Source organism: Mesoplodon bidens (genome assembly GCF_964165515.1).
Source record: "Mesoplodon bidens genome assembly, chromosome: 3".
Classification (NCBI taxonomy): domain Eukaryota; kingdom Metazoa; phylum Chordata; class Mammalia; order Artiodactyla; family Ziphiidae; genus Mesoplodon; species Mesoplodon bidens.
In genome coordinates this window covers 43,352,434-43,424,522 of record NC_138178.1, presented here as the reverse complement: position 1 = coordinate 43,424,522, position 72,089 = coordinate 43,352,434, and positions in this window count along the sequence as shown.

The following is a 72,089-nucleotide window of genomic DNA, read 5'->3' as shown; positions in this document are numbered from 1 at the left end:
ATCAGGAAAAAGAGGGAGAGGACTCAAATCAATAAAATTAGAAATGAAAAAGGAGAAGTTACAGCGGACACTGCAGAAATACGAATCATCATAAGAGACTACTACAAGCAACTCTATGCCAATAAAATGGACAACCTGGAAGAAATGAACAAATTCTTAGAAAAGCACAACCTTCCAAGACTGAACTAGAAAGAAATAGAAAATATAAACAGACCAATCACAAGCACTGAAGTTGAGAATGTGATTAAAAATCTTCCAACAGGGCTTCCCTGGTGGCGCAGTGGTTGACAGTCCGCCTGCCAATGCAGGGGACACGGGTTCGTGCCCCGGTCCGGGAAGATCCCACATGCCGCGGAGCCTGCGCATCCGGAGCCTGTGCTCCACAACAGGAGAGGCCACAGCAGTGAGAGGCCCGTGTACCGCAAAAAAAAAAAAAAACTACAATGAGGTATCACCTTACCCCAGTTAGAATGGGCATCATCAGAAAATCTACAAACAACAAATGCTGGAGAGGGTGTGGAGAAAAGGGAAACCTCTTGCTCTTGTTGGTGGGAATGTAAATTGTTACAACTGCTATGGAGAACAGTATGGAGGTTCCTTAAAAAACTAAAAATAGAATTACCATATGACCCAGCAATCCCACTACTGGGCATATACCCAGAGAAAACTGTAATTCAAAAAGGCATATGTACCACAATGTTCATTGCAGCACTATTTACAATAGCCAGGTCATGGAAGCTACCTAAGTGTCCATTGACAGATGAATGGATAAAGAAGATGTGGTACATATATACAATGTAATATTACTCAGCCATATAAAGGAATGAATTGGGTCATTTGTAGAGATGTGGATGGACCTAGAGACTGTCATACAGAGTGAAGTAAGTCAGAAAGAGAAAAACAAATACTGTATGCTAACGCATATATGTGGAATCTAGAAAAATGGTACAGATGAACCAGTTTGCAAGGCAGAAATAGAGACACAGATGTAGAGAACAAACGTATGGACACCAAGGGGGAAAAGCGGGGAGGGGGTGGTGGTGGGATGAATTGGGAGATTGGGATTGACATATAGACACTAATTTGTATAAAATAGTTAACTAACAAGAACCTGCTATATAAAAAATATAAAATAGGGCTTCCCTGGTGGCGCAGTGGTTGGGAGTCCGCCTGCCAATGCAGGGGACACAGGTTCAATCCCTGGTCCGGGAAGATCCCACATGCCGTGGAGCAACTAAGCCCATATGCCACAACTATTGAGCCTGCCCTCTAGAGCCCAAAAGCCACAACTGCTGAGGCCTGCGCGCCTAGAGCCTGTGCTCCACAGTGGGAGAAGCCACTGCAATGAGAAGCCCATGCAGCGCAATGAAGAGTAGCCCCTGCTCGCCACAACTAGAGAGAGCCTGCACACAGCAACAAAGACCCAATGAAGCCAAAAATATAATATATATAAAATAAAGTAAAATTCAAATCAGCAAAAAAATAGATGTCATGTGGTATGTTCAAGCTTAGAAATATAGAATTGGGCTACAATCTAGGTGTTTTTATTCAAATCCTCCATCCAGAGCACATTACTAAGTGGTGCCACTTCTGTGAGATCTGTCCAGGAGATCTGGACTATCTCACTACACGTGTCAGGAGGTAGTATATGGACAGCCGAGAAACAGGTATAATTTTATCAGCCTCTGACTCCTGCACCTCCCAGGTGTGTAGTGCTTTTTGCTTCTGAAGAACAGCATCTGGAAATCATATTTCAGTCATCAAAAATGGTTCTTAACTTTGCACATTGGATTCCCCTGGGGAGATTTAACATTCACTGATGTCATGGTCCCTCCCACTAGAGATTCTGATTTAATCAGCCAGGCATCAGGAGTTTTCAAAACTCCCAGGTAATTCTAATGTGGAGCCAGCCTGTTGAGCACCACAGCTGCAAACTCCCCCTGAGGCTGAACCTGAGCCTTTTACTGAGAAAAACCCTGGCTTTGCTGGGGCAGAGAGAGCAAATGCCCCTTTCCTACCACCTGGGCCACACAGGAAACTTGGATCTGAATCCTGTTCCTGGATGCTAACACTTCACTTGCCAAATCCAAAGAATCTATTAGTAATAATAATAATTACTCTTAGAGAGCACTGACTTTGTACCAGACACTGTACTAAATGCTTTGTGTACATTATCTCATTTAAACCTCAGCAGCACCTGTGATACAGGCACCATTATTTTCTTCCTCATTTCCCGGTTGAAGGCTCAGAAAGTTTACATAACTTAGCCAAATTTATCCAGCTCCGAAAAGGCAGAACTGTATTTCATCATGGCCTGATCCCAAAGCCTGAGCTCTTAATCATGCCACACTGTCCAACCTGTAACTTGCCAGCAGCCCACACATAGTTTTATTTCTACAAAACAGATAATACAATTTCAATACTGTTAGTAAAAATAGAATTATGTTGACTAGTGGTTAAGAGCAAGGGCTCTGGATCCAGGCAGTCAGGGTTCCAGTCCCATCCCCTCACTAACGACCTGGGTGACTTTGGGCAAGGCACTTGACCTTCATCATTCTCAATTTACTTTCTCCAGAGGAGGGCTAATAATAGTACTAGACCATAGAGCTTTAGTGATGAGTAAATGACATTAGCAGATTGAGAGCACACAGCACAGTGCTTGACTCACAGTATTTAATAAACAGCATATTAAATTTATTTTTTATCATCATAATAATTATTATTACTATGCAACATTCAGGAAGACAGATGAGTCCTTAGACCTTGTTTGCACAGATGAGTATGTGCTTAGTTTCACTTTTGTTTGTGATACTTAACGACCCACTGGGCTTCAAAATGTATCTAAAACTTGCTACTAAATACAGGCCTCCGATTCAATATGTATATAGAGAATTAGAACAAGTACCAAGGGGCAGAACCCTCTTTTCTGATGGCTCAGTGATCTGCCATCAAATTTGTACATACCCTGCAACATCAGAAAGCTCAAGCCAAGTGAACTAATTCAATTCTCTTGCTGAAGCAGAGAGCTGAGGTCTTGGAGCAAGTTTACTTTGGAGGAATTTATAATCCAGATCAGATAGCTGTCTAAGATACAAAGACTACCAAACAAGGCTCAGTAAAGAGTTTCAATACTTATGAAAATAAATAAAGTTGATATTATAACTATGTAATAATCAGTGGTAAACATATTCTCTGGAAGGGGAAAGGAAGGTAATGCGTTGTTTGAAATTCCAGGGATTGGGGAAGTATATATAGAAGACACACAACATTTAGCACATTGACATGGACAAGTAGGCACTTCATAAATGTTTTATTATCATAGTAATTAAAATCCATAACTACTTACTTATAGTTTAACCTTCTAAATTATTTTTGAAGCTCTTTCTCCAAAGGCTTTCTTATTATAATCTCACCTCTGAGTATAATTTCAAGTCTGAAAAGAAAGTGGGGAAGGATAAAAAGATGATCTGAATATTTAGAACATTCAAGAGCCCACATATTCTACCTGGGATTCTCTGACCTGGTGGTTCTAAATTGGCTGTTGGACAAGCTTCATTCTCTGTGGTCTGTCAGCTGTGCTCCCAGTTTGCTGTTTAATCAATACATGCATGTAGATATGTCTGTGTGTTAGGATACTTTGCATTTTAGGGGAAAAAAGACAAGAGGTCTTAGCAATGTGTCTGATCCAATTACACAAGCCCACAGAAAAGCACAGAAAGGTTCAAAGGAGCCCACAGTGGGAGAAGATTCCAGGATGACTTTATTGGTGGTCTTGAAGAGTTGGGCTAATATACCTCAATGAGCCATTAAAGGAGGAAGGGGAAAGAAAGAGGGTGATAAAGATGCATCTTAGTCCCAAATGTACTCATCACAAAAAGCCCACTTTTTCCATATGGACAATACCCAACCACTGTTCATTTTTAAGTAATGGTAAGAGCTATTGAAGCAGATAGGACCCTTACCTGGAATACTATTAACAAAAACTCTGAACCAGACGTGGGCAAGGGCTTATGACCACACATTTATCTTTTCAGCTAAATGCATATATTCAGAAAGCAATTCTATTCAAGGGTTATCTTCAGAAAACAAATATACACATTCTGCTCTTAAGCTAAATACATGGCACAAGATGCTCATCTATATGGCAAAGCCCACATGCAAAACACAGCCCTTTTTCAAAGAGTGTGGCCTTTCTGAAAATCTGTAGGTAGAATCTATCCATGTATGGAGAAATATTTTTATTCAGGATGCAAATAAAAACAAGGTAATAGTATAGCATTTTCACTGTACTGAAAAGTCAACAAGTTATTTTAATGAAGTGAATTCTCATTTGTAATGTATTCAATAACTGGCTTTTAATTAGATAAACAATATTTTTATCCAAAAAGTTGGTTTTCGACTTCTCAGTCATTTTCCTCTGTTTTTCAGGCATTTGTCAAGGAAGAGGCATTGTTCCTTCTCTGCTGTTTCTCTTACAACATAGGACTCCAGAAGTTTATCCAAAGCCACAAGTCAAAGAATTATTCATGGGGTGGCTTAAAGTTCTAAGATCCTTGAGAACAGTCAATGAGAGCATCAAAGAAGTCCATAACAGAAGATGTCTTAGTCCATTTGGGCTAACAGATGAAACAAAATATAACAAAATATAGGTTGGGTAGCTTTTAACAACAGGAATTTATTTCTCACAGTTCTGCAGGCTGGGAAGTCCAAGAACAAGATGCTGGAGGATTTAGTATCTCATGAGAGCCTGCTTCCTGGTTTATAGACAGCTGTCTTTCTGCTGTGCCCTTACATGATGGAAGAGGAGAAGGAGCTCTCTGGAGTCTCTTTTATAAGAGCACTAATCTTATTCTACCCTCATGACCTAATGACCTCCCAAAGGTTCCACCTCCAAACACCATCACATTGGCAATTAGGTTTGAACATGTGAATTTGGGAGACACAAAAATTCAGTCTATAGCAGAATAAAATAAAAAGAAAACTAGAATCAGGATTAAGGATGTCTGAGTTCTGGGCCCAGGTGCTTCCTGACCTTGGTCAAATCATCTTTTCCCATAAAATCGATAAGTTGGACTGAGGTCTCTTCCCAGACTTTATAAAGTAGGACAATTATAGGAGCTAAAACCACTGTTGAGGTGGGGGAAAGGGCATGTAGAGTCAACAGCAGGCCCAAAACAGAGCTACAAAGTGGTAAGGAAGAACAGAAGAGGTAGGGACTAATTCTGACTGAAGAAGAGCAAGGGCCTCAGAAGATCTGCGCTTCAGTAACTTTGTATGCAGGGTCATCAGAGAAATGGGGCATTATTTTCTATCAATTATGGAAGATCTCTTTAAATATGTCCAAGAGATTATGACTACTTTATTAAAAGTGCTTGGAACTTATTTTTGGAACTACTCTTCATTGCATGGTCCTGAGTTTATTCTAAGGCATGATTAGATCAATGATTTTTCCCTCTTGACAGGGCCCCCTTTCCTGTTCAGAACCCAGGCACAAACTCAAAGATACAACCTCAGAAGCTGAGCTTCTAAAAATGAAGATAATACCATTCCTTACAAACTAGCCTTACCACTATCCCCGGGATCAACTCCACAACAATTCTAGGGCTTCTAGGTCTTATAAACACCCAGTCAAAAACAGAAGATGTGCTCAACCATCCAACAGAGGCACCAAAGGATCTCAGCAGACCCTTGGATCCTGACTACCTTTATTTACATTCATTCTGACAAACATTAAGTGCCCACGATGTATAAAACACTATGAAGAAGAAAAACATTAAGAATCTTGTTCCTTTTCTCAAGGAGTTTATGACCCACTGGGGAAGAGACTGAGCTGAAGCTGAAATATCTTATGACTGAGGCACAAAATTCTATGATACCACAAAGACTGTGGTCCCATGTAGAAGGATGGGGAGGTTCCTTAAGAGGAACTGCATTCTCACTAGTCTAACTGAGGTTCTTGATGTTCCCCTCCCCCTAGCCTACCTTGAGCCCTATTAACCTGATCTGTGGGACTAAGCTTTTGGCTGACCTTAGATAATCCTTAGACCTAGCAAGCAAAACATGCCTTGTTCACTGCCCAAGAGAGTGTTGTGTATTTTGACCAACTGGGCAACCTTGTCACATTGTCAAATTGCCTACAGGTGAGCAAATGGGGTGATCCTAGCATTTCCAGCCAGATTACCAAGTTGGAATACCAGGACAAACTTCCCAAAGGAAGTGGATTTCAAGCTTGCTCTTGAAAAAATAAATACAATTTCAGTGACTGTTTGTATATCTCTGCTGGAGCTCAGAGGAAAGGAGAGAAAAAGGGCATGATTAAAAAAAAAGAGAGAGAGAGATGATAATAACAAAGGCACAAGGATGGGTACATGTATTCTCAAAAGGGACATAGGTTAACCTTATGCCAGTGGGGAATACAGAGGTGGATACACCAAGTTTCAGTAGGCTTTGGGGCTCCTTTACTGAATGAGTGTATTCATGGATACTAATGTTCCTACCACAGTGTTAGACACATATAATAGGTAAGGAAAACAAAAACTCATGGATTAATTTGATTATCCCAGCCATTGGGATGTATCATCCAAATGCTATGGTCTTAAAGTACCAGAGACTCATAATCTGTTAAAATAAATTTGGATGATAGAACCTTTGACTACTTATACATACAGTGAAAAGATATTGGTTAAATTATCCTTGAATAATATCCTCTTGTTATCATATGTGAAGACCAAATTTAACTGATGAGTGACAGTAGAATGAGCCCAGCAAAGCACTAGAAATGAGAGTTGTGTAAATCTCAAGAACAGACTCTTGTCAGGTTTTAGGGAGGGATGGAGGCAAAAGGGAGAATAAGAATGCCAGCATTTACTTTCCATCAACTCTTGTGTAATGATGCTGAGGAAGGCTCATCATGACTGAGACCTTAAATCCCAACTCAATCTGTCTGGGTGGGATAATGAGGTTGGGTACACTGCAGCTGTCAGGTACTTCCTGCCCACACCTCTAAGGCTTCCTCAATAGCTACAAAGCCACTTAGTCAGTCATGTGGCCTGGCAGCTATGGAAGCCACCAGCTAAGAACTGAATGGTTATCTACTGGAACCAAGCAGAGAATGAGAAAGGAGGACAGAATTTGGGTGATTCCTTTTCATCTGTAGCTCTGTCAGGTATGAATGGCAGAGAGATGAAGTAAATTTCTCTTTACAAACCTGTTTTCCATCCTGTTTTTATTTCTTTCAACTCCCTCCATGCTATCCCTGAGGCTTCAATTCTTCTCCATCAACCACCCAACTTGGTGTGCAGTGCATAAGGAAAGTTGTCAGAAGTGGCAACTTTACTTGACATTTTCTACCAGAATGATTTTTTAAAGTATTAAATTTTTTTACAATAAAATAGAAGGTAAATCATTCATCTTCTGCAGATGCTGCTGGTATATGAAGACTAAGGCTAATCTGACATTCCACTTTGCTTTCAGTGACCTCCACCCCTAAAATTAACTGTATGGAGGGGTTAAACCCAACAATAATCTGGCAACAGTCTGCTCAGTGCCCACTTATCCATATTCAGAGGGAACCCAGGCCAAAAGCCAGGCAGCATGTATGCCAGCATCAAGGAATTCAAGCTTTCTTATGCCAAATTCTATGCAACAGATGTACCCTTCTATTGATGTTAAACTTGGGCTCTATTGAATTATTTTGCTTTCCCTGAACCCATATAATCAAAGCTATTCAATTAATTCAACAAATACCTATTAAGTACTGCTGTGTGTGAGGCACAGTTCTAGATGCTAGGGATATGGCAGTTCACAAGAGACACAAAACCATGTTCTTATAAAGCTTTGCCCTAGTTGGAGAGGCTATACAATGAAGGAAGGAAGGAAGGAAGGAAGGAAGGAAGGAAGGAAGGAAGGAAGGAAGGAAGGAAGGAAGGGAGGGAGGGAGGAAGGGAGGGAGGGAAGAAGGAAGGGAGGGAGGGAGGAAGGAAGGAAGGGAGGGAGGGAGGAAGGAAGGAAAGGAGGGTGGGGGGAGGGATGGGGAAGGGAGGCTAGGGAGGGGAGGAGGAAAGATAGTGACAAATTAAATGAAGAAAAATAAAATAAATAAGACAGAGAGTAACAGGGCAATGGAAATGAGAAACTGCTATTTTTAAAAAGGTGATCAAGGAAGACTCTAAAAAGGAAATATTTGAGCCAAGCCCTAAATGAAGTGAGGGAGCAAGCCATGCAGATATCTGGGGAAACAGCACAACAGAAAGAAGAGACTATCATTGCAATGTCAGTAAGGAATGTACTTGGGGTATACAATAAACAGCAGGGACTATTGTGCTGAAACACAGCATGCAAGAGGGAAGAGGTAACAGATGAAGTTGGAGTAGTAAGATGTGATGGAGGGTTGCCCCTAAGTCATGTAGGGCCTTGTGGACCACTGTTAAATCCCAGCTTTTATTCTGAGAAAGCCATTGCAGGGTTTTGCACAGAAATATAGCATCAGTGAACTTGTGTTTTGGAAGGATAACTCTGGCCGCTGGATAGAAAGCAATGTGTAAGGGGGATTACTGCCTCAGCAGCAACTTCCAAGTCTCCCAGTGGAGCAGACCTGAGCCAGGGGGCCTCTTGCCTCCCTCGGCTCTCACCCCAGTGGCATTGCTCTCTTCATTCCATAAAACAGTTTTAACATATTCACTATGCAGCTTTAGAGAAGCATTTGATCTCTTAATGCACTTCTCCCTCAACGTTACTGTTCAGAGATGAGCAAGAAAAGCTACAATCCATATCCTTAGGCAAGGCAAATGCTGCCAACAGACAATTCTCATCACCCACTTATCATTCTCCAGGTACCCAGGCAATAAGTGATCCAACCTCTTTGGATACAGCCTAAATTATACTAGGTGCTACTCTGTGCATGTGGACCCCATTCCAAGTAAATTTCTTGAAAGGAAAACAAAAGGAAGGACCCTTAAATCAGAAAAGTTATTCCTGGTCCCAACTCTACCACCAACTCATTCTGTGTCTTTGGGAAAGTCTTAGTGTCAGCACATGAAAGTAAGAAGATCAGGCCCATCTATCTTCATTCCACCCACATTTAATGAACACATTTCATGGTCCAGACCCCTGTGCAAAGTGCTAAAGATAAAAAGATAAGATTTGGTCCTTGTTCTCAAGAAGCTTTCAATAAATTGGGAGAGATGGCTCTGACAATTACATATAATATGATATGATAATGACAATAATAAAGATGAGAACAAAAGTTCTGGAGCATGTAAAAAAGGAAGCCATGCCTAAGTATCTTTGCAGCTCTAGTACTCTATGACCTCTGAATCTACTCCAGGGGGTCTGCCACTCAACGGCCTTAGGAAAGCCTGCCCATAGACAGTAATATCCCAACTTTGGCTCATGAAGTCAGTTCTTCAGTACAATGCTCACTTCACTCTTAGCAGCTAATAGGAAACAGTCATCAAGAAAATCAGGCCTTTCTGCTAAATTTAGAAAAATTGGCACTCATCCCAATCTTAAAAAATACACATCCCTAAAAACTTATCTCCTGAAGCTTGGTAATGTGTCTCAAAGTGGCTTTCCTAGGAGCATGTGGACCTTGGCTTAGCAGCTGGAAGAGAGGGCACTCCCTTGGGAGTGGGGGGAAGGGGTGGCTGACACCAGTGGTTCCTCCACCTGACTGGCACCAATCTCTGAAACCACACCTTGAGAACTTCCTTCACTAGCCCCCTGACTGATGATAGGCCCAACGTGAAACATAGAGGGACTCTGACCCAGACAGCTGTCTTCATTTACCCAAATATTCATTCTCCAAGAATGGCTGCAGTAGTCAGTATATGCTTATCTCCACACCAGGTATGTATATAAGAAATCCCTCTGTCCCTCAGATAGCTAATCTTGATCCAACCTTAGTCCCTGACCTCCTGATGTCCTAAGCCCTCCTTGTGGATTCAGGGAGCAACCAGGACTTTCTGCCCAAGCATCACTCTGTCCCTGTGGACCAGCAGCAGCACATGCTGCCTCAGTTCTCACTTTTGTGTTGATTTTGGTGTAATTCGCAGCACACAGGCAAGTTTTCACAAAGCTAATTTATATACCTTCACACACACACACACACACACACAAACACAAAATATTCACTTGAACCCAAGCATTTGGTAAATTAATTTTACTAAAGATTTTGGAGTTAAGAGTCAGAGGAAGAGTTGACATCAGATAATTTGCAACCTTCCAGCCATTCTTTCATAGCCTCCACCCTGTTTTCCTTTCCTTCTCTATCTCCATTATCTCCCCACAGCAATAGACAGGATATTCCTCTCTTCTCATGCAGAACAGACATGCTCACCTTCAGTGCCCCTCTAGGGGGTCTCTTTTTTACCCCAAGCTTTCATCAAAGCATTTTCTTCAAACAAATAAGGCACATTTCCTAAGAAGAATTCTGGTTAATAAAATATTCTTTTGCTGCATAAAGAATTATGCAAATAGAGAAATTTCAGAAAACCAGACAGCTGTCACCCAGACCAGTGTTATTGGAAAACTACAACAGAAGGGAATATATGGAAATTCTAAAGGTTAACTAACTAGATACAACCTACTCTCAAGTATTTGACATCATTTAACATAACCTTATTCCTTTAACAAATGTGTATTGAATGTCAACTATGTACCAGGCATTATATTTAAAAGTTATGATACTTTTAAAAAGAATGCTTAACTACCAGTCCCTGCTTCACTGAACTCCATATTTACCAAAACAAGATTGATAGATGGAGAATAATATAATGTCTGAGAGTGATAAGTAGTATGTTTGTTTTTGGGGGGTTTTTTGCGGTACGCGGGCCTCTCGCTGTTGCAGCCTCTCCCATTGCGGAGCACAGGCTCCGGACGCGCAGGCTCAGCGGCCATGGCTCACGGGCCTAGCTGTTCCGCGGTATGTGGGATCTTCCCGGACTGGGGCACGAACCCGTGTCCCCTGCATCAGCAGGCGGACTCTCAACCACTGCGCCACCAGGGAAGCCCCGATAAGTAGTATGTTTAAAAAAATAAATCTTAATGAAACTTTGCTAAGGAGCTTGTGTAACCCACCTGAATGTAGGCAAGCAAAAGTTAAACAGGAATCCACCAGCAAGAAATTCCTAAGCAACTGTGAGAAATTATGCCATGTAACACTTCTTTTCCATCTTAAAGTTAAGAAAATCTATAAAACCCCTCATCCCTAGTCCTTGAAGAGAGTCACCAACAACTGTTCATTAACACTGAAGGAAAGCCACACCTCTCACAATCACATGGATTTTACAGTTAGCAATTAAGCACATAAATAGCTTGGAGTCTAAGAATGCAGTTCACAAGCCTGTGTAGCATAAGCCAAAAGTCTGTCCCTTAGAGAATGAACTTGGAGTAATTACCAATGTAGATACTGCGTGTTCTCCATCATTGGTGTGCTAGTTCTGACACAAGAAGTGACTAGTCTAACAAGGATGTGGTGTGGCTAAAGTCATCTGGATCAGGGAGATGCCAGGGTGAGGCTGAGACATTAAGATATATAAACAGAAGAACAAAAGCTAGACTAAACAGAAGTTCCCTGGATACTCCTGTCTAAAAACCTCACCAATACCCTGGTGAGATGGTGTGAGAATTAACACCAAAACACACTGAAATTCCATCCGTATTTGGTATTTAGTGTTCCATGTATGTGCACATGGAATAGAAGCCTTCTCGCCATTACAATAATCCCATGGTTGATCAGTTACTTGAAAGAATTGGTTAGGAAACAAATAAAAATAGTGATGGATTCATACCTTAAACTTTGTTAGTTAATCTTAAAACATATGTATATATTCATTTGTTAATCATCCCGAAGTAGGGCAGAGACCAGAGTGTGGGTTCCCTGATTGGGGTTCTGTAAAGTCTTGCTTATATGCACTACACTCATAATGCCTTCACTACAACTTCCAGTTTCCATTTCTTTAAAATAGAAGGATAACCTAAAGGTACTTAAAAAGTATCTGATTTGTAGGTTTTTCTAATTTATTTCAATCACATACAGTCATCTCATCCATACCTTATACAACAGCAAAAATTTTAGAGACTTGATGTTATCAAGCCTTTCCAAAGTACTCAGATTAGTTTTAGGAGAAAAAATTCTCCTTCATTTTTACATTCACTTCACAGATTATGTAAAGTTTATGTAATATTTAGCTAAACTATGTAATTACAATATACGTACAAGTGGCATAAACAGGTTTGGGAACAAACAAAATTGTCTCTTGATAACCATTAACTAACCTGGCGTGAGTGTCCTGAGTGCCAGCCTACTGGCTGCAGCAGTTCAATGTGCCTTGGGCTCAGTCAGTAGGCTCCCCAGAGGGCTTGGGAAGCTGGTTAAGTGAAGGGTGGATAAGAGAGAATCTATGGTACAACCTTGTGCATATACACACATATTCAAAGTCAAAATAACCCCTTCTGTTTGAGTGTTCCACCTCTTCTCCCTTCAACTCAGAAAAAATGCCTTCTCATTCCCTTCTTGACTGAACTTCATGAATACAAAAGAAAAGGTCATAGGATATTTTAGTGTCCCCTTGCTGTAATGCCAAAATAATTGGTAAGTGAAATAATGAGGTAAGAAATGCAATGAGAATAGCTTAGATATTGAAGGAGCAGTGACAGGGCCAGCTTTCAGCACAGTGCAATGGGATATCCCACAACGCCCTCTTGCCTCATGTATCACATCTACAAGTACTGAAATCATTTATATCCATGTTTACTGACTGAGGCTTACTGTAAGAAAAAGAGAGCATTAATTTGCTCTACATAATAAAATAACCAACTTTCTCTTTTCTGATTTCCTGGCGCATCCGAGTCAGAAGGCTGAGAGCCCTGGACCTGGGAAAATAGGAGAGAGGAAATATGTGGCCCAGAATTATAAGCTATCTAGCAGCAGTCAGAGAATGAAAGGAAAGATGGCCAAGGAAATGTTCCCAGCTATAGAGAAGACTGGGAAATTTCAGGTCAATTATGCTGGTCATGTTTATTTAACATATTTACTTGTCTGTGCAGTGATGAACCACTCCTCAGATTCCCCAAAACCTCCCATTAAAGACTATGACTTGTAATACCTTTTCTTGATGGTGCTTTGGTGCAACACTTCTGTTCCCTGCTTAGAGTAATGTGGGCTTGACAAAAAACAGAAGCTTCAGGATGCAAAACACTGGATGGGGACGGAGAGTCAAGTAGAGGCAGGAATTTGAAGCAAGAAGTGACAGAAATCCCTTAGGATAGCCCTAGGAGTATGAGGCGCTGTTTGAGACAGCAAAGGTAGACTGTGTCATCAAGAAGCTTACTGTCCTATCAAGGAAACTGTAATGCGTCCATGTGAAATATTATAGTAACATAAGAAAAGAGGATATCAGGTACTAATGTAAATGGCAAGTTGCTGGTGTAGTGGAAGTTGTACACTAAGCAGGTTGGCAGTACTGACTGAAAAGTATTTAGTAGGTTAGAAAAGAGGGGATATGCTTCAGTTTCATGATATCCTTATCAGAAACTATTGCTTACAACTAAAGTGAACAACAGCACTAAAAAAGCAGTATACTTCCTCAGATGCTGTCCCCACCATTGTTATCTCTCTATGAGAGGCATGATGTGCATGGATAATTACTACCGTCACAAATTTGGACACATTTTCCACATTGATTTTTGCTGAAAGTTTAGTTTACCAATATTTGAAAGGTATATAAATAAAGAACAGGCAAATGTTCCAATATGTATGAATAGAGAAGGTGCAATTCCAGGGGCTCAAGAGGCACATGGTCATTACTCATATTCCTTGGATTCTATGATGCATGTCCTGACAGGAAGCACAGCTTCCTTTGTCACTGTCCACAATCTCTGCAGTGGCCCGTGGTAGCCCCTTCCATGGTGCTATGGCTTCAGTGCCCAGTAGGGCAGAGATACATGTAAAATTGATATACACGGAGCCTGCCTGACGTGGCCCAGAAATATACCTGAAAAAATCTGTGGAACTGAATAGTTCTCAAGCTTCACAGATTTCTAAAAAGATAAAATTTAAACTTTGTATTCTGCACAAGTGTGTTGACAAAGAATGAAGTGAGAGTCAAAGGAAGTTTCTAGTACAGGTCCTTGGGTAAGTGTACCCACTCCATCGTTGTCACACACTTCAAGTAATTATTACTGCAGGAAAGTAAAATGCTTTTCTCAAACCATTTTCCCCCACCCATCTGCTGTCAGAAAGATCATTATGATGGAAGACTTGTCTACAGAATTGCACAGGACCAAACAAAACACAGCACTACTACCAAAGGCAATCGTGCATCCACATAACAGAATATGAAGTCCCTGTTTGCCATCCCAGTAATATGCCTTAGGTTATAATACACACGTTTGTAAGATGGAATGAGAGATAAACTGTACAGACACACGCTGTGTCCTTCACGTGCATGCACACATTTGATTTTAAACGAAAAGGTCTTAAAGTCATGTTTTAGCCCATATTTCCCTGCACCCTTCACAGTCGTTTTGAACTTTACGTTCAACATGCTGTGTTTATCATTCTTAAAAGGTAGGGGATATAGAACTGGCAATAACACTAAGTCATTTGAAGCATGCATTATAAGTTACAGAGAAAATAGAGGCTCTGGTTTATTATGCTGAAGCTGTAAAGCCACGAATACAAAATATGACTAGCTGTCACCTTGCTTTATTCTTCTTTTAACAACTTACTAACAGGGTGTAAATATAAAAGCAAACTTTGATTTTCCATCAGAGCTCTCTGAAATGGATACTAGAGTATATTTAACATTGTGACCAGAAATATTGAAATTTGACAGCTGAGAGGTTAAAGGTCTCAAATTTATACATTGAGGTGTTTGTTCCTGTCATTGTCCCAGAAGCTTGCTCAGAATAACCCCTTTTGCTTACTGAACCTTTGAGAAACAGAGAACATTAAGTAATACATCTTGGCAGACGTCCTGGGATTCTACTTCTATCAGGAAGCAAGCCATCCTAAGCTCACTGAAAGAATTCTAGGAATATTAAAGGATATCTGTGCAACCTTGATATTTAACTATATTGGGTGGAAAAAACTCCTATTGTTTGGGTCCCCACTCTAAATATGTTAGCCTAAAATTCTGGGCTTTGTGCTTAGTTTTCTACATACCTCTCATCTGACACCTCCTTCTGCCAAAATTGTATTTGCTGATAACATAGAAAAATGACTGCTTGAATTCTTCCTGAAAAGGCAGGAATATCACCTCACTCAGGCAAAAATTACCTTCAGCACAAACATTTCCTTTCATTTCACTGCCTATTTCAGTGCCTACCTCCCCTTTTAGGTAACATCCCATCCTCCATGCCCACTCCCCAGGTACCCCGACTGCCCTGTCCTCCCCGCTGCCCAAACTAAGCAGTTAATCAGAACGCTGTTAGTATCAAGATTTGGATCCACCTCAGAATCTAGGTCCTTCAAATGTGTAAATCCAGTAACCAAGTTGCAAAATCTACAGCAGTAATTTCTCCAATTAGAACGGTAATAAACCATAACAAGAGTTCATTCTAAAGGAACAAGGAGACGATTGTCACAATATCTCACACGTTTTAAGTATTTATCTGGCCTTATTCTAAACCCATGTATTACTTCATTTAATCTTCATAACAATCCCATTAGTCTTATGCCATTTTATTGCCCCTCCCCCCCCCCTTTACAGTAAACAACAAAATGGCAGAGATTCTTTTTCAAAAGCCACCTTAAGATAAAGATTCTGGGTAGTCTTCCAGGGTTACACATCAGTTACTATATTATGAATCCTCAGGATCACTAGTGTATCGTTGGAGCTTAGAATGGTAAACCCTGGAATACCAAGATTCTGCCACAAACCAATTCTTAATAAAATATATTTCAGTAAGTGGTTAAAGTGTTATCCCTCCCAGGGATATCTGTCATCTAGTAATATCTTAAACCACAGGGATTAATAGTCAAAGTCTGAACATTAGACATGACCTTCCTGCAAAAAAAAAGAGAGAGATTTTTGTACCCTTTCAAATTATGCTAAACCAAATAACCACTTCTCCATCTATATACAAGGCCTTACTTGGCTGAAGTAAAATAAAACAGGCAGGCCACACTCAACACTGCTGTATCCCTGCTTCCAGGTTTTTCAGAGGGAAAGGACATAAAAACTATAACTGAACAGTTAAGAAGTGAAATATAATTATTTATTTTTCATGCATTGATAATACTTGTGAATTGCCCCATTAATGCTGTGCTGACAAGAAAACACTTGAAACATTCCCTTCAAACTTGAGCTTGCATCAGAATGATCTGGAGGGATTGTTCATTTCTGGGCCCCAAATCAGAGTTTCTGATTAACAAGTTCCCAAGTAATGCTGATGCTGCTGATACAGAGACCACACTTTGAGATTCAATGCTCCTTGCCAGGGCAGGAAAAGAATGTTCTGAGTTTCCCTAGGTGTTTTGGGATGGATGAGGGAGCTAATATAGGTGTATTTCCAGCAGTGATTCTCAAGGTAGCTCTCGGCATCAAATAGGCACTGAGCTCTTGTAATGTACCAAACACTGTATTAGGCATTGAGGGAGACATAGTGAGGGAGCCAGACATCAGTGCATTGTGCTCAGGGAGGTAAGCAAGTGAGGCTGGAGCTGAGATCTGCAGGATAGATGGGAGTCAGTGCAACCAAGTGGTCTTGGGAAGAGCTTTCTACCAGGAAAGTGTCAGACAGACTGACGCTGCAGAGTCAGACTGGGCGAGCCTCACCAGGGAGGCTGAGCTGGAGGCCCCCAAGGATGTGGACAATCAGATCAGCATCATGACAGGGAGAGAAATCTGCTGCTCAGAAACATGACCTCCATCAGGGTACTCAAGGCTGAGTCGAGGGAGCAGTGCACACAGGCACACGAGTGCACCCACCCCCACACACACACGTACACACACCCCTCAAAACTACACAAAGCAGAGGAGGTAGATGAAAACGATCACTTTGGGTAAGCCCAGACCAAGGGTGGTCAGTTTACTTCTGTCCAAAGAAATTGCTATTGATATGAACTCCCCTAAACCTAAGCAGAAGCATAGAGTTAAAGGGGAAAAAAACACTACAAACAAATAGGTATTTTATGTCTGTCATGAAACACCTGCGTAAAAGAGAAAAGGGAGAAAAATCTATTTTACACCTTAAATCTGAAGATTTTACATTCCCTTCCAGTTTTTATATTAGGGCCTGGACTTGGCATTTTATACATGAATCCCACTCTTTATAGCTCTGATAGAATAAATGTGAGAAAAAAAAACAGGCTAGACAAGTTACCACATTGCCCCTTCCTCATATTTTGTGAAAATTATCTTTTCTAAGACTCAAAAAAGCCTCAAACTCTGCATGATTTACTAGGAAGGTTTTAGAAGCCAAAGCTTTTGTAGACCGTTCAGCCATGGCACATAGGCTCCGGTTTTTCTTAACTCATCATCAGGTACCAGATTTATCACCTCTCACAGTCAGAAAAACACAGCTATGCTATGTGAAGTTTTGAATGACCTGGGATCACTCTTTTGCCCCAGTTATGTCCTCTAAAGTTTGAATTAAACTGCACAAACTGTTTCAGCAGCCATGAAACCTATTTCTTAGTTCCCATCTAAGAACAACAAGCCAACAAGCTCACATCAGCTGTTCCCGATTCCTGGCATGAAAACTCATCGGCTAAGCCCCAGCATCCCCTCCCAAAACGGCACATTCTCTGCTGATGCCCACATATCACACAGCTTCTTTGAGTAAGGCATTCTCCCTCAAGCTTTAAAACTTGTTATTAAGGCACCTATAGCACCATTAAGTGGCTTGGAAGCAAGCCTCTCACTAATGAATATTAAATCTCTTGGGTCAATGAGGTCCTCCTGCCCCTTCGCAGACAGAGTTAGAAAAGATGCCATTTTTTTCCTTGGCTACCTAATGAATCTCTAACTGCTGATTTGTTCCCATTTTCAGTCTGGCATAAACAAAAAGGCCTGCAGCCCCCTTTCGTGGTCGCCTGACTCACCAACCACTATGCAAAGGCAGCAATTTTTCATTATTGATAAAATGTAATGTCATAATGTCATGGCCTTTCAGGTCATCATCTTGGTAAGTCAGCAATGACATTATCACGTTTTATAATGATAACAAATGGCCATAATGTTTGCATGTAATTTTCATTGGCTCCTTCAGAATTCTAATTCGACCCCATCAACAGATAGAACTCAATAGCAACTTCAGATGTCTACTTCCTTAGATCTGCTCAAGGCTAATAGCAAAGTCTGCATGAATCAAAGCTCATTAAAGATACAGGGGCCATTCCCCACCCCCCACTCCTTGACTAAATGTTTTACTTTTAGAAAGAAGAATTTTCACAGAATGTATTTGCACTGTTGAATTTGGGCATGTAAATGCATTAAATACATCTACTTGCTATTCATTCATGAACTCTCACTAACCCCTTTCTGTCCTGTTCATGCCTGTATTTCTCTAATCTGTCTAGTGATTTTTGAGTGCTGTGTCCTGCCTGTTTCACAGTAATCATAGAACACTAATTGGTCTAAATGATAAGAATCATTCATGGGGCACTTATTTCCATATATTAGCCTTCTGACTCCTCTCTTCCCTGAGAAAGTGGAAATGTTTCATTGTCCAAGCCCAGAACTAAACACAGCATTCTTTTTTTATTGAAGTACAGTGGATTTACAATATCATGTTAGTTTCATGTGTACAGCACAGTGATTCAGTTATATATATTTATAAATATTCCTTTTCAGATTCTTTTCCCTTGTAGTTTATTACAAAATATTGAGTATAGTGCCCTGTGCTATACAGTAGGTCCTTGTTGGTTATTTATTTTATATATAATATGTATATTTTAATACCAACCTCCTAATTTATCCCTCCCCCAACCTCCTTTCCCCTTTGGTAACCAGAAGTTTGTTTTCTATGTCTGTGAGTCTGTTTCTGTTTTGTAAATAAGTTCATTTGCATCATTTTTTTAGATACCACATACAAGCGATATCATATGATATTTGTCTTTGTCTGACTTACTTCACTTAGTATGATAATCTGTAGGTCCATCCATGTTGCTGTAAATGGCATTATTTCATTCTTTTTATGGCTGAGTAATATTCCATTGTACATATGTACCACATCTTTATGCACTCCTCTGTTGATGCACATTTAGGCTATTGTAAATAGTGCTATTGGCTATTGTAAATAGTGCTTCTATGAATACTGGGGTGCATGTACCTTTTTGAATTATTGTTTTCTCCAGATATATGCCCAGGAGTGGGGTTGCAGGATCATACTGTAGCTCTATTTGTATTTTTTTAAGGAACCTCCATACTATTTTCCATAATGGCTGTACCAATTTACATTCCCACCAACAGTGTAGGAGGGCTCCTTTTTCTCCACGCCCTCTCCAGCATTTATTATTTGTAGACTTTTTGATGATGGCCATTCTGACTGGTGTGAAGTGACACCTCATTGTAGTTTTAATTTGCATTTCTCTAAACCCAGCATTCTTTAGAAAGCCTTTTTTTAATTCATTGACAACAGAGAGTAAAAAAAATAAAAAGAGTAGAGCTAGAACAGATTCACACTTCAGTCCTAAAAACATTAAGTCTAAAATACACTTGGTAGATCTCCAGAAATATTTTACAACTTATTTAGCACTTCATGAAGAGGGAAGGAAAGGAGGGGTGAAGGAGAATTGTCATCCACTGAGCTCTATGCTAGGATATGCCTACATGTATCATCTCATCTAATCTTCACAACCACCCCCAAAAGATAAGACTCATTCTCTGCTTCTAACAGAAGAGGAAACTGAGGTTCAGGGAGTTTAAACAGCTAAGGAGTCACTCAGACTTAGCAGTTCTGATGCCAAAACCTATGTATGCTCCATTGCCCAAAACTCCCAAAGCAGGTATTCCACTATAGAAGGAAGACTCGAATTGTCAAGCCAGCCCAAATAAAATCATCATACATTCAGAGAACCAAGAATTATGAGTAGATTTCAGATGCAGAAACTCTTTATCTTGGCATTATTACATCCATTTATACTGTTATTAGTACCACATTCTCGGAGCAGGCACATATAATTGAGTTAATGGTTTCAATGCATCTGTGTGATTCTTCAATGATGTTCTTTCCACATTATTCAGTAGATTTCATTATTGTCATTGGAAATGGGGCCAAATTAGGTAGTTTCATCAGATTTGTAGATCAGCAGCCCTTTAGCTGACACAATAAAACCATGTAAAGAGTATATAATGATGTTGGTATGAGAACTTCCCAAGCCTGCTCTAGTTGATCAGAGGAGGAACTCATTACCACTTCCACTTAAAATAACAAACATTTCAGAAGACTTCACCACTCAAAAAACACTATCCATTACACTATCATAATTATGTTCTCAGCAAGGAAACAGTGAGGAAACAGATTACTTGATTTGTCTAAGTTCATAGAGACACCAAATGGCAAAAATAAGATCCAAACAAAGGTCTTCTGGATCAACTGTCCATGCTTTTCACTCTACCAAGGACTTTAGTGCATTTAGGGAAAGTGACTTCTAAAAGCAATGCACCAGTATTCAGGGAAAGATTAGCCCTCCCTCTAAGGAGAAGGCCAGGCAAGTGTCAGGAAAACATAGAAATTGAATGCTTCTGGAAATGAAACGCTGCTGTGGTGGAATGTAGAGAAAGGACTTCCAGAGAGTGAGTTTAACAAGCTATTATGTCCAATAAATTATAAGCACATATTGGAGAAGGGGAAAGTCTTCCTTTCACTCCTCTTTATTCATTCAACAGATCCTGGGGGTTTCCTCTTTATTCATTCATTTGTTCATTCATTCAACATGCATTACTGAGCACCTCTTCTAGGCCAACATTATGCCAAGAACTGAAGCTACAACAGTGAACGAAATACACATGGACCTGTCCTCACCTGTGGATCTGTGGAGCTCACATTTGTGCAGATGAGATGGTCATTAAACAGCTGATGTCATGACAACCCATCTCACTACCACTGATATAGGTGAAGACCAGTTGTGAGGATGGAGTGTTTGGAGGATTTGACCAATCCTATGGAGGTAAAGAAGACCTCTCTAAGGATGAGATGTTTAAATTGAGATTTGAAGTGTGACTGAGTAGGAATCACAAGACAAAACACTAGGGAACCAAGGGAATTTTCTATTCTTGCCTCCCTCCTTTAGGTTCCTTCCTGCTTGGTTTCCCTTGCTTTCTTAACCACATTCCATGACTACCATAATGACTTACCTGGTTTAACTCATTGAGAATTTGGAGATCTGTATAATTTTGACAGGTCAGAGGCAGTCTGACTGATATGCCTGATGATTTTCTGCCAAGTCTGATTTTAAATCATAGCTAGCCTGGCAGATGCTACACTGACCATCCCTCTTCTCCCTTCTTCTCTCTGTACAGCTCCTCACACTGAGCCAGACACACCCCTCTGCACACTAAACCACTCAAAACTCCACATTCCCTTATTTCTGGGCCCTCTCTTTCCTTTTACCATTTTTATGTACTTGGATATTGCTATGGACTGATTTGTATTCCCCCAACATTCATATGATGAAAGCTTAACCCCCAATGTGGTTCGATTTGGAGATTAGGCCTTTGGGGAGGTAATTAAGGTTAAATGAGGTCATAAGAGTAAGACCTTAATCCAACATTATTGGTGTCCTTAAAAGAAGAAGAGATGCTAGAAAGCTCTTTCTCCCTCCGTGAACCCACAAAGGAAAGACCATAGGAGGACACACCAAGATGGCAACCATCAACCATCTGCAAGCCAGCAAGAGAGGCCTCACCAGAAATCAACCCTGCCAGCATCTTAATCTTGGACTTCAAGTCTCCAGAATTGTGATAAAATTAATTTCTGTTGTTTAAGTCACCCAGTCTTCAGTATTGTGTGAAGGCAGCTAAAGCTGACTAATACAGATGTGAAAACAGAAATCTGCAGGGTGTAACACATGGATAAGTAGTGTTAATGGGGCTGTATATGAGTATTGAAAAGGTAATAACTGCACAACTTATGCTCCTAGCTCTGGCACCTAGAAAGAGGAAATGACAGTGACTTGGGGGAAAAAAATCATTGTGGGGATTGTCCAGGTAGGAAGGCTGTGAGCTTGCAAAGGCAAAATGTAATGCTATTAGAATGTTTCTGAGCATAGACATGTCCTGAAATGTGGCTGGGGGATTATCAGTGGATGTATATCCCATCCTTGTTTTTTCTAACTCCCATTTACCATAGACAATTGGGAATTGACAAAATCAGATGGACAATAAATAGGCTGGCAATTTCTTTCTAAAAAAATTAAATCAAGCCCTTATACTCCTCTCTTTCCCCATCCTTCCCTACACTGTTAGCTAAAATATGACTTACATATATACATATATATGTATATATGTAAATATAACACTTAAACAGCCAGAAATATAAAGTTAAATTACAAATCAACAAGAAAAGCCTCTATCCTTTGGCGCTTCAAGAACCAGCCTCACTGCACCCTCTCAGATGTGCCAGCACTAGAGGGGCAGCACCCTTTTCTCAGAGAGCTCAGCCCCCATGGCTACACGGTTCTCAAAATGCACCAGCAGCACAGCATCACCTTTGTATGTTAGAAATGCAACTTCTCACCACAGGAGACAAGACAGCAAAGTAGAAGGACTTGAGCTCACATCCTCTCATGAAAACACCAAAATCACAACTAATTGTTGAACAACTGTCAACATAAAAGACTAGAACCTACCAAAAAAGATATTCTACATCCAAAGACAAAGAAGAAGCCACAATGAGACAGTAGGAGAGGCGCTTCTGCAATATAATCAAATCCCATATCCGCTGGGTAGACAACCTACAAACTGGAAAATAATTATATTGCAGAGGTTCTCCCATAGGAGTGAGAGTTCTGAGCCCCACATCAGTCTCCCCAGCCTGGGGGTCTGGCATTGGGAGTAGGAGCCCCCAGAGCATTTGGCTTTGAAGGCCAGTGGGCTTGAGTACAGGAGCTGCACAGGACTGGGGGAAATAGAGACTCCATTCTTGGTGGGTGCAAACAAGATTTCGCATGCACTTGGACCCAGAGGAAAGCAGTGACTCCATAGGAGCCTGGGCCAGACCTACCTCTGGGTCTTGGAGGCTCTCCTGGGGAGGTGAGTGTCAGCTGTGGCTCACTGGGAGAAGGCAAGGACACTGGTGGCCCTAGGGAATACTCATTGACATGAGCTCTCCCAGAGGTCGCCATTTTGGCACCAAGACCTGGCCCCACCCACCAGCCTGCAGGCTCCAGTGCTGGAACACCTTAGGCCAAACAACCAACAGGGTGGGAACACAGCCTTTCCCATCCACAGACAGGCTGCCTAAAGTCGTCCTGAGCACACAGCACCTTTAAACACACCCCTTGACATGGCCCTGCCCACCAGGGGGACAAGACCCAGCTCCACCTACCAGTGGGCAAGCACCAGTCCCTCCCACCAGGAAGCCCACACAAGCCCCTGGACCAACCTCACCCACCATGGGGGCAGACACCAGAAGCAAGAGGAGCTACAAACTTGCAGCCAGAGAAACAGAGACCACAGACACAGAAAGTAAGACAAAATGAGATGGCAGAGAAATATGTCCCAGATGAAGGAACAAGATAAAACTTCAGAAGAACAACTAAGTGAAGTGGAGATAGGCAATCTGCCTGAAAAAGAACTGGGAGTAATGACAGTAAAGATGGTCCAAGATCTCAAAAAAGAATGGAGGCACAGATTGAGAAGATACAAGAAATGTTTAACAAAGAGCTAGAAGATTTAAAGAACAAACAAACAGAGATAAACAATACAATAATTGAAATGAAAAATACACTGGAAGAAATTAATAGCAGAATAAATGAGGCAGAAGAACAAGTAAGTGAGCTGGGAGAAAGACTGCTGGAAATCACTGCTGCAGAACCGAATAACGAAAAAAGAATGAAAAGAAATGGGGACAGTCTAAAAGACCTCTGGGACAACATTAAACACACGAACATTCACATTATAGAGGTCCCAGAAGGAGAAGAGAGAGAGAAAAGGCCTGAGAAAATATTTGTAGAGATGTCAAAAACTTCCCTAACATGGGAAAGGATACACTCACTCAAGTCCAGGAAGTACAGAGAGTCCCATACAGGATAAGCCCAAAGAGGAACACGCCAAGACAAAGAGAAATTTAATCAAATTGACAAAAATTAAATACAAAGAGAAAAAATTAAAAGCAATGAGGGAAAAGCAACAAATAATATATAAGGGAATCCCCATACAGTTATCAGCTGATTTTTCAGCAGAAACTCTGCAGGCCAGAAGAGAGTGACACAATATATTTAAAGCAATGATAGGGAAAAACCTACAACCAAGGATACTCTACCAAGCAAGGCTCTCATAGAGATTCGATGGAGAAATTGAAAAGATTTAAGCAAAAGCTAAGAGACAAGCAAAAACTAAGAGAATTCAGCACCACCAAACCAGCTTTATAACAAATGCTAAAGGAAATTCACTAGGTGGAAAAGAAAAGGCCAAAACTGGAAACAAGAAAATTACAAATGGGAAAGCTCACCAGTAAAGGCAAACAAACAGTAAAGGTAGGAAATCATCCACACACAAATATGATATCAAAAACAGCAATTGTGAGAAGAGGAAAGCACAAATGCAGGTATTGGAAATGCATTTGAAATTAAGAGACACAGCAACTTAAAACAATCTTTTATATACATAGACAGCTACATCAAACTCTCATGGGAAGTGCAAACCAAAAATCTACAAGAGATACACACAAAAAAAAGAAAAAAAGCAATACAAGCACAACTCTAAAGATAGTCATCAAATCACAAGAGAACAAAAGAGGAAGGGGAAAAAAAGACCTATAAAAACTAATCTTAAAAAATTAACAAAATGGCAATAAGGACATACATATTGATAATTACCTTAAATGCAAATGGATTAAATGCTCCAACAAAAACACATAGACTGGCTGAATGGATACAAACATGAGACCCATATATATACAAGAGACCCACTTCAGATGTAGGGACACATACAGACTGAAAGTGAGGGAATGAAAGAAAGTATTCCATGCAAATGGAAATCAAAAGAAAGCTGGAGTAGCAATACTCAGACAAAATAGACTTTAAAATAAAGACTGTTACAAGAGACAAAGAAGGACACTACATAATGATCAAAGGATCAATCCAAGAAGAAGATATAACAATCATAAATATATATGCACCCAACACAGGAGCACCTCAATATATAAAGCAAATGCTAAGAGTCATAAAAGGAGAAATTGACAGTAACACAATAATAGTGGGGGACTTTAACACCCCACTTACATCAATGCACAGATCACTCAGACAGAAAATCAATAAGGAAACACAGGTCTTAAATGGCACATTAGACCAGATGTACTTAATTGATTTTTATAGAACATTCCATCTACAAGCAGCAGAATACACATTCTTCTCAAGTGCACATGGAACATTCTCCAGGAGAGATCACATGCTGGGCCACAAAGCAAACTTCGGTAAATTTAAGAAAAATGAAATCATGTCAAGCATCTTTTCCAGCTGGAATGTTCTGAGGCTAGAAAACTACAAGAAAAAAAAACTATAAAAATCACAAACACATGGAGGCTAAACAATATGCTATTAAACAACCAGTGGATCACTGAAGAAATCAAAGAGGAAATCAGAAAATACCTAGAGATAAATGACAATGAAAACATGACAATCCAAAAGCTTTGGGACACAGAAAAAGCAGTGCTAAGAGGGAAGTTTATAGGAATAAAATCTTACCTCAGGAAACAAGAAAAATTTCAAATAAACAACCTAATCTTACACCTAAAGCAACTAGAGAAGGAAGAACAAACAAAACCCAAAGTTAGCAGGAGGAAATCTTAAAGATCAGAACAAAAATAAATGAAATACAGATGAAGAAAACAATAGAAAATATCAATGAAACCAAAAGCTGATTCTTTGAAAAGATATGATAAACCTATAGCCAGACTCATCAAGAAAAAAAGGAAAATAGCTCAAATCAATAAAATTAGAAATGAAAAAGGAGGACTTCCCTGGTGGTACAGTGGTTAAGAATCCACCTGCCAATGCACGAGACACAGGTTCGAGTCCTGGTCCAGGAAGGTCCCACATGCTGCAGAACTAAGCCCATGTGCCACAACTACTGAGCCTGCTCTCTAGAGCCCGTGAGCCAAACTACTGACCCCACATACCGCAACTACTGAAGCCCGCGCACCTAGAGCTCGTGCTCCACAACAAGAAAAGCCACCGTGATGAGAAGCCCACACACCACAATGAAGAGTAGCCCCTGCTGGCCACAACTAGAGAAAGCTCTCATGCAGCAAGGAAGGCCCAGTGCAGCCAAGAAGGAAGGAAGGAAGAAGGAAGGAAGGAAGGAAGGAGGAAGAAAGAAAGAGAGAGAGACAGAAAGAGAGAGAGAGAGAGAGAAAGAAAGAAAGAAAGAAAGAAAGAAAGAAAGAAAGAAAGAAAGAAAGGGAGAGAAAGAAAGAGAGAGAAAGAAAGGGAGAGAAAGAAAGAAAGAAAGAAAGAAAGAAAGAAAGAAAGAAAGAAAGAAAGAAAGAAAGAAAGAAAGAAATGGAGAGAAAGAAAGAAAGGGAGAGAAAGAAAGAAAGAGAGAAAGAAAGAAAGAAAGAAAGGGAGAGAAAGGAAAAAGGAGAAGTTACAACAGACACTACAGAAATACAAAGGATCATAAGAGACTACTACAAGCAACTATATGCCAATAAAATGGACAACCTCGAAGAAATGGACATATTCTTAGAAAGGTACAATCTTCCAAGACTGAACCAGGAAGAAATAGAAAATATCAACAGACAAATCACAAGTAATGAAATTGAAACTGTGATTTAAAAACTTCCAACAAACAAAAGCCAGGACCAGATGGCTTCACAGGCAAGTTCTATCAAACATTTAGAGAAGAGTTAACATCTATACTTCTGAAAATGTTCCCAAAAATTTCAGAGGAAGGAACACGCCCAAACTCATTATATGAGGCCACCGTCACCCTGACACCAAAACCAGACAAAGATACCAAGAAAAATGAAAGTTACAGGGCAATATCTCTGATGGACATAGATGCAAAAATCCTCAACAAAATACTAGCAACCAAATCCAACTATACATTAAAACACATACACCATGATCAAGTGGGATTTATCCCAGGGATGCAAGGATTTTTCAATATCTGCAAATCAATCAGTGTGGTACACCACATTAACAAACTGAAGAATAAAAACCATATGATCATCTCAATAGATGCAGGAAAAGTTTTTGACAAAATTCAACACCCATTTATGATAAAAAAAACTCTTCAGAAAGTGGACACAGAGAAACCTACCTGAACATAATAAAGGCCATATATGACAAACCCACAGCAAACATCATACTCAATGGTGAAAAGCTGAAAGCATTTCCTCTAAGACCAGGAACAAGACAAGGATGTCTACTCATGCCACTTTTATTCAACATAGTTTTGGAAGTCCTAGCAATGGCAATCAGAGAAGAAAAGGAAATAAAAGGAATCCAAACTGGAAAAGAAGAAGTAAAACTGTCACTATTTGCAGATGACATGATACTACACATAGAAAATCCTAAAGATGCTGCCAGAAAACTACTAAAACTCATCAATGAATTCAGTAAGGTTACAGGATACACAATTAATACACAGAAATCTCTTGAATTTCTATAGACTAACAATGAAAGATCAGAAAGCGAAATTAAGGAAACAATCCCATTTACCATCATATCAAAAAGAATAAAATACCTAGGAATAAACCTACCTAAGGAGGCAAAAGACCTGTACTCTGAAAACTGTAAGATGCTGATGAAAGAAATCGAAGATGACACAAACAGATGTAAAGATATACCATATTCTTGAATTGGAAGAATCAATATTGTCAAAATGACTATACCACCCAAGGCAATCTACAGATTCAGTGCAATCCCTATCAAATTACCAGTGGCATTTTTCACAGAACTAGAACAAAAAAATTTTTAATTTTTTATGGAAACACAAAAAACCCTGAATAGCAAAAGCAATCCCGAGAAAGAAAAACAGAGCTGGAGGAATCAGGCTCCCTGACTTCACACTATACTACAAAGCTACAGTAATCAAAACAATATGATACTGGTACAAGAACAGACACATAGATCAATGGAAGAGGATAGAAGGCCCAGAGATAAACCCATGCACCTATGGTCAATTAATATATGACTAAGGAGGCACGAATATACGATGAAGAAAAGACAGTCTTGTCAATAAATGGTGCTGGGAAAACTGGACAGCTACATGTAAAAAAATGAAATTAGAACATTCTTTAACACCATACACAAAAATAAGCTCAAAATGAACTAAAGACTTAAATATAAGACCAGATACTATAAAACTCTTAGAGGAAAACATCGGCAGAACACTCTTTGACATAAATCGCAGCAACATCTTTTCCTGTCTCCTAGAGTAATAGAAATAAAAACAAAAATAAACACATGGGACCCAATTAAGCTCAAAAGCTTCTGCACAGCAAAGCAAAACCATGAACAAAACGAAAAGACAACCCACAGAATGGGAGAAAGTATTTGCAAAAGATGTAACCGACAAGGGATTAATCTCCAAAATTTACAAACAGCTCCTGTGACTCAATAACAAAAAAACAAACAACCCAATCAAAAAGTGGGCAGAAGATCTACATTAGCATTTCTTCAAAGAAGACATACAGATGGGCAAGAGGCCCATGAAAAGATGCACAACATAGCTGACTATTAGAGAAATACAAATCAAAACTACAGTGAGATTATCATCTCACACCAGTCAGAATGGCCATCTGTAAAAGTCTACAAACAATAAATGCTGGAGATGGTGTGGAGAAAAGGGAATCCTCCTGTACTGCTCGTGGGAATGTAAATTGGTACAGACACTATGGAAGACAGTATGGAGGTTCCTTAAGAAACTAAAAATAGAACTACCATATGATCCAGCAATTCCACTCCTGGGCATATATCCACAGAAAAACATGGTTCAAAAGGATACATGCACCCCAGTGTTCATTGTAGCGCTGTGTACAATAGCCAAGACATGGAAGCAATCTAAATGTTCATTGACAGATGAATGGATAAAGAAGATGTGGCACATAAAAACAATGGAACATTACTCAGCCATTAAAAAAGAATGAAATAATGCCATTTTCAGGAACATGGATGGAGCTGGAGATTATCATACTAAGTGAAGTAAGTGAGAAAGAGAAAGACAAATATCATACGATGTCGTTTATATGCAGAATCTAAAAAAAAATGAACTTAGTTATTACAAAACAGAACAGGCTCACAGACTTAGAGAACAAATTTATGGTTACCAGGGGGGAAGGGTAGGTGGGAGGGATAGATTGGAAGTTTGGGATTGACATGTACACACTGCTATATTTAAAATTGATAATCAACAAGGACCTACTGTATAGAACAGGGAACTCTGCTCAATACTCTGTAATAACCTAATGGGAAAAGAATTTGAAAGACATGAATATGTATAACTGAATCACTTTGCTGTACACCTGAAACTAACACAACATTGTTAATCAACTATACTCTAATATAAAATAAAAATTTAAAAATTAAAAGTATATATAAAACTATAACTATTACTATATCAATGAGGAAAAAAGTCTAATATTTCTTACATATAAAGAGTTCCCACAAATCAATAAGAAAAATATGAGCACCCCGTAAAAAAAGTAAAATCATAACAGCCAATGAACAAAAAAAGAAAATACAAAATCATGAATAAGCATATGAAAAATGTTTAAGCTCACCGATATATATATGTATATAAGAGCAAGACAACATTTTCTGCCTATTAAATTTGCAAGGTATTTTTATCCTTATACTCAATGTTGAAGGATGCAGAAAAGTAAACATGTTTATATAATGCTGCTGGAAGACAGGTGTCATCTTTTGGGAGGGTAACTGGTAATTTATACATATTCTTTTTTTATATAATAATTTCATCCTTAGTAATTTATCCTAAGGAAATAATCAGAGATTTACACAAATATTTACTTATAGTGATGTTTGTTCTCTAAACAGTTTTTTCGAAACACTCTAAATGCTTAATAACAAAGAAAGGCTAAGTAAATGATTATAGTCATACAGTAAAATACTGTGCAACCACTGAAATTATTTAGTGGCAGACTGTACTTCCCCAAAATGACTGCAACAATATTTCTGGTCACGTGAGCTCTTCCAGAGCCTTGCCATTTCCCACTGTGGTAGGCTGAATAACGGTCCCCCAAAGATGTCCATGTATAATCCCTGATAATTGTGAACATGTTACCTTAAATGGTAAAAGTAACTTTGAGGATGCGATTAAGCTAAGGATCTTGAGATAGGGAGATAATCCTAGATTATACAGGTGAGCCCAGTGTAATCACAAGGGTCCTTATAAGAGGGAGGCAGAAGTATCGGAGTCTGAAGAAAAAAATGTAATGACAAGAGCAGAGGGTCAGAGTCAGAGAGAGATTTGAAGATGCTAGATTCCTGGCCTTAAAGGAGCCATGAGAGCCAAAGAATGCAGGCAGCCTCTTGAAGCTAGAAAAGGCAAGAAAATGGATTCTCCCCTAGAGCCTCCTAGGAGTGTGGCCCTGCCAACACCTTGATTTTGTCCCAGTGAAACCCATTTCAACCTTCTGACTTCCAAAACTGTAAGATAATAAATCTATGTTGTTTTGAACTTGTGACAGCAGTGATAGGAAACTAACAAATTATTCAAAAGGTCTATGTGTCTAGGGGAGAGCTTTTGTGGGCTTTGGGGTTGGCTTCTGTGACTGCCTTGGTGAATAGCATGTGGCAGAAGTCATAAAAGGTAAGTTGGCCTCAGCCTGGTCTCTCACTATGGACACGCACTCATGGGGCCCTGAGTCACCATGTAAGGAGCATGGCTACCCTGAAGCCATTATGCAAGAGAGATACATTAGAGACTGGGAGAAATGTCCAGGAAACCCAGCTGTTCCAGCATCCAGCTGTTTGAGCCTTTCCAATCCAGGCACTTAGACGTGAGTAAGCAAAGCTCACATAATGAGCCCAAGCCACCACCTGACTACAACTGCATAAAAGATTCTGAGCAAGAACTGCTTCGCCAAGCCTAGTCAACTTCCAGAACCATGAGGAAAGGAATAAAATCCCTCTATTGTTTTATGCCATTAGGTTTTATGTGATTTATTATGCATCAATAAGTAACTAATACAGTAATGATAAAGGGAAGTGCTCAGAATATAATGTTAAGTGAAAAAATACTCTATAGCTTATGTGTGTGTGTGTGTGTGTGAGAGAGAGAGAGAGAGAGAGAGAGAGGGAACACAGAAAAAATTTGGAGTCACCAAAATATGCTGCATATAATGGTTATTGCTGTGTGCTAGGTGAGGAAATTCTTTATATTTTTCTATATTTCCAAAGTCTATATAATAAACACACATTACTTTTGTAATCGAGGAAAAACATTTTTAAGCTCTTTAGACACCGTTACTTCTAAATATACCGTGATTGCAAAAAACACATGAGTATATCCTGTGTGGGAGCACATGCACACAGGCATGTATGTGCATACTGAAGATAAAATAAAGAGAACAGGGGAAGGGGTCACTCAGTTAATCTGAGTGAGAACGTGAACCTTTAAATCCTACTTTTATTCCTCCCTTTCCTACAGTAGAGATGGCAGCAAGTACCTTATAATATGGAGTCAAATACCTAATCCTTTTAGCCACTCCCAACTCAACTGTAGTTGACTGATGCAACTGGGTTTGGATTCTTTTCTGTGACACAGATAAAAGATTATCTACAGCTTCTCCTGGAAGAAGAAAAGTAAGCCATCCCTTTGAAAATCAACTCTTCCCCTGGGCATAGTGCCTAAAATCCACCCAGTTTTGCTGTTCTCCAACAGTACATCCGAAAGATGAGCACCTGCAGAAGAGTCAGGGGCAAAATCAGAGAGTGGAAAAAGGAGGTGGAGATCCTTGGTCTCAGGACTCTATCACATTCCACTTAATTCTAATGATACCCCTGGGGGTGGAATTAACAATCCCTGTTTTACAGATGAGACATTTAGTATCAGAAAGATTAAGTGATATACCCAAGTCAAGAGCTAATAAGTGGCAGAGCTGACTTTTAATACAAAGCTTCTTATCACGGCAAGACAGCACTCACCTTCCCTTTGCCTCAGTTTCCTAGTTCCCACTTTCAGAGTTGTAGTGCGAATTACATTTTTGAATGTACACATCCTATACTATTACATGGAACGATGCCTACCACTTGAGAACGCCCTGTTACCCTACATTAGCTGCCATTTCAATTGTATGAATCAAAATCGCATCAGAAGGCACACACAGGCACTGGAAATCCACAACTTCCCCCCTTTTAGAAATCCTGCACTCCGTACCTCACCATTTTAGGGTGGGGCTGCATCCTATCCAGCAGTGGTTGTTTTTCGATGAAAACTAAAGCCAGACCTGGATCCCACAAAGCAGCAACCTAGTGACCCAACTCAGACACACATTTTCCTTGCCCTTTTTCAAACGGCACAACAGTGCTCACACCATCCAAGGGCTCTCATTAAAAGTCCGCTGCTCTCCGAATGTGTCGATTCTGGTGGCACTGACAAGTAAGGTGAGAGGCAGAGGGCCTCCCCCTGCACAAACTGGCCGGTTCTATAAAATAAATGAGCAGGGAAATGGTGTTGGGGTGGGATCTGCCTTCCAAAAGCACTGAAAACTGAGGCTCCTGTCTTTTGGCATTTCCTAAAAGGCCTCTTGAGCTTTCCTTGGCAAGCCTCAAGACTGAGGGTACTTTTAGCTGTTTAACCCTTCCTCTTCTAACAGGGGTCAAAGGGCTGGAAAGAGCTTCTCAAAAGGATAGAGAAGGAATCATTAAAAAGGAGGAGAGGGTAAGTGACAGAAGGTCAGCCTTTTTTTTCCTAATGGGTGCGTCCCTGAGGGGCGGGCTCAGTGGCCGTCTGCTGCACCCAGGCACCTAGCTTCCGGAAACCTGCAGCAATTCAATTCACACTTCCCCGCACAGGGAACCCAGAGGAAGCCCAAAGGAGCTGACTGCAGAGGGTGCGGAGATGAAAACAGTCGCAACAGAAATCTGATTGTGATAAGTAAATTGCACTGATTGCATTAGCTTAAAATGACAGTGTTTCAATAAGCCAGAGAAAACAAATGCTTGAAATCTTCATGTGTTTTGAGTCTACCATAGAGCTTATTTCCTTCAAATATATATATATACTAAGAATATTGCTTATTGCACCACACAAAGCTTTATCTAAGGACTGGTTTGGGATTAAAACTCACCTTTACATGCAACACAAGCACAAAAGTGGTGAAGGTTTTCACTGATTTTTAGTCAACAAGCAATAAACTGCATTTGCACCCACACACCTATTCCTAACACCACATTGGGTAACATTTCCACGTTTCAAGGAAAGAAATCAATAGCAGTAATCCGTGAGGGACTCATAAAGTGTATATTTTTTTATCACACTGCCATTTGAAGAAAAAAATTTTCCCTATCTACTTAGAGCAAAAGATTTTTCTTTTTCTATGTTCACATGGAAATAACATTATTATTAGGGCTTGAAGAAGGGAAAGGGAGATGAGTCAATTAAAACAAATAAGAGAAAATCTAAATACATGTTTCTAACAACACAGGTCCTATTTGAACTCTGTAAACAATAATCAGTGCACAAGCTGAAAAATCCCCAATCAACCTGCAAAATTCAAAATTACATTTTGACTCTTTCTAAGAAAAGGATGCTTAAAATGCATGTTGATGTAACTTAAGAGAGCCATCCTGCTTTCAACTTGAAGTTCCGGGAGAAGACACTATGCCCAAACACTGAAATTTAGAATTATGTCATTGCTGATTTTCTGTGCAAGAAGGAAATATGATTCTTTGTTACTGCTCTTATTTATTGCAGACCTTGTCTGGAATCTGGTATTGAAGCTGTGCTTGATGAGTCGCCGCCTTGAACTTTCCCACTGATCAATGCTGGTACTGCTGCTGCATGAAAGAATAGCTTTCCCAAGGAGCCACTATCACGTGGGAAACTTAGCAAGCTTTTTTAAAAATGGGCCAGAGTCTTGTACACTTAAGCTTCAGAACACGCCCCCCACCCCAAAGAAAAACAGCAAATGGTGACTGACCATTTGAAAATTGGAATGTTACAACAGCAAGAGGTAAGGTCAAAAGCAGAAATCCTCCTTCCTGGAAAATGATCGGACACCATGGGATGAAAACGCACAGGAAAAGGGAAGGCTAATATGAAGCAAGAGGACAGGAATCATATTTCTTCTTAGTGGGGTGACAAATAAAAAGTTGCCTTTATTTTTCTGGGCAAATAAACTTTACTTTAGGAATTGTGGCAGTGTGTTGGTCTCCCATAAAATAGGTTTTATCTGCTGTGGTGACAACCTAAGGCAGGGAGGGGTGAGAGGCAGGGTAATTGCCATCTTTTCCATTATTTCTGTCAATATTTTTGTTATTTTGTGGCGAGATTGCAGGAGAAATCTAGACAAATGCCATTAAGAATGAGGGCCAAGAGAAAGGGTTTAATCCAATTCTTCGGCAGTTCATGTAGAAAGCATGTGTCACTGGAGTAGGCAGGACTGAATCTTCAAACACATCCACAGGTTCTACACTTTAGGGACTTCCCTGAATGGGAGACCTGTGGTATAAGCATCCTGGGAAGAAAATAAACTTTGAGAAAGAAGTACAGCAAGCCATCAGTAGCTGTTGGAAGCCAATGCCTTCTGGAGGGTCCCAACCAATAAACAAAAACCATGAGAAATTGGGACAAGCCATGAACCTCCATGTAGTTTAAGAAATGAAACAAGAACCAGATCTGAGCTTTAGTAAGTTTAACCTACTACCTTCACTCATTGTCTGTCTTCCCGGGCTCTTCCTAGGCAGTAAGTATTTTAAATAATTACCAATCCTATGGTGACTCAATTACATGTTACTTTTAATCTCTTCTTCCTCCAGATACTCCTAACACTTTCTATTTCCTAGGGTCATAATTTGTGTGCATGCCACACCATCTACTCTAGACTTCAAGCTGCTCAATCCAGGTCTTTCCTTCCGGTACCCTCTGTGGTTCTATCTCTGTGCTTCACAAATAATGGACACTCAAATATTTGTTGAATGACTGATTGACTAAATGAATATATGAGGACCTCATCCCTAAGTATTACTGTCAAAAAATCACAGCACAATCATTAGAGAAACGCAAATTAAAACCGCAGTGAGGTATCACCTCACACCAGTCAGAATGGCTGACTCATCATCAAAAATTCTACAAACAATAAATGCTGGAGAGGGTGCAGAGAAAAGGGAACCCTCCTGCACTGTTGGTGGGAATGTAAATTGATACAGCCACTATGGAGAACAGTATGGAGGTTCCTTAAAAGACTAAAAATAGAACTACCATATGACCCAGCAATCCCACTACTGGGCATATACCCTGAGAAAACCATAATTCCAAAAGAGACATGTACCACAATGTTCACTGCAGCACTATTTAAAATAGCCAGGACATGGAAGCAACCTAAATGTCCATCAAAGATGAATGGATAGAGAAGATATGGCACATATATACAATGGAATATTAGCCATAAAAAGGAACGAAATTGAGTTATTTGTAGTGGGGTGGATGGACCTAGAGTCTGGCATACAGAGTGAAGCAAGTCAGAAAGAGAAAAACAAATACTGTATGCTAACTCAATATATATGGAATCTAAAAAAAAGCAGTACTGGGCTTCCCTGGTGGCGCAGTGGTTGAGAGTCCGCCTGCCAATGAAGGGGACACGGGTTCGTGCCCCGGTCCGGGAAGATCCCACATGCCGCGGAGCGGCTAGGCCCGTGAGCCATGGCCGCTGAGCCTGCACGTCCTGAGCCTGTGCTCCGCAACGGGAGAGGCCACAACAATGAGAGGCCCGCGTACCGCAGAGGAAAAAAAATAAAATAAAATAAAAATTTAAAAAATTTAAAAAAACAGTACTGATGAACCTAGGGGCAGGACAGGAATAAAGACACAGACATAGAGAACAGACTTAAGGACACCTGGGGTGGGAAGGGGAAGCTGGGATGAAGTGAGAGAGTAGCATTGACATATATACACTACCAAATATAAAATAGATAGCTAGTGGGAAGCTGCTGCATAGCACAGGGAGATTAGCTCAGTGCTTTGTGTCCACCTAGACAGGTGGGATAGGGAGGGTAGGAGGGAGGCTTAAGAGGGAGGGGATATGGGGATATATGTATACATATAGCTGATTCACTTTGTTGTACAGCAGAAACTAACACAATATTGTAAAACAATTATACCCCAATAAAGATGTGGAAAAAAAAATCACAGCACAAAATCTCCTCCAGCTCCTGTCCCTATTCCACTCTGCCCGTTCCATCTCTGAGCCTCTAGACCAACCATCAAACCTATACTCAGACACCTAGCACCCAGCAAGAAGATGCTTTGGGCTCTTGTCCCTATTCACTAAAACCATCCAGGAGCTTCTTTATCTTCCCCCTTTCCTGGTTCCTCTTCAAGCCCTGTTTTCCTGGCTCTGATTTTGGAATAATATTACCAGGGCTCTTCCATCCCTGTGCCCCAGGACAGAATAGAATGCCTGATTTTTAGCTCCAGGCCTACCCTGAGCATGGTTTTACACCTACCTTCCAACTCCCTCCACATATAGGTGCTATCCCTCTCCCCAGAATTACATTCCCCCTAGATCCAATTCAGGCAGCAGCCTTCTTGACTGATGATTCCCAGGTCAGGCCTAGTTCTCCACAGTGGGGAGTGCCTGCTAGAACCAGACCTCCAGTTCATACCCACAGGCTCAATTGTAGTTGGCACCCCCCTCCCTGGCCACACCACCCACCCTGGACCACTGTAAGTGTCACAACCAGTCAGAGAAAACTGCTATACACCACTTCTCACTCCAAGGGTGGAAAGGCAGGTTCTCTGGCTCTTCAAGGGAGAGGAGCTGCCCCTGGGTGCTTTGGGAGCAAAGGTGGGGAGCCTTGTAACTTACAGAAAGACCATGGTCCTGTTTTCCTTTTACAAAGACACCATAATCAGCATTCGCTGGAAGTGGTCATACTTGGCACCAGCCCTGACCACGTGGCGCCCAGTACTGAAGGGAATACATTCATGGTGCAATCCCTGATTTCAATGCATAAAACCTATGCATGGGTTGTTCCTTTGTTTACAAAATCACATCATGAATATTTCCCCATTTGATCCAAAGCCCTGTGGGGTAGGTAGGACAGCTCTAGTTGTGGTCCCATGTTACGCCTTAGAATGTAAGGTACTTCCCAGAAAGTACTATGCATTATACACACACACACACACACACACACACATTTGAACACACACACACAAATGCTTGCATACACATATGCTTAGACTGAAACCAACTTCTTTGTGCAGAAAGCAGAATATCTGGATGAATACTGTTGAATGAATTCTGTTGAGTGAGTTCTCAGATTCAGACTGAAGCATCCAGCCCACTTCATGCTAAACAACTGTAACCTCAGGAAAAATAATCAAGGATGGCTGTTCCCTCTACACCATTTGGCAATATCTGGGGACATTTTTGGTTGTTACACCATGGGAGGTGCTAGTTGCATCTAGTAGGTAGAGGCCAGAGATGCTGCTAAGTATCCTACAATGCACAGGACAGCTCCCATGACAAAGAATCATCCTGCCCAAAATGGCAATAGTGCAGAGGTTAAGAAGTCCAGTTCTATACCCTACATTTGAACAGCCAACTCGGATGGACTTTAAGATTTCCCACCAACGCACAAAAGAAGGCTCCAGGCCATCCTTAGGAAATATCCTGACATTTTTGAAGAGTCTTTTTTACCTTCAGTTTATGCTCTCCTATCCTCTCTCCTATCTCCAGAGACATGAAAGGTGTCCCTTTAATTTCCAAAAAAGAAGCCAGAGAACTAATCAGAGAGTCTTCAATGCCCAGTGGGGAAAAGAGAAAGGAAGAGTCTCAGAAAAGGACACTGAGAATGAAGAGTGGCAGCCCCGAGTCTCTCTACAGAGGGAAAAGTGCTCTGTCATACTCACACACCTTCTCTGGCCCTGGAGATGATGCATTCTGGCTCCTTTTTAAACTTCTGCAGGACAAAATCAAGTCATAAAGAGTAAGAGACGCTGTCATCTAGGCACACATTTATCCATGCAGAAACATGGATCCATTAGTGAAGACACAGAGAGTGACTTTCACTTTATCCCTCTTCCCTCATGACCCTAGCACTCCATTCTGGAAAGCAGTCATTCAGGCATGGATGTGCCTGTGCCCCCACATGAGCCCCACTGACCCCCCCTCCATGAGCCCCACTTCCTAGGAGCAAAGGGTCTATGGAACCAGTCTAGGGAGAAGATAAATCAATGGGCAACTGGTGCCCTGGATAAGAGGGACAGCAACACAAAAAAAACAGGCAAGATATGTGCCCTTCTTTCACGCCCATTCCAGGTGTACAGTGCACTCTCAGTCCCCATCAATCAAGGACTGATCCAATATTAATCATCTACAGTTTAGTACAGATAAATTTCCAGGTCCTGGAACTGTTGGTGGCCAACCCCAGATTCTGTCTTCTTCAGCCTGTGGTATGATACTTTAATGGTAGCTAACATTTATCAGACATGTTCCATATACCAGGTTCTTGGCACTTCACAACTCTTCTCTCAGTCAAATCTCTCTATTACCTTAAGAGATAAAATTTGGCTTTAAACTGCTCCTTACCCAGGAGAACTAAGGCAAGGGAACTCTATCCAGGGATCAGGGGAGCGTAGAAGGTATGTGTAAGCTCAAAGCCTTCTTCTCCTCATCTATCAAGTGGTGATAATAAAAAGTGCCCAACTCATAAAGTCACTGTGAGGAATAAATTAAGTAATATGTGAAATACTTATCCCAGTGCCTGACACATAGTAGGCTCTCTAAAAATGGCACATAATTAGCTATTATTATTATTATTATTATTATTATTATTATTATTATTATTATCACAAAGCTAGCTAGCTTAGTGAGTGATAGAGTCAGGAAGCAATCTCAGCTTTCTTCAGCTTCAAAGTCTAGACTAGAGAACTATAAAAGGAAAAAAAGAAATACTTCAAAAATTAGTTTAACTATTTATAAATGAGCTCCTTCCCAATTAAAGATAACTGCCCAATGTACAAATTATTTAATACATCACAGTAATTTGGTGGTCTTATTTTTTTTATCCTAAACTGTTCTTTTTGACTTCATGGGCTTACAGCTTGTGGCTCAGGCAGAAAGATCATCCGTACTTTGAGAATCTGAAGACGGGATGATAATGATTCCATAAGTCTGGGCTAAATTTAAAACTAATGTTGGAGGCTTATGGTCTGAACATTACATGAGTTTGGTCCTGAGCCAAAGAATCATTAAACCATGGAGCTTAACCAAAGGGATTTCAAGAGGTCACACAGCCATCCCTCTATATCCAGAGGGACAGAAGCCCACTTTACTTCACTTAGCAACTTGGCATTTTCTTAAAAAAGAAATCATTACACTGCAGCTTAGTATCTTCTTCAGCACATGTTGAAAAGATAAATAGAAACTGTGCTTCTTAAAAAACTATCATATATAAATTAAGCTTTTTCAAATTCATTCCTTACATTTCAATACAGTTCTTATATTTTTCTAGTCATTCTTCTATTATGATTTTCCAAATCCATGAAGCAATCAAACTTGTTATAGGCTTAGTATACTATCACTACCATCACCTCAGTGAGAAATCTAAGAGTGCTTGACACAGTATTTGGCACATAGCACATGATCACTCAGTAGCTGATAAAGGCCATGACACCTAGCAGCCCATTCAAGGTCCACCTTTGAGGGTAATTTCCTCTTCTTCTCATTTGAGTTCATAAGGAACATCCACATCAAGCTGATTATGGGTCATTGAAACCCTTCTACATGGCAATTAAATATTTATAAGCAGTTACCATGATCTGAACTTTGTTTTACAGTTACATTTGGCCTCCCATTCCTAAGAAGTTTATCTTCCATTTGAATCTCCATTCCATACCTTTTTTTTTTTTACATCTTCATTGGAGTATAATTGCTTTACAATGGTGTGTTAGTTTCTGCTTTATAACAAAGTGAATCAGTTATACATATACATATGTTCCCATATCTCTTCCCTCTTGCGTCTCCCTCCCTCCCACCCTCCCTATCCCACCCCTCTAGGTGGTCACAAAGCACGGAGCTGATCTCCCTGTGCTATGCGGCTGCTTCCCACTAGCTATTTACCTTTGGTAGTGTATATATGTCCATGCCACTCTCTCGCTTTGTCACAGCTTACCCTTCCCCCTCCCCATATCCTCAAGTCCATTCTCTAGTAGGTCTGTGTCTTTATTCCTGTATTACCCCTAGGTTCTTCATGACATTTTTTTCCTTAAATTCCATATATATCTGTTAGCATATGGTATTTGTCTTTCTCTTTCTGACTTACTTCACTCTGTATGACAGACTCTCGGTCTATCCACCTCATTACAAATAGCTCAATTTCGTTTTTTTTATGGCTGAGCAATATTCCATTGTATATATGTGCCACATCTTCTTTATCCATTCATCTGTTGATGGACACTTAGGATGTTTCCATCTCCTGGCTATTGTAAGTAGAGCTGCAATGAACATTTTGGTACATGACTCTTTTTGAATTATGGTTTTCTCAGGGTATATGCCCAGAAGTGGGATTGCTGGGTCATATGGTAGTTCTATTTGTAGTTTTTAAAGGAACCTCCATACTGTTCTCCATAGTGGCTGTACCAATTCACATTCCCACCAGCAGTGCAAGAGTGTTCCCTTTTCTCCACACCCTCTCCAGCATTTACTGTTTCTAGATTTTTTGATGACGGCCATTCTGACCAGTGTGTTTCTCTAATGATTAATAATGTTGAGCATTCTTTCATGTGTTTGTTGGCAATCTGTATATCTTCTTTGGAGAAATGTCTATTTAGGTTTTCTGCACATTTTTGGATTGGATTGTTTGTGTTTTTGATATTGAGCTGCATGAGTTGCTTGTATGTTTTGGAGATTAATCCTTTGTCAGTTGCTTCATTTGCAAAAATTTTCTCCCATTCTGAGGGTTGTCTTTTCGTCTTGTTTATGGTTTCCTTTGCTGTGCAAAAGCTTTTAAGTTTCATGAGGTCCCATTTGTTTATTTTTGTTTTTATTTCCATTTCTCTAGGAGGTGGGTCAAAAAGGATCTTGCTGTGATTTATGTCATAGAGTGTTCTGCCTATGTTTTCCTCTAAGAGTTTGATAGTTTCTGGCCTTACATTTAGGTCTTTAATCCATTTTGAGCTTATTTTTGTGTATGGTGTTAGGGAGTGATCTAATCTCATACTTCTACATGTACCTGTCCAGTTTTCCCAGCACCACTTATTGAAGAGGCTGTCCTTTCTCCACTGTACATTCCTGCCTCCTTTATCAAAGATAAGGTGACCATATGTGCGTGGGTTTATCTCTGGGCTTTCTATCCTGTTCCATTGATCTATCTTTCTGTTGTTGTGCCAGTACCATACTGTCTTGATTACTGTAGCTTTGTAGCACAGTCTGAAGTCAGGAAGCCTGATTCCTCCAGCTCTGTGTTTCGTTCTCAAGATTGCTTTGGCTATGCGGGGTCTTTTGTGTTTCCATACAAATTGTGAAATTTTTTGTTCTAGTTCTGTGGAAAATGCCAGGGGTAGTTTGATGGGGATTGCATTGAATCTGTAGATTTCTTTGGGTAGTATAGTCATTTTCACAATGTTGATTCTTCCAATCCAAGAACATGGTATATCTCTCCATCTCTTTGTATCATCTTTAATTTCTTTCAGCAGTGTCTTATAATTTTCTGCATACAGGTCTTTTGTCTCCTTAGGTAGGTTTATTCCTAGATATTTTATTCTTTTTGTTGCAATGGTAAATGGGAGTGTTTTCTTGATTTCACTTTCAGATTTTTCATCATTAGTGTATAGGAATGCCAGAGATTCATTCCATACCTTTTGCAAGGCTACCATGTTATACAACTCCAGGGGCACCATAAACATCATGATATATGTAGTTAAACCATGGAGTTATTCAGCCCTCTTGGTGATATTCAATGTACAGCCTGTACAGCTGTACACAGTAGCTTCTTACAATTCAAGAAACATTTTAGCAAAAGGAGTCAACCCTTTTGTGAGAAGGGCCTGGTTGCATTTCCCTGAACTACTTGGGCAGGAAGGAGAGAAGCAGTTTTTGGCAAAATTCCTGATAGATATGAAAAAGTGAAAGCTAAGTCTTGCTCCCTGCAGAGAATTTCAGCAAATCTCAAAGAGGTGATATAGTAGAAACCATGACCTTGGAACCCTAGTGTTTAAGCTTCAAGATCTACTCATGGTTCTAATAATCTGGCTGGAAAGCCCTGTCCTGAGACCTTGGTCCAGGCAGCAGCACTTCTGATCCTGAAAAACACAAAACGATGCTTCTTCGAAGCCCAAAGTATGTATCTTTTTGTTGGAGAGCACTCCAAGCAAACAGCCTTCCCTCTTCCCTTTAGCTTCACTCTATCATTTAGCCAAACGCAAATTTTATTTACTTCCTCATATATTCTTAGACCATCAACACTAATTAACTTGTAAGAGTTTCAGTTTTTCAAGTCCTTTAATTTAATTCTGCAATTGCAAATGTCTTAAACTAGCAACACTTTTGTTACAGCACATTATGTCTAGAGCATAACGATTTCCAGTTGAAGTAGGTGTCAATCTCTTCGGAATATCTAATTTAGACACAATGTTCTAACTATAAAATTAAACCAACAAGAAGTTTTTGATTTTTAGAAATCTCATATTTTAATATATATGATGACCATTTGTTGCTACCTAAGTTAGGGTTCTTAAAAGTCATTTTACAACCAGATGTGTCACTGAACTTTATAAGTATATTAGCATCACTTAACCATGAGATTTAAACATCCCTGAGAGATTATTTAGTTCAGTGACTTGTCTTCACTCAAGTAATTATCCTGAATAGATGAGATCTCCTGCTTCTTGGTGAGGAGTGATTACTCTAGAAGTAATGACACTGAGTGTAGGGAACTGCTTCCAGGAGTCTGACTAGAAAGGGGGCCAAAAAGAGATAGGACATGGAGGGCAAACAGAATACAAGATGACTGGACTCTTGTTTTAAAGGTGGGAGAAATTTAATCATTCTGATTTTAAGAGATAAGAGCCCACAGAGACGGAGACATTGTAAGCACAAGAGAGGAAAGATAATCACCAGGGTGCATCCCTGAGGAGGTTTCGGGGGATAGAACCCTGCACAGTGGAGGGATTAGTCTTTCACAGAAGGAGAAATGCTTTCTCTGGCTACAGTTTATTTTGTTGAAGGGGAGAAGAAGTTCATCTCCCTTTACTCTGACCACAGTATTATCTCAGATCAAAAGTGGAGAAAATTCTTGGATTTAACTTAACTCTGGATACCACATCTTGATCTTTGTACTGTACCTTACTTTAACCAGCAGAGTATGTTCCCTTCCTCCACAACTATGCATTAGTGTTCATGTGCATTACTTTTACTTAACTGCTCATAGCATGCCAAAAAAATTTTATGTCCTCTGTTTCTAAGATTTCTTAAAAGAAATTTGAAATCCATTAGTACTTTTAATTGCTGCTCTTTCCAAACAGATGTGAATTTTTTAAGTAGAAAGATTGCAGTGAGATGATTCAAAGCAGTAACGACATATATGTGGTTTTTAAAACCCTTGAACCAGAACAAAACTAGAATTTCAGAACATTCTCTATCACTGCCCTGAAACTGTTCCCTTGAAAGTCACTATTCAGTTATTTCTTGTGAAACCCAAGTCTTTTCTCTTGATCCCTTGCCAGACATGTCACTTTTAAATTCAACTCCACAAGCATTACTCAAGCATAAATTGGTGTGCAAAAATCTATGTGAGGCCATGGTGAGAGGCAGTGAATAAGACATAGCCCAAGCCTTCAAGTCATTTACAAACTAAAAGGCCAACACACACACACACACACACACATACACACACACACACACACACCACTAACTATAATATAATGTAATAAGCGCTACACAAAGAATATGAACAAGGGGCTTGGAGAACCAAGAGGAGAACAACTAAGTCTGCCCAAAGAAGATCCGGAAAGCCACACAGGAGGGATTCTCCTAGGCCTTGAAGTATGAATAGGAGTCTGAGATATCAGCTTTTGTGCAGCCCTCACAGCACTGTCTTCTTCACCAAATCCTCTTCCCCCCTTCTAAGGTCAGGTCTCCCCACTCTGTACCAACCCCAAGTATGTCCTCAGTTCTTCATTCTTCTCCAAATAGACTTGCTCCCTCTGTCAGCTCATCTCCTCTCTTTGCTTTTAATTATCAATATTCTGATGACGATGCTGATGATGCCATCCCAAACTCTTTCCCATGGTCTTTCCCTCTGCACAGGACATTTCTACCTGTAAGATGCTCCATCACTCAGAACTCAATAGTCTCAGAACTGACCTCACTCTCTTGGCTGTGGCAGGTCTCCTGGGCACTCTTCCTGGATGAAAATGCCTTCCAAGATCACTGAAGCCCACAAGGACCTCTCCCTTTCCCAAAATCTATCATTTTCCTATACCTGCACTGTTTAAACTTTTACTGCATACTATCTGCAACTGTTTCACCAGCTCACATCATTCCTCTCCAACTAAACTGCAGGTTCCTTTGGTTAAGAACTATATCTATTGCTTCTCTAAAGAAACTTCTCACTCCTCTCACTCATAATCACCCCATTTCCTTAGGGCCTAATCAGAGAAAGCAGACACATGCCTTCAGAGCTCCCCCTTGGCACCCTGTGCTCATGGCAGACATCACCAATTAGACACAAAATTAAAATTTGTCTCACAATTCTTTTCAACATGACATTTCAGGCAACCATTCCCAAGCCAATGGAAATGTCTCTCAGGTTAAAATCTACTACATAATACCTTAATAGACACAGACTTGCTCTTTAATCCATATTTGTTGATCGGTTGAATTTTGGCCTTCTTAACAAGGTGGCCACAAAATTCTTAAAAACAATTTAATAGTAAATGTAGGTAACCAGCACTAGGTGTGGGGTTTATAAGAGAGGGTGTGACGTTTCATTGATAATATGTGCTGAGTTCCTGCTTCCACTTAAGATGTAGAAAGCTGGAAAGAACATTTTCTCCATCTTTACAATGAGGGAAAAGCGAGATAATATTGAAAGTCATAATTTTTCTTGAACCTACATGAGATCTGAGGTTGCAGGGCAAATAAGCAGCCTGAAATCTAAGGAAAAACAATTGCCTCCAAGAAGAACAGGACACAATCCCTGATTCATCTGGGACAAAGGCCACCATACAAACTGGTATGGAAAATTCAGCTAAAATTTTTAACCAATTGCTGAAGGCTGAGAGTGGGCCAGCATGAGATTATAGAATCTCTGGAAGCCACAGACACAGGGAAAACTCAACCATTCACAGGTTCTTTACAAACCTCACTGGGCACTCATAGAAAAGACTGAAAATAGAGTGAGAGACTGGAGAAAACCACCCTGAGTGGCACAGGCTTGGTAAAGGAGAGCAGTTGCCACCGCAGGAAAGGCACAAAGTCCTGCACAAAGTCTCCCCAAAAGGAACAAAAACTTTACATTTTTGTGGAAAGGGCAACAAACCCATTCACCCTCAGAGCATAGGTGAACACCCATTGCAGCTGGTATAAAGAGGAAAAAACCTCTGTCTCTAGGGGAGAGACAGGAAACATGACGGACCCAAACCATTAAAGATCCTTAAACTTGGGAAGGTATAGACTGCTGAGAAGGCCCTACCTTCAAGAGCCAGGAGCACACAGCCTGCCAAAGACTGAAGCCAAATCCTGAAAACAGAACATTCCTCATCCCGCCTTTACAACACCAGGCTGGCAAGAATCAAGTAGCAAGCAACAGCAGGGAAACAAGAGCATGAGAGAGAGAAAGTCTCTGAAGTGCAGACTAAATGGACAGCCTAAAACTGAAAATGGAACAAAAGCATTTGGGAAAAAATTCCAGAAGCCTAACCCCAATCTAAGTTTAAATTCATTAGAAGAATTTGAAGCCTGTTGTGGTCTGAGGGTAACCATAGCAACGACAAAATCCTAATCAATTCCTGACTAGATTCACACATACACACACCACACAAAAATGTACACACACACAAACACACGCTAAGGGCCTAGAAAATAAAAGAGGTATGCCCATTTTGGCCATACATATATTTACTTCAACTGCTAATGTCCTACACAAGATATCCAGCTTTCAACCAAGAATTATGACACACATAAAAAAGAAAAAAAATACACTGCCCAGAGAAAAAGCAACCAACAGAACCATAGTCAGACATGACCTGGATGCTGGAACTTTCAAACATGGAATTTAAAATAATTGTGATTAATATGTCAAAGACTCAAGTGTAAAAGGTGGAAAGCATGCATAAACAGATGGAAAATTCAACAGAGAGAGAACTACTAACCAATATTCCTAATTGCATATAGATATAAAACCCTCAACAACATTCTATAAAGTTGAAATCAGCAATATATTTTTTAAAAAAGGAATATATCATGACCAAGTGGGATTTATTTTACAGAATGCAAGGTTAATTCAATATTTGAAAATTAGTTGATGTAGTTTACCATACCAACAGATTAAAGAAGAAAAACCATATGATCATCTAAATAGTTGCAGAAAAACCCTTTAACAAAATTCAACATCCATTCTTGATTTAAAAAAAAACACTCAGAAAATCAGGAATAGAAGAGAATATCTACAATCTGACAAAGAGCATCTACAAAAAAATCTACAGCTAACACCATAATTAATGGCGAATGACTAAATGCTTTTCCCTTAAGATTGAGAACAACACAAGGTTGTCAACTCCCTCCACTGATATTCAACATTATCCTGGAAGTTCTAGCCACTGCAATAAAACAAAAACCGTATATATTATTAAAAGAAATAAAACTCTCTCCTGTCTATGTGATTGTCTATGTAGAAAAATCCCAAAGAATCTGACAAAAGCCTACCATAACTCCACTCTGCAACCAGTAGAATGACCAAAATCTGGAACACTGACAACACCAAATGTTGTCATCCAATGATCATGTGGAGCAAGAGGAACTCTCATTCATTGCTAATGGGAATGCAGAATGGTACAGCCACTTTGAAAGACAGTTTGGCTGTTTCTTACAATATTAAACATACTCTTATCATACAGTCCAGCAACTGTGCTCCTTGGTATTTACCCAAAGGAGTTGCAAACTTATGTCTCCACAAAAACCTGCACACAAATGTTTATAGCAGCTTTATTCACAACGGCCAAAACTTGGAAGCAACCAAATGTCTTTTCACAGGAAAACAGATAAATAAAATGTGGTAGAGCCAAACAATGGGATGTTATTCAGCACTAAAAGGAAATGAGAAACTATCAAACCAAGAAATGACATGAAGGAAACTTAACTGTGTGTAACCAAATGAAAGAAGCCAGTCTGAAAATGCTACATACTATATGAGTCCCACTATACGACATTCTGGAAAAGGCAAAGCTATGAAAACAGTAAAAAGATCAGTGGTTGCCAGGGGCTGGGGAGAGGGAAGGATAAATAGGTGGAGAACAGAGGATTTTTAGGACAGTGAAGCTACTCTGCATGATATTATAATGGTAGATACATGTCATTGTACATTTGTCCAAACCCATAGAATGTACAACACCAAGAATGATCCCTAATGTGAACAATAGACTTTGGGTGATAATGATGTGTCAGTGTAGGTTCATCTGTTGTAACAAACGTACCACTCTGGTGGGGGATGTTGATAGTGGGGGAGGCTATGCAAGTGTGGAGGCAGGGAGTATAATGAGAAACCTCTATACTTTCCTCTCAATTTTGCTGTGAATTAAAACTGCTCTAAAAAATAAAGTCTATTTTTTAAAAAGCATCTATAACCAGTAAGTGAGTTAAGCACGATCAATGTACAAAAAAATTAATTGTAATCATAATTCAAAAAGAGTCATGTACCAAAATGTTCATTGCAGCACTATTTACAATAGCCAGGACATGGAAGCAACCTAAGTGTCCACTGACAGATGAATGGATAAAGAAGATGTGGCACATATATACAATGGAATATTACTCAGCCATAAAAAATGAAATTGAGTTATTTGTAGTGAGGTGGATGGACCTAGAGTCTGTCATACAGAGTGAAGTAAGTCAGAAAGAGAAAAACAAATACCGTATGCTAACACATATATATGGAATCTAAAAAAAAATTTGGTTATGAAGAACTTAGGGGCAGGACAGGAATAAAGACGCGGTCGTAGAGAATGGACTTGAGGACACTGCGGAGGGGGAAGGGTAAGCTGGGACAAAGTGAAATAGTGGCATGGACTTATATATACTACCCACTGTAAAATAGATAGCTAGTGGGAAGCAGCCGCATACTAGTTGTAAGGGGGAAGCCCCTTACAACTAGTATGAAAAAGGAGTAGAGGTATCTAACTCTGCCTCTTTGCCTAGTAGGAATAGAGGGAGGAACAGAGGGAGGAAGGGAGGGAGGGTGAAATGCAGGGATTTATATGTGCATTACTGACACAGCATGCCTGTAGACAAAAGTTTTCCGCCATTAAGGCATCTAAGAATTCATGCTGGGCCTCCCTGGTGGCGCAGTGGTTGAGAGTCCGCCTGCCGATGCAGGGGATACGGGTTCGTGCCCCGGTCTGGGAGGATCCCATATGCCGCGGAGCGGCTGGGCCCGTGAGCCATGGCCGCTGGGCCTGCGCATCCGGAGCCTGTGCTCCGCAACGGGAGAGGCCACAACAGTGAGAGGCCCGCATACCGCAAAAAGAAAAAAAAAAAAAAAAAAAAAAAAAAAAAAAAAAAAAAAAAGAATTCATGCTAACCTTAAAGTTTGTTCAACGTGGCACCTGGTAAAATCCATGTTAGTTTTGGTAATCCCTAATTTACTAATCCAAACAAACAGTCATGTCAATGAGGGATTTATTCTAGGCAGCCGAGGCACCATGCATTAGAGTCAATAAACATGAAAACATACATAATGCATTCTTTGTAACCTGAGTCTAAATGGGGAATCTTGAAAACTTAGCAAATTTCAAAAGTATCACAAGTCACATTTACTTGCTTCATCAGTTGGAGAAATGAGGACAAAGAGTTTTTATGCTAAGGAGAGGTTATATTCATCATTTCCACTTTAGAAATTTGCCCAAGAGTTTGATGTTTCCCAGGATTCACTGAGAACAATAAAACTTTGCTAGTTTACAAATTTCACATACAACACTTATTCTTATGACTTGAAACTATTAATTAAGGCCCTACAAGCAAATGGCACTGTGAAACTTGTCAGCTACTAGAGATTACTGCACTAGAGATTACAATCTCAATAGCCTGCATTTATATGGACAAACAGCACACAATAGAAAAATGGAAAACTGCAAATAATAATTTAATTAAATTACTAATTGAATATCTTCTGTATGTAGGGGTATTATGTGACAAATATTGGAGTACAGTTTAGGAACCTCGACAGATTCAGAAGGCTTTGTCAACACTGAAAGAACCTGCCTTTTGAGTGGACCAGATTATTGGGTATTAGATAAAGGAGGCAGCAAGGTAGCTGAGAGACAATGAAATGAGGGGTCAAGGGAAGAAGAAGAAATTATAAAGACAAGGCTGCCTAGTCGAGGTAATTATTTTTAAGAAATTTTATTTTGAAGATGGGAAATTGTTAATAGTTTTTGGATCAAGTTAATAGTCCTGATCACCACTATGTGATTAAAATGGTGCCAGAGGAAAACTACTTTGCATGAGTGTGTTTGACAGATAATAAAGGGCAAGGGCCAGAGGCAAGGACATTAGTCAGCAAATCAGACAGAATAGCTTCCATCTATTCTGAGCTCTAGAGAAAGAGCAGATGGAGCAGAAGATGGCAAGAAGTGGAAGGTGTTGTGATCTGCTGTACAACAGAGTACGTGTAGTTAACAATAGGGTATGTGCACTTTAAAATATGTTAAGAGGGCATATTTCATGTTAAGTGTTCTTAGCAAAACACACAAGAAAACACACACACAAGAACACAAAACGTAAGGAAATTTTTGGAGGTGATGGATATGTTCAGAACCTTGGTTGTGGCAGTGGTATCACAGATATATGTATATGTCCAAACTCATCAAGATGTATATATTAAATGTGTGCAATTTTTGTCTACCAATTATGTATCAATAAAGCTAAAAAAAGGACTATTTATATACAATAAAATACTACTCTTAAAAAAGTAGTGTGTCATTCCAGGAAATCTGCATGCTTTGCTAAAAAGGAAAACAAGATGAATCCAGGGCACAAACTAAAGGAACCTCATGATCGTAAAAATCAGTGACACTGAAGATGCCTGTGAGATGAGACTTCAGAGACCAAAGAACATGCAGAAAGAGCAGAGATTGCCAAAACTTGAAAAAGATCAGAAGGGAGGTTAGAGAGATGACAAGCGTTCCTTTTAATGCAAACATACCCATGGCAAACTTGGTGGAGTATATTTTTGCAAAATAAAAAGATGAAAACAATCTCCCCAGGCAAGGCACTGACTAAGCCAGGTGTTTCCAAACTCTTTTTTTAGGCTCAGAACCTTTGTTCAAAGGATATCCTACATGAATATGCAAAGAAATACTGTGAATGTGAGTCTGCTCTGGCTAAGGAAGGAGTGTAGAGCCCCACCTGGTGAATGCCCTCTTCCCATCCTAGCAGTAGCTCCTGGAGGGAGTCTGTAGGATCTCAAGAGGTCCCTAAAGCAAAGTTTAAAACCACTAGAAGTCACCCCAAAGAGATGTTTCCTTTCATGCTTTTGTGAAAATTTTCTGAGAGCGCTGCTCAAATTAACCCACACAGTAAATATCCTTAAAACACTGCCTCCTCAAACACACAGGGTCTGGACTTATCTATCAACAGGAATCCTATTCATTCTTCTTTACTTAAATTCTTAAAATGTGCAGTAATAAAGTGAACATCAATGTACCACCACCATATCTAATGGATGTGAACATTTAACCATATTTGATTACATCATTTTAAAGAAATAAAATATTACAGAAACAGTTGAAAACCCCTTTCCCCTCCTTTCCAATCCTTTTCTTCTTCTGCCTCTCCTATCCCAGATAACCACTGTTCTGAGGCTGGTGTTTACTCTTGCTATCAGCAACTTCCTTCCTTTAATCTACATGCATACATCCCTAAACCCATGGTGTTATTTTCTATATTTTTATAATGACATGTATTATACTATATTCAACCTTCTGCAGCCCTGCTTTTTTCACTCAAGATAATGTTTTCAAGATTTATTCCTAGTGATTACACACACACACACACACACACACACACACACACACACACACATACATATATACAGTAAGTCCCCTACATACAAACCTTCAAGTTGAGAACTTTCAAAGACTTGAACGTGCATTCCATCAATGTCAGGCATGAGTGAAATTGCAGCTTGCCGGCCATCTCCTATTGCTGACGATCCTTCAGCTCTACCATCTCCCACCTCCTCTCTCTCCTCCAGTCAGTAACTTTTCTTGCCTGTTCACTTGATGCCAGCCCCCCTATGCCAGCTGTTATACTGTACTACTGCACTTCTCAAGGTACTGTACTGCAGGATTTTAAATGTTTTCTTTTTGTGTTTGTTTTTTATGTATTGTTTGTGTGAAAAGTATTATAAACCTATCACAATACAGTACTATATAGCTGATTGTGTTAGTTGTGCGCCTAGGCTAACTTTGTTGGACTTACAAACACGCTCTCGGAATGGAACTTGTTCATATGTAGGGGACTTACACATGTGTGTGTGTGTATATATATATATATATATATATATATATATATATATATGGTTTGCTTATTTTAAGGGCTAAATATTATTTTATTAACTATCCCACATTTATTCATTTCCCTATTGTGGACATTTAGTTTGCTACCAATTTTTCACTATTACAAACAATGCTATAATGACCAGCCTGTACTTGTCGTATTGTGTGCATGTTCAAGATATTTTTTTAGGATATAACTGAAGTGGAATTACTGAACATAAACAAATGATCTTGATCTTTTAAGCCTCAGCTCAGTTGTCACCTGATTCAAGAGGCCTCTCCTGGCCTGGTTGAGCAGAGTGAAGAGCTTTCCCTTCTCTGGTCCCAAAAGATGTTGCAAATACCTCTATCTTGTCCTGCACTCACCACAGAGGTGTAAGTATCTGTTTGTGTGACTGTCTCCCCAAGTGAGCCATGATCCCCCCGAGGGCAGGAATCCTGTGCCTAGCACACAGTAGGTTCTTAGTCAGTGCTTGCTGAATAACAATTGAAGGTAACTGACAAAAGAAGATGTGGTAAATATATACAATAGAATATTACTCAGCCATAAAAAAGGACCAAAAATGCTATTTGCAGCAACATGGGTGGACCTAGAGATTGCCATACCGATGAAGTCAGTCAGACAGAGAAAGACAAATATCATATGATATCACTTCTTTAAAAAATGGTACAAGGAACTTATTTACAAAACAGAAATAGAGTCACAAAATTATGGTTACCAGCAGGGACAGGGGAACAGGGAGAGATAAATTGGGAGATTGGGATTGACATATACACACTACTATATATAAAACAGATAACTAAGGGACTTCCCTGATGGTATAGTTGTTAAGAATCTGCCTGCCAATGCAGGGGACATGGGTTTGAGCCCTGGTCCAGGAAGATCCCACATGCCACGGAGCAACTAAGCCTGTGCGCAACAACTACTGAGCCTGCGTCCTAGAGCCCAGGTGCCACAACTACTGAGCCCACGCACCACAACTACTAAAGCCCGTGTGCCCTAGAGCCTGTGTGCCACAACTACTGAGCTCACATGCCACAACTACTGAAGCCCATGGGCTTCAGCTACTTAAGCCCACGCACCTAGAGCCCATGCTCCACGACAAGAGAAGCCACCGCGTGGAGAAGCCCACGCACTGCAACAAAGAGTAGCCCCCGCTCGCCACAACTAGTGAAAGCCTGCACGCAACAAAGACCCAATGCAGCCAAAATAATAATAATAATAAAATAAATAAAACAAAAGGCAGAGTAAAAAAAATAGATAACTAATAAGGACCTACTGTATAGCTCTACTCAATACTCTGTAATGACCTATATGGGAAAAGAATCTAAAAAAGAGTGGATATATGTATATGTATAACTGATTCACTTTGCTGTACAGCAGGAACTAACACAACACTGTAAATCAACTATACTCCAATAAAAATTTTTTTAAAAAAAGAAGTCCCTTGGCTGTGTCAGAAGTTATAGGAATGGCAGTGTAAACTCTGGGAGATGGCACAGATTCCACCTAGGGAGCTATACATAAGCCCAGGAAGGGGCCCAAATCAAGAATTTATGAGAAAAGAGATTGTACAAAATCTGGGGAGAATATGGAAATGAATCCAGGCCACCTCTAGGTCACATTTCAAACCCAACACCTTAGAGGACCTCATTTTAGGTAAAATAAGAAAACAGTACTAAAAGTAATAAAGATATTAGCCTGAAGTAAAAAACCAAGGTAAGAGGTCATAGATGATAGAGGAAGGACCAATAGTTAAGGCTAATAAAACTATTGAAGTAATTACAGGCCTTTAAGTCTCAATTTTGCCCTAAATGCATATATTTTTCAGTTGTGTGGCTTTGTGGGTAAACACACACTCTCAGAGCTCTTAGCAGGCATGTGGATTAGTGTATCCTTATTTGACAACACCTAGCACAATGATAATTGTGAGCATCTTTTGACCCATTAATACCACTGCTAGAATTTGTCCTGTGAATAAATATATTTATAAAATCATTAAACAATTACAGTGGTAAAGCTGTAAACAGCCTAAATGCTCAACAATTAATATATATTAATATATAATATATTAATATTATATATTAATGGCCATATAATATATATGGAATATTATATGGCCATTAAAAAGAATAAGTTAGGGTTACTCCTGGAAAGGAGTTACACAATGTGTTAAGTTGGGGAAATGTGCTGTTAAATTATAAAAACATAGAACAAGGCAATAATTCCATTTTTATAAAATGTATATACATGAGAAAAAGACACTAGAACATCAATGGTGGCTACCTTTGGGTTTTGAAAAGTGTAGGGGGAGTAGAATTAGCTTTTACTATTTATTTATGCCTTTGGTGTTATTTGAATTTATGTGTATGCTGCATTACCTTTATTTTTTCTATTTGTAAATGTCAAAAATGAATTGCTTGAGGTAGGTTATAATGTTTATCTATCTTAACAGTTATGATTGCTTTTACATTCCAAGAAGAGAATGAGGTGAAAAATCATGTACCCTCTTGTAGTCCACAAGGAATGCTGCAGCCTAAACTGCTTGTCCAGAATCTGGCTCATTTCCTAGGCTCCACATTGACTTAATACAGCACATCCTAAAAAGGAATAATAAGAACAAAGCAAATAGTCCCTTGCTAGAAGACACTGAGCTTCTTTGCATTTGAATGAGCCCTGAGAAATCTTTCCAGCTTTTCCAGGCTAATCAGAACTCTCCTCAACTCAGGTATCACTTCAACTCATTTTTTAAAATCAACACTAATGGACAAAATACAAGGCAATTAAGTTCAGGACTACATTTCTTTAATATTTAGGTAACCAGCCTAGTACAAATAACAGTTGTTGTCTTTGACTATTCGAATTCACATCCATTCAAGTTGGGGTGGCAGACTTGGGTTTTACCTCGTGTACAAATAGAACACAGCCTATTTGACTCTAATCAAATGTCCTCCTGAGAGCTCCCTCTCCCTCTTTGCTTGTGTACAAGCTCATCCTAGCAGGGGTTGATGTATCCCTATGGGATTTAGGGCAATATTGTGTCGTTCTGATTGAAATGTGTGCTGTCTGGTCCCTATAGTTTAATTTAGAACAGTTAAGGTTCAGGGTACATGAGCTGGCAAAGCACATTACAAACAATGGTGGCAGAATAAACTGTAAATCAATCCACACTAAATCACCCTGAAAATCCCTGCCAGTGCTGCAAAGCTATCCCCATTCCAGCCCTTCCTCCTCTCCCCCTCCATCTTCACCACAATAAGGAAGTCTCCATTGTTCAGTTTAGTAATGATTTTGCAGAAGCACTCATCCTTCCAGACATAAAACTTCACAGTCTTGGGCTGGGGTCAAGAGCAGAGAGGAAAAAGATGCTGAGAGGGGTGTAGTTCAGTTCATAATTGTTTTGCCCCACAAATGGGGAATACTTTTTCTGTTTCCCAACTCTGATACTGACACATTAAGAAAATGTGTCACCACACCAGGCTGACTTAACTTATCAGAAATATTTGCTCTTTGGGTCATCTTCTTGTTTATTTATTTTGACTCCTGACTGGGTAGCTTCTTTCTTCCACACCCCACTATATGCATCTGCCCCATAAAACTACTTGGTCAAAGAGGATGAACTACCCCATAAAAGAATCTTCTTCAGCTACAACCTACAAGTATTCTAGGAACTCACCTTCCACATCTTCTATTGTTTTATAAATGGAAGAGGGCTAGGATAAGCAGCTCTTCCTGTTGTTCTGCGTAGGGACACTCACTGCAGGGCTGGTACAGACCACATTTCCAAATTCCAAGGAAGTTATAAAGGCACGTTGCATGGCATCAAAATTTTAAATGTGTACATCTTTCCATCTAGCAGTTTTACTATCAGGTTTTTTCCAATAGGACTCTTTTCTCAAAAGGGCAAAGACAGGTATGTGAACATTGCTTGAAATGCTGTATAGTACAGCAAAAAAAAAAATTATAACCAACTTAAATTTCCTCCAAGTGGGCAATAAATGCAATCTTGTGATAGATACTGTGCAACCCTTAAAAAGAAATGTACTTCTATATGAACTGATTCAGAAAAACTATCTTAAGATACAGCTAAACTTAAAAATGACTTGTAGAACAGATAGAATAGTATGAACCCATTTTTGTAAAATGCACATATGTTAGTATATGCATTTTTTAAATCAGGGACAATAGATGCAAAATCCATGATAACTGCTATCCCTGGGGATGGAATTTCAAGGGAATTTTTCCTTTATTTTGATATTGTTTAATTTTGTACAAGAAGCATATATTACTTTTCTAATCAGAAAATATATACTTATATAAATACAAATATATATGTAGTAAAGCATAATGCAAAAAATGGAATCTATCTTCTATTTTCCCTCATTTCTCTATCCATTCAGCAGTTATTAAAAGCCTGTTGACCTGTTGAGTACCACTGTGGCAGGTTCTGAGAATACAAAAACAAGGCTTTCATAGATGTTAAAGAGATAGAGGGGAAACATCACTCCTCTGTACACCTCCATTAGAGCCCAGAATCTTGGGTTGGCTTCCCAATCAAGCAAGACAAAGAATTCAAATAATGACCTTGATCAATTCAAGCTCTTTGTCCTTCCCTAACTCACCTATAGACATAAGGATGATAGCCGTCACTCTACAACTCAGGGGTTGGTCACTTGAGATCCCTCTAGCCTCTGGATACTCAAGTCTTCTTGGGGCTTACTAATAGTAGAACTATAATCACTAGCATTTATTCAGCACCTATTGCATGTCAGACGCTGCACCAAATTCTTTACTCACATTATCTCATGTCATCCTCAAAGCAGCCTTATGAAATAGTTACCATCACGTATATTATCTTTTTTTTTTAACGTAAATGACTAAAGAGACCTGCCAAGGTCATTCAGCTAATACATAGCAGAGCCAGGACTGCATACAGCCCAAATCTCCAGACCCCTATAGCAATGATAGGCATACAGTTGGTGTTCACACCAGGAGTGGTCACTGCAGTAGCTGGTAGTTCTAGTAACATTTGCTAAGCTGTCACCCTGTGAAAGGAAACTGACGAAGCAAGGGAAAAACAAAACATAATTATAAGATTTGGAAAGTCCATGCCAGTATCCTGTCAAACTCATGATTTATGAAAAGTGTTAATGAAGTATAAACAATTCCAGGTGGGTCATTCAATCAAGCTCTTGATGGTGTGCTTTCACTGTTTGGAATCTGGTGGTTACCGAATTGAATACTAATTCCTTATGGGAGAAAACTTCAGACTGAATTACGTTGTAATTATGAACTCAGGAAAGGGGCTGGCATATAAGCGTGTCTATGTGTTGAGCGTGTGTGTTGGCTACAAGACCAGTACTATTGCATCAAGCTCTCATCGAATGCAGGATGCTCTGGATTCAAGTCCAAGTTTTGATTACAAGATTTGAAATGTGAACTCACCTCACCTTCAGTTTCCTCCCCAGCCAATGAAGACACTGGAGCTGCTCACCGCAAAGCAAGACAATGTGTAGAAGCCAATGCAACAGGCAATCCTTGCTGGGTTTCCACCTCTTAACCCTTAAGGTTTAACTTCCTCCCCAGTTTCATCCAATGAATAATCTTCTAGCATCTAGCATATGCTTGAAACTATGCTTCAACACAAATTCAAAAATGCACATCTCTACCCCTAATTAGTTCCAAATCTGGTCATGAAGTTCAATTCTATTAGAGAGTCTACAGATAGTTTCCCAGATAGCACACTTTTAGCATGCCACTCCCTTCTTAAGAATCATTAAAGGCTGCCTACCTATTCTCAGATTTCAAACAGAAAAATCTACCCACCTTCTAGCCCAAAGCATGACCTCTTTCCTTTATAAAATTCACAGCTGTCTTTCCTCAACTCTGAATGACTTCAGCACAGTACTTAAAATCTGTTTTAGATGTCAGAGTTTTTCACCCCTGCATGCTAGGTACACAATTGGATCTTAAAGACATTTTGATCAAAATAATAGAGAAAAAGCAATTACAAATGGGGAAATGGGGGATTATTATTAAAATATTCTCATAATGAAGTTAGTCTTCTTTTACTTACTATCAAATTGCCATTTCTCATATGCTCCTCGTGTTTTTAGAACCAAACAGGTCCTTAGAAGTCATCTAATTCAACCTCTCATTGTCCAAATAAGCAAATTACCATGCAGAGAGAGAAAATTATCTGTGGATTGAACATCCATCCACTTATTTATTTGATAAATATTTATTGAACATATATGTCATGCCACACTATTCTAGGCCCTGGGGAAATTGACAAAACTCCCAACCCTTATAAAGTTTACACTGTAATGGGAGAGGAAGACAATAAACAACTAAGCAAATCAATATACGCTAAAATTTCAAGAAGAGGTGAGTGTGATGAAGAAAAAAAAGAGTAAAAAGGTGGTGGGGTTGGCATGTTACTTTAGATAATATGTCAGGGAAAGGAAGCAACCAGTACAAAGGTCCTGAGGCAAGAATGAACTTAGTGTGCTTAGGGGACTAAGAGAAGACTGGTGTCCTTGGAGCATGGCTCCAAGCATGAGGAGTAAGAGAATTTAAAGAAGTAGAAAAGGGCCATGTTGTTAGAGCCATGTAAGCTATGATAGACTCTGGGTTTCACTCAAAGTGTGATAGGAAACCATCTGTAGAATCTTAAGTATAGGAGTGACATGATTTTATTACCTAAGAGATCATTCTGTGTAGAACAAAAGGAACTCTCATTCATTGCTAATGGGGATGCAAAATGGTACAGCCACTTTGGAAGACAGTTTGGTGGTTTCTTATAAAACAAAACATACTCTTACCATACGATCCAGTAATTGTGCTCCTTGGTATTAACTCAAAGGAGTTGAAAATGTATGCCCATACAAACACCTGCACACAAATGTTTGCAGCAGCTTTAGTCATCATTTCCAAAACTTGGTAGCAACCAAGATGTCCTTCAGTAGGTGAATGGATAAATAAAATGTGGTACATCCAGACAATAGAATATTATTCAGCACTAAAAATGAATGAGCTACTATCAAACCATGAAAAGATATGAAGGAAACTTAAATGCATATTACCAAATGAAAGAAGCCAATCTGAAAAAGCTACATACTGCATAGTTCCAACTATAATGACATTCTTAAAAAGGCAAAACTATGGAGACAATAAAAAGATCAGTGATTCAGAATCAGAATAAAAAAATCTTAAAATTTGTATGGAGACACAAAAGACCCCGAATAGCCAAAGCAATCTTGAGAAAGAAAAACGGAGCTGGAGGTATCAGGTTCCCTGACTTCAGACTATACTACAAAGCTATAGTCATCAAAACAATATGGTACTGGCACAAAAATAGAAATATAGATAAATAGAACAGGACAGAAAGCCAAGAAATAAACCCATGCACCTATGGTCAATTAATCTACAACAAAGGAGGCAAAGCTATACAATGGAGGAAAGACAGTCTCTTCAATAAATGGTGCTGGGAAAACATGACAGCTACATGTCAAAAAATTAAATTAGACATTCTTTAACACCATACACAAATATAAACTCAAAATGGATTAAAGACCTAAATGTGAGACTGGACACTATAAAACTCCTAGAGGAAAACATAGGCAGAACACTCTGACATAAATTGCAGCAATATCTTTTTCGATCCATCTCTCAGAGTAATGGAAATAAAAACAAAAATAAACAAATGGGACCTAATGAAAAAAGCATAAACAAAACAAAAAGATAGCCCACAGATTGGGAGAAAATATTTGCAAATGATGCGACTGACAAGGGGTTAGTCTCCAAAATTTACACACAGCTCATGCAGCTTAATAACATCAAAGCAAACAACCCAATCAAAAAATGGGCAGAAGACCTAAATAGATATTTCTCCAAAGAAGACATACAGATGGCCAAGAGACACATGAAAAGATGTTCAACATCACTAATTATTAGAGAAATGCAAATCAAAACTACAATAAGATATCACTTCACAGCAGCCAGAATGGTTATCATCAAAAAATCCACAACAATAAATGCTGGAGAGGGTGTGGAGAGAAGCGAACCCTCCTACACTGTTGGTGGGAATGTAAATTGGTGCAGGCACTACGGAAAATAGTATGGAGGTTCCTTAAGAAACTAAAAATAGAGCTACCATATGATCCTGCAGTCCCACTCCTGGGCATATATCCAGAGAAAAGCATGGTCCGAAAGGATAAACGCACCCCAATGTTCATGGCAGCGCTGTTTACAACAGCCGAGACATGGAAACAACTTAAATGTCATCAACAGAAGAATGCAAAAAGAAGATGTGGTACATATATACAATGGAATATTACTCAGCCATTAAAAAGAATGAAATAATGCCATTTGAAGCAACATGGATTGAACTAGAGATTGTCATACTGAGTGAAGTAAGTCAGAGAGAGAAAGAGAAATATCATATGATATCGCTTATATGCAGGATCTAAAAAACAAAATGATACAAATGAACTTATTTACAAAACAGAAACAGACTCACAGACTTAGAGAATGAACTTATGGTCACCAGGAAGAACAGTGGGGGATGGGGATAATTAGGGAGTTTGAGATTGACATGTACACACTGCTATTTTTAAAAAGGATAACCAACAAGGACCTCCTGTAGAGCACAGGGAACTCTGCTCAATATTATGTAACAACCTAACTGGGAAAAGAATTTGAAAAAGAATAGATCCATGTATATGTGTAACTGAATCACTTTGTTTCACAACTGAAACTGACACAACATTACTAATCAACTATACTCCAATATAAGACAAAAAGTTAAAAAAAAAAAGAAAGGCCACTATATTTTGGAACTCTCAAAAAAAAGAAAAGTTGGTGGTTGCCAGTGGTTAGAGAGAGGGAGGGATGAATAGACAGAGCACAGAGAATTTTTAGGACAGTGAAACTATACTCTGTATGATACTATAATGGTAGATATGTCCTTATACATTTGTCCAAACCTACAGAAGGCACAACACCAAGAATAAACTCTAGTTCAGACTATGGACTTTGGGTGATAATGATGTGTCAGTGTAGGTTCATCGGTTGTAACAAATGGACCACTCAGTGAGAGATGTTGATGATAGAGAGGTTATGCATATGGGGGCAAGAGGTGTATGGAAAACCTCTGGTAACTTCCACCCAGTTCTGCTGTGAGCTTAAAACTGATCCAAAAAACAAAGTCTATTAAAAAAACAACAAAAAAAGATTATTATGGCAGCTGTATGGAAAATAAAACAAAGCCCAATGAATGCAGAAGTAGAGAAATCAGTGAAGAAGCTACTACTGGTCTAGATAAGAGATAAAGGAAAGCCAGGACTAAGATGGCAGTGGGAGAGGAAGTAAGACAGTCGGAACTGGAGTATGTTTTGAAGGTAGAACGAACAGACTTGTTGATGAACTGGATGTGAAATGTGAAGGAGGAAAAGATATTTGACCTGATGATGCTGAGAAAGAAAGACAGGAAGAAGCAGACCTGGAGTGAAATCAAGTCTCTGCTCTGGATATTTTAAGTCTGAAATGATGTGTTGGACATCTGGATGGTAACGTTGAGCAGCAGTTAAATGTAAATATCTAAGATTCATAGGCCTCTCAGGCCTAGAGATATAAAATTGGGAATCACCAGCTTATACATGACATCAAAAGCCATGGGACTAGATGAGGTGACCAGTGAGAGTAGACAGCAAAGTGAAGAGAAGTGAACTGAACTCTGTGCCCAGGAGCACACCAACACTTAGAGTACAATAACAAGATAGTGACTAGAAGTTGAAAACCAGTGTGGAAGCAGAGGCATTTAAAGAGACAGACAAGAACCCAGATCCTCACCAGCTAGAATCCTGAACCAGGAACCCAGAATCTTGAACCACAATACTGAAATGCTACAGCCTCTATCCCTTTCTTGTGGGTATAAGGGGCAAGGACCATGGGAGGGGGCACAGATCCACTTACATGTGCCTTCTCAGAGCTAGTGTAACTTGAGTGTGCCTATACACCCTTGGTGCAGCTTCCTGCCCAAGAGAAAAAAAAGCTCTTTCTTACAGCAGCAAGAAAGTTGCCTAAACCTTCAGCATGAATACCCAGTACCAGACTATGGGCAGCAGACAAGGGCAAGAAGAAGAACTCATTAGGTGGAGAATAGGCACTGCCGTTTGCCTTGGGAAAGCTGGGACTTTCCTCAAGTAAAATGGATCCAATGATCGTAGAATGCTGGGGGCTAAGCCCTGCGTTAGGTACTACAGGGCAGCTACAGAGATGTGTAAGACAACTCCCAGATCTTCAAAGAGATGCCAGCCAGGTGGACTGAGGACAAAGTGGCTAGAAGCTGGGTACCTAATCCTGAAATGTGGGAGAAGAAACCTCATCCCACATTATCCTCCACCCTCACCTTCCTGGAATTCCGCTGTGAAAAGTAAGTTGGGTTTTCCAACACCCTATGTTAAAAGACATTTTAGGGGCTTCCCTGGTGGCGCAGTGGTTGAGAGTCCGCCTGCCGATGCAGGGGACACGGGTTCGTGCCCCGGTCTGGGAAGATCCCACATGCCGCAGAGCGGCTAGGCCCGTGAGCCATGGCTGCTGAGCCTGCGCATCCGGAGCCTGTGCTCTGCAAGGGGAGAGGCCACAACAGTGAGAGGCCCGCCTACCGCAAAAAAAAAAAAAAAAAAAAAAAAAAGACATTTTAGTAGTGTGTGCCTAAGAAAGTCCTAAAGCAAGCCCCCTTCTCTGTCTCCTGCATGTAACAGTCCTGGTCTCCTGCTAAAGAGCGCAGTGCATGCCAGTCAAAGCTCTCTTGACAGCAGAGAGGATAAAGGAGTTTGTAAAGAGAGGGATTTTCACAAATGCTTGATTAGGACCCTTCAAAAGTCCAGTGGCCTAAGGCTCTCTGCCCCTTCTTAAGGGGACGTGGGTTCTTCTCCTGATTCTTCTGACTTTTAAGGAGGTTCTGTTGTTGATCTTTTTAATAAAATGAACAGTATTAAAATGTGCATTATAGGGCTTCCCTGGTGGTACAGTGGTTGAGAGTCCACCTGCCGATGAGGAGGACACAGGTTCATGCCCTGGTCCGGAGGATCCCACATGCCATGGAGCGGCTGGGCCCGTGAGCCATGGCCACTAAGCCTGCGCGTCCGGAGCCTGTGCTCCGCGACGGGAGAGGCCACAACAGTGAGAGGCCCGCATACCGCAAAAAAAAAAAAAAAAAAAAATGTGCATTATAGTATTTGCATGGGGCAAATGACTGTCTTGTGCACTTTCTCTCTCCAATCCTTCACCCATGGCAGGCACCATTAATCAATCATGGTAGACTTCTCCATTGCAAAGGATGCAACCTTTTCACCACAGCACTGCAGACAGCACTATAAGTCAAAATTACCATGTAACATGAAACCTGTTTCTAATCTTTGGCATGGTAGTCAGCAGTAGAGCAATTAGAATCGAACACAGTTCTGAATCCTGGTTCTGTCATTACTGGTCTTGGGATCCTGGGTCCCAGTTTCACTGCTTATTAGCTGTTTAACTTTGGACACATAAACCAAATCTCTCTAAGCCTCAGTTTCTTCATCTGTTCTTCAGAGGAAAAGCCCATTTTCCTTTGAGAGCTGGGGATGAGGGGACATATTTGGATTGGGAGGAGTCAGGCAAAGCTTCCCGGAAGAGGGAATGTGTGGGCTAAGATGTAAGGGAGGATGAGAGCAGTCTCCCACAGGAGAGGACGGTGCTGCATTAGAGAAGGTCCACGAGGATGGAGAACAGAGATCAAGGGGTCAACAGGCAAGGGCCAGGCTATATAAGCCTTTTAGAACATCTTAAGAATTTTGATAATTATAAATGCCGTGGTTGACCAATACAGAGGATTAAGCAGGGTGGGCAACGTGATCAATTTCTAATCTGGAAGACATTTCTGCTGTCTCTTATGGGGAAAACATATCAGAGAGAGACAAGGTTTGAGATGAGAAGACTAGTTAGAAGGCAGCTGCAGTGTTTAGGGGAAAGTTGTATTAACTCAGACTAGGGAGGCAGCTTTTGAGACTGGGAGAAGTAGAGAAAAGTCAGACATCTACAACAGGCTTTAAAAAATTGAGGAGGATTGGTGATGAATTTAGGGAACCATCAAGGATAATGCCTGGGGTGCTGTCTTAGTCTTCGAGGTGGATAGTTGTGGCATTCACTAAGACAGGAAAAATCAAAGACCTGATATTTGGGGGGGTTTGTTTTGTGTTTTTGTGGAAGAAGACCTGCAGATGCAAGTAAAAGTGTTAAATAGGCAGATGGATATACAATAAGAAGGATTCAAATTAAAGATGAAATAATGGAGTCCAAAATCAGTCTTGCTGGCATATTTAGTCAATGCATGAACACTGATAAGTCTCCCTCCCCAAGATAACTGAGAGAAGAGAGAGCCAACTCATTCTCTCAGCCCAGCCTGGACATACAACACCCACAGTAGTACTAACATCTACCCAAATGCCTGCCTACACTGAACATGCTTGTCTTTGCTGCTTTTGCCCAGAGTCTGGATGCTGAGTAACTGAATCCTGGCATTGAAGGTTAGCTCTAGAAGGAGATGTAGAGATCATCCAATGCTGCTTCATGACCATGTGGAGATGTGTTGAAATGCACAGCTGTTTAGAAAGGGTGCTGGCCTCGGAGAAAGAACACCTGGATATTTGCCCTGCCCACTAACACTCTGCTGACCTCATTTTACAGAGTTGAAAACTAAGGTCCTTCCAAGTGAAATGACTTGTCCAAGGAGTTAGTTGCAGGGTAGGGACCTAAATCCACATACTTCCAAAACTTTTCAGCATTTCTGATTTTTCAAAATATTTTAAGTCCACAATTATAATAATAAGTACATGGAAGAGGTATTAGCAAATCCATGAACTTAACCGCTGTCCAGACTTCTAACTTCACTCATTCATTCAATAAATATGCACTGAGAACCCACTAAGTGCCTGGCACAGGGCCAAAGAGAAGGGTTGGTATAAACTCAGACCTTAGTCAGTCCAAGAAATGGGTAAAGCGCCTGACCGTACAGGTGAAATACAAAGCTTTGAATATTCAATCATACTGGTGGAAATTTTTAAACATTTTCCAGCTTTCTAAAGGTAGTCGCCAAAGACCCATACAAGAATTTACTTTCATCAAATGATTTGCCCTCATAAAGTCAGAGGTATAGAAGCTCAGGTAGCCAAGGATTTGAGTTTAACACAGGGCAGGAGCACACAAAAGGTGTGACTCCTACCTGCTTTCTGCAAGGAACATGCTTCCTCATGTGGGATCAGAAAGATTGTGTTCCACAAGTAACAATGGCCCTGACTCACAAGGGTCACAGATTAGTTCAGTGAGGCCTCTGAAAGTTCAGATCTCTATTAGGGACAGCCCAATGTATTTGAGCCCTTTGATATCTGGTTATCAGGATGAAAACAGGACTCCTGGCACTAGATACTGCTGATGAACCACAGTAAGCAAGGAGTCTTTATTGCTACTCTGCCTAGAGTCAGCTAAAAGAAACTGAATAAAAGAGAAAAGCAAAGTAAAAGATCAACAGGGGCTTTCCAAACTGTAAACTTGCCATTATAATTTGTGTTTTGCACAAACTTCAGTCTCCATGTTCCTTTCACCCTCTACATGGGACAGTGGATTATTTATTTACCATCATATAAATTATGATGACTAAAGGCAGATGGGAGTATTCACCCATACAAGTGCTTTTAGCCTTCTTGCTATGCATGGATCACCTACACAAATTTGTGACCTACATGGGTAAGTTTGATGATATAAAATGAATGGGACATTTTACAATCATGAAAATTAAAATTATGAAGACAAGACAGCAGCCTGAAAAATGCTTATGATATAACACTAATGAAAGAATGTAAACTGTCACATATGCTGTGATTATGACTTGTAAAATCAGGTTTGCCTTCAGTAAGACTAGATATGCAAATGGAATATTGCTGTTTGTAAATGGTAAGATGTTGTATTAAAGTGAACGGATTAAGGATTAGTAGGGGAAAAGAAATATTTTTCCGTTTTCTGTAGTGTGGTTTATTTGAGAGGTTTTTAAATTTTATTTTTTTGACAGGGTGTGAACTCTATATGGTACAGAGAAATAGTCTCCACAAGAAGCAGAGAATAGAACAGAATGCTCTCACTTTTTCCCCTTGTCTGTGTGTCTGTAATCATTACTTGTTCAATTTCAGCCTGTAACAAAGCAGAAGACACTTATTTGAAACCCAAGCCTTGATGAAAAGTTCACAGGGAGTAGCTTGGGTCCATGTAGACAGGGAGCATCTGTGGGGGTGAAAAGAAAAAAAAAAAAACCTGGATTCAAATCCCAGTCTGGCGAATTCCTTCATTTCCTTGCCTGTTAAGTGGGAAGGAGGAGAAGAAAGGAATTTTTGCTGAGTGGTTACTATGGACCAAGCTCTGGGCTTGGCAATTTCTCATACATCATTTCATCTAATCTTCACAACAGCCCCATGAGACAAGTATTAGCCTTCAATTTACTAGTGATACACTGAGGCTTCAAGACACTAAATAATGTGCTCACAGTCATATAGCTAGCAAGTGGCCAAGCCAAAATCCAAACCAAGGATTGTCTGTCCCCAGAATCTGCTCCTGTCACTCTCTGGATGCAACCCCCCACAGTCATTCTGGGACGGAATTAGCTAACGGATCAGGCTCACAGTGCGGGGCCTGATAAATATTTGTTGAATCAGAACTCGCCATCACCATCAAAACTCTCTGAGCTCCTACTCCAGCTTCTTCAGCTTCCTTGACCAGCCCAGGAGAGAGAGTTTTCCCGTTTGCCACTGAGTGAGGCTCAGCCCACCCATTCCATGGAGAACAGGCACCCACAGACCTCCAGTGGGTGGGAGGTAGAACAGCAGCCTGGAGGGGTCCTGTTAGTGGAGGCGTCTGAGGCAGAGCAGCACCCAGACACCCAGCCCTAGAGTACAGGTCCTGAGCATTCTCCAAGCCCAACAGTGTGCTGATGCACAGCCTTAAGTAAGAAGTTCTGCACTGCCCAGTTAAGGCTTGAAAAGGACTAAGGAGGAGAAGTGAGAGGAAGCACTGGGGGGTAAGGGGGACTGTTCAAAGGTCTCCCTCTTTTTCTCCATCTTCAGCCACAGGCTTTAATATAGTCTGAAGTGACAGTGCAGCCTGGTTCCTTTTTAAGGCAGACTCCTAATTCCAATTCAGCACTGCTCCACAGAAAGCACATAGAGGTATTTATTTTCTTACATTCACCATAATCACATAAACAGAACTTGTCTTTTCTCCTTTTGTTCACAGTGAGGTGAAGATAATTTCCCTTTTTAATAAGATCAAGACTGTTTTTTCCCTTCAAATGCAAGAAAAGAGTAGGAACATTAACAACCCCAAACTGTTCCAGAATATAGTCTTTTCACTGGCCTTTTCACATTACAATACACTTAAAGGCTCAGATAGAAAGCAGAATTAAAGATAGACAATTCCCTAGTATTTTGAAATCATTATGAGTTACAAACCTTTTGATGCAAAGGGCTCCTTTTTTTACCAATGATGTCCTTTACGTGAATAGTAAAAAAATGTTCACGGTAATAAATGCACCAGGAAAAAAAGGTTAGAAAAAAAATGGAAATACTGTTTGTGTCCATAGGTGAATTGCTGCTGTGAGGCGGCTGCAATTTGACTTTGTACAAAAAGGGTCACTGAACAGAAGGTCAGGCAGCTGGCCATTTCCATTTCAAAGATGCTATCAAAAGGCCAAGAGGCAGTTCACCCAGCAGCCCTTTAGCAAACAAGATTTTCTCCTCTCTCATTTATGATATTTTTTTATGCCAAATAGTTTAGCAAGAAGGCCCCTGATTCATTTCCCCCAGAACACAAGCAGCTTGTATGAGGTTTGGGGAGGAGTTTAGTTTAAGGAATTGGAAGAGTTTTGAGTAATGAGGAACCATTTGGTGGCCACTTATCAAAGGTTTTGCAGCAAAGTAATAAATCACAGCAGAGCCTTCACTCCAGGCCGAGACAAGTGGGGAAAGGTAGTTCTGTTATTACAAATTATGGCTTGTCATGTCTGCAATGAGAGAATTTGGTTTCACAAACACCTCACTCATTAATTGAGGCCCTTTTGCAAAAACCATAGGAGGAAAGCACAACATTTGGGGAGATTATGATTTTGGTTGAGTTTGTGGTCTTTGTAGTTAGAGCTGACCTACTAGCTGTTGCCAGGCAAAATGATACTGGAAGAGCTAAAAATTACAAAACCCTAAATTGCATGGGCCTATACAACGTAAACACCACAGGAGTGGAACGTAGTCTGGAATATGGAAGAACAGTCACCTGTCCTGATACTCTTCACCACTGAAATCCCTTGTGGAGATTCCTATGAGCAGATTTCTAATCACTACATTAAAAAAAGCACAGTAGTCAACACTAAAAGCACCACTCTTTGGCCTGCCCATCAGGAATACCAGGGGAGGCTGGACCAATGCTAGGAGAGTCTTGGGCCACTTGTGACCAGAACCACCAGCATGAGGCCAACCGAAAACAAGGCAAAGGTCAAAACCAGGGAAGTCCCATCCATTGGCTGGTCCTAGAAATGCAGAAGAAAGCTAAGAAAAGTTTAGGAGCTGCATAAATGCAGGAATAGGGTGACACAAAGAGCAAGAGTGGATGAAAAATACAAGGTCCACAATAATTGCTTTAAACAGGGTGTTCAGTGGAACAGGACTTTGTCATGAGAGAAGGGATGGTATCTAGTGAAGTCTCAAAGCGTAAGCCAGGTCAGATATGTATGGGCCCTAATATTCCCCCAAGCTATCTTTACAAAGCCCTCATACTTTGCCATCTTTAACACTTTTCTCTGTAAAATGATACAAATAGCTTCCCAGCTGGTCCTTTTACCTCTGTGACAGCATGAGACTTGATTGACCTATCCCTGGATGACCAGTCATTAAGAGCACAGAGCATCCATAGAAATCTCACAGAGGTCAAGGTGGGGTCTGGAAACAGCCCCCTGGGGGAGTACACCAGCAATTTCTTTGCAGTTTTGGCCATGCTAGTGAACTCCGTCTCAGGGGTAAAAATAATTCTAACATTCTTGAGGAATAAATGAAAAAAAGACTGACTAATAACTGTTCTATTTTAAAGATGTACTTAATACTATGAAGAAAAAGTGTGATTGCCCCAAAATATTCTAGTAGTTTTAATTGAGTGCTATCTAAAGGCTAATTAGAATGAATGACCTTGCATTTTCTTATTATTCTATCTTTTAAAGTGACCCTTGTTTAAGTCATTTTATGCTTACAGGGGCAAAAAAGATAGTCCCTCTTGCTCTTTACATTTTTCCAGAATTTTCGGTCTCCAATGCTTAGGAGAAATGTCTGATGGCTGGAAGGGGTGGGGGGTGGGAGTGCAGAGGGGGAAAAAAGAAAGAGAGAAAAGGAGGAAGGGAGGGAGGGAGGAGAGAGAGGAGGAAGGGAGGGAGAGAGCAAGGAAGGGAGGGAAGGAAGGAAGGAGGGAGGGAGGGAGGGAGATACAAATCCAACGCTGCCTGGCTGCTACTTCAAGAAGTAATCGCTGGCATCCGTCAGAACTCCCACTAAATGAGGGTTGGTCTTATTGGGTGTTTGCCCTGCTCCCGTACACCTAATTGTGTGCCTTGACTATGATGGAATTTGTTCCTTAAGTAAAAGGGGAAACATGAGCCTTAGTGCTTTAATAGCATGGTATCTTCTGAAGTAATAAATGACCCAGAGGTTGGATTTGGCAGCAGGGGACCTACTTCCTACGTTCTCCCCAGAAGTGTCATGAGCCGCTGAGATCATTAGAGAGAAAAGGGAGTTTGGAGGAAGATGGAGTGAGTGGAGAGGGGAAGGAAAGTGTGACGTGATGTTATGGAAGAGAAAAGAGAACTTGCGGATTCTCTGCCTGTAACAGCTAGGCTTTTACCAGTTTGAAACAGTACACTTTGAAGAGCGTGACCTGCAGCTCTTTCGTCACTGAACAAATTAATAAGAAACTTAACAGGCTCTGCCTGTTCCCCAGTGGTGGCTGGTGGGCTTCAGGAATGAGAGACACTGAATCTGGACTTGTAGTGATGTTGTCACTGTCCCTTAATGTCTCTCTAAACTTGTTCTGCATGAGGGCTCTCCTTGTATTTCCAGCCCCACATCCTGAGGACCCCCCAGCAGAGTCCCTGAAAGCCCAAGACAAAGCCATGTTCAAATCCCCAGGGTGGGCTCCCATGGCCGTTCCCTGCATGAGCCTCAACTGAGAGGGCAACTAGCAGAGGTAAGGAGCACACACATGTCTGTGGTCAGATTTTCACATCCCCTCTGAACATAGGAGGTGATCCTATGATTCCCCCTCAGAACTGCTGCAGGGAGGAAAGAATGTCGGCATCCAAGAGATGTGGGCCAGAGTAGTCTGACCAAAATTCACACCCTAGGCATGAAGACAATTGAGGGAGCTTGCAGTGGCCCATAATATTAATGCCTTTTTCTTCAGTGTGAAAGCCTTTTCATCTACCTGCTTTCTTTATTCATGTAGAATAAAAATCCTGTTGGGTCATTAGTTTCCTTCCCATTTAACATATAAGGAAAACTGAGACTCAGGTTAAATGGCTACTCCAAGCTAGTGAATGACAGAGCCAGGACAGACACTCTGATCCCCTGACTCCAAGTCCACTCGTCCCAGAGCCAGAACTGGGTCTGCTTGAGGGGTGTGGAAAGTTTTTTCCATCTAAACAATAAGCCCCTAATAACCTGAGATGGTGCTGAGGATTTCCACTGTTTGACACCCCTCTGGGTTAAAGAACAGAATCTCCAGTGTCTTCTCTGGACTTGGCAAATCAGACAGCATCTCCTAGTCCTGAGTGAGGCAACGACAAGAGGAATACAGAACGAGTTCCTCATGCTCACAAGTCCTGATGGGTGGAGGGCCGCCAGGAGAAAGTCAGTACTCTTGGGAAGCAGTTGGAATGTCTCTGGTACCAGGTAAAGAGCACGGAGGATGGAGATGAAGAGATGGGAAAAAATAAAAGAAAAATAAAGATTGTCCACTCAGAAAGAGAAGCCACCAGGAATCATAACACAGCTGCAGGAGGCAACCAATTGGCCCCTCCTTGAGTAAGCGTAATGCAGGCACCAGCTAGAGAAAGGGTGGCAGACTGGCCAAGGGTAGAATTTGGGGGAGTGCCCTGGCCTGGCCCAGCCCACATTTCCTGCCAAGCCCTCTAGACCTCAATCTAAAAATCTCAGATAATACCCTTTTACCCTGGGTCACTTGCAAACCAAGCAGATTTCTCGCTAAGAGGGATCTACCACACTTAGGCTTGTGGGAGAATAATTTATGTAATCAGCCACTCAAAACTCAGAGAGTGATTGTCAAGACAGAGACAACTAGGCTATAGTGAAAAGAGCACTGACCCCAATCTGGGACACAAAGAGGAAAGAACCAGCATCTACTGAGTTCCCACCACAAACCAGGTACTGTGCCAGGCACTGTATATGTATTGCTCATTTAATCCTCTAAACAGCCCTATAAGGTAGGCATGATTATCCTCATTTTACAGTTGGGGAAACTGACGCTCCGAGATTAAGTAACTCGTCCAGGGTCACACAGCTAGTTAAGTGACAAAAATAGAATTCAAACAATCCAGCATGGATTATGCTTTTTCTAAATGGCTCCAGTAAATTTCATAGAATTATCTCAAGAATTAAATAAGATGATGATAATAAAACCTGGATAAACCCAAAGCACTATGCAAATATTGGCTCTGTGTGTGCATGTGTGTACAAACAATACTTGCATACAGGCAAGTATTCAGATCTACAGTTCCTTGTACAGAATAGCCATGTGATTTAGTATCGGTGGCATGTTTCTCTCCAGAAAGCAAATATCTGTACCTTACACAATTCCCCTATGAACACCATCACCACCACAGCCATTAAATGTGGTCCCCAGATGAAGTATGAACATGCTGGTCAAAAATGGAT